At 33.0% G+C, this 61,057-nt stretch overlaps 1 pseudogene; it reads left to right on the top strand.

The window, feature by feature from the left end:
• The first annotated feature begins 8,381 nt into the window (after window positions 1-8,381).
• Window positions 8,382-35,579, top strand: LOC144373203 (cadherin-19-like; annotated as a pseudogene).
• Window positions 35,580-61,057: the final 25,478 nt, after the last annotated feature.

The raw sequence follows: 61,057 nt of genomic DNA, 5'->3' as shown, positions 1-61,057 counted from the left end.
TAAATAGTATAATTTAATTCAAAAATTTACTTAACTTTGAAAAATATGATTCCATAATGATCATTTAAAATTATGCTAACATGTTTTAAAACTGCTTTACCTAAATATGTGATTCATTATCCAATGATTCCAAAAATATATATTCTTTCATATAGTTTTCTGATTTCTTATATTTTAATATTCTAGGTAGAAATTCAAAGGTATCTTTCTACATCCTTTAGAATATAAGTATTTTAACTAGTGTGTAAACAAATCAAACTGTGAAATATGTATCCAAATTATTATTAGATATTAAAAATTATTTTAAATACTTCAATTTTGTTTACTAAGCAAAGGGATAGTTCTTTGCCTTCTCTTCCTCTCTGTCCTGCTTGGCTCCTCTTCACCTCCTCATTCCTCTCATCCTTCTCCTTTTTCTTCCTTCATCTTCTAACTTATCCTTCTTTCTCATTAAGCATATCTTACATACTCATGTACTAGGAGCTCTTCTGTAAAACTGAGAATAGAATTGGAAAGAACACACAGAAATTAATTTCTAACATGGATTATATTTTAATTCTGTACACAAACAAGAAATAACTAATTTTAAGCAAGATTATAATTGACAAGATGTGTTATGAAAATGTAAAGTGTAAATGATTGATGATGATGAACTGCATGGAGAAATAGGGGGCACTTTAAAAGTGTGTGATGCAAAAAGGCCAGCCACACCTTATCCAAAGATGATTTCCATATTAGAGTGATGAAGACTGTTTGTAGCAGTGTGTGAGTCATTGACATATGTCAATGATGTAGGTCATAACTGAGATCCTTTTAGCAGAGAATACAGCAGCTAGGGAGCTCAAAAACACCCAGGCTTACTCCACTGCTAAGCAAAATGGGGTGGGCGGGCAAATTAGAAAGAGCAGATTTGGCTGGTGACATAGGAAGAAGAGAAAGACATGAAGTATTTTAAAAAGCAGGTGTTGTTCAGAGTCAAATGGTGCACTTACAAGGGGGTTATTTTGAATACATTACATTTTTGATGACATGGTATCACTGCAGTCTAACTGTGGCTTCCAAGAGACTCCCAAATCACGGTTTAGTGCAGGCACTATCTAACTGCCATACTCATCTTGTGCACTCCTGTTTGAGGTCCATGCACAAATCTTCTAGTCAATTTGCATAGATCATGACGTCTTATGAAAGTGCCAGTCAGGATTCAGGCTGAACATGGACTCATAGTAACACCACTGAGCACTTTTTATACCTCCCTGGAGGCCAAGTCCAACAAAGTGTGTAACATCAAGGTGTCCGTTACGAACATAGGGAGATATTCCTATTGCTCTGTTAACCTTCTCATCAGCGCCCTCTGAAGCATTTCTGCACTTTGTTGACTTTGATTAGGAGTAAAGAAACCAAATAATATAGTTATACAGGCTTATCTTAATGTTTAATCAATAATAAATTGAATTATTTTACTAAATAGATCATTAATTTTTCAATTTATTTTCATATTCACTGCCAAGTGATGGGTTATTGTTTCCAAATTCCATGTTGCCATTGTTCCCAAATTCAGTATCCAACTATTTCAGCCTTTAAGAACTAACCAGTGCGACTTTTTTTTCTTAAATATTTTGGTTTGTGTTGGAGTCAACCACTAATTATTAGATTTTGAGTCTGCGCTTGAACTTAGAGTTTGGTTATAATTACTGAAAGAAATCTACATTTGAATGTCATGAGAAGAGAAAACCCAAAACATTAAAAATTTTTCTCTATTAAAATTAATTAATTATTTTTGATTGACAATATTCATCCATATTTATGAGTACCATAGAATATTCATTATGTACTTGCTTATTAAACATACATTTCTTTACATATAATGTTGGGGTTTGGCCAATTGTGTTTATATTTGAAATTCACTTACTTTCAAACTTCAATTGTCAAGTGGAATGGATATATAACATTATATTTTCCCACTTGTTACCCTGGATGGCCAAAGTCATTGTCTTCCTTCCATGTGAAAATATAATACCAGGAGACATGGGGTGCCGTCATGTTTGGAATGATCAAATAAATGAATGAATGGATATATTTGTGGTAAAAAATGCTACATAAGTGACTGGACAGGTTTGGTAGCTGATACTGATGGCTGTGAAATGCAGGAAGACTCTACTGGTCTGGATGGAGGCATATAATACCCCAAGAGCTGGAGGTAAATTGTAAATGCTGACTCATCATTTGGAAAGTTTTTAGTGCAAAAGCTACATATTCCTTTTTATGTCCTTTTAATGGTACCATAGTAATTGTCTATCAAACAGATAATCCCATCTTTCAATGATGGCTATTAGCTTTTACATAAAACATTAGCATGTCATCAAAGGAAAGGGCATTTAAAAATAGATTTTGCATGCTGCTTAATAGGCAATTAAACCTCCTTTGACAGGTTCTGCCAATATCACCCAAACCTACCTAGAAGTATTTGTTTTAAACACTGAACTCTTGCCTTGAAGGATTTTAAAATGCAGACTCAAGTGATTTATTTTCTGCAGATCACTACAACATCCTGCTAAAAGTGAATCATGCTTTAATAAATTAGGCCACATTATGTGTAAAACAATGATAATAAATAAATATTTAGACTTCACATGCCTCAAATGCTAATTAGGGTTGAAATTATTTATCATATATGTATATGTATGTATACATAAAAAATTTTGTCATATATGTATATGTATGTATACACAAAAAAAAATTTAAAGCCTGAATACTTCAAAGTTTGGTTTTATATATTTTTTCCTGTCTATAGATAGCTAGAATAAATTACTAGTTAATGTCCTCTCTTCCCATATTTTGGAGCACTATCAAATAAATATGGTCCACCCAATTTTTCATGAAACATCAATTTCAACATTATCAAGAGTCCAACATTTATGGTCTTTATGATGGGCATTTTACTTATTATCAAAGTCAGGATGTTTTTGAAGTGAAATGTCTTATAAGAAAAACTTTATTTTTTTAAAGATAAAAAAGATTATTATAACCTTTCAGATTTGAAATGTGAATAAAGTGGGTTATACTGAATTCTATGATTATTAAGGAAATATTTAAATTCACATAATTTATATTTTTGGAATTGCACATATAAAATTCACCTTTATAATTTTATCATCAATATGGCACAAGTATATCATAATAAGTGGCAATAAGAAAAAACATTTAAATTCAATTAATGTAAAATGCATGTAAATTTATTTCAATTCCTTCTCAGGAAAAAATGTTATTTGTTGAAATTTACCACATTTGAAAATTAGATTTTAAGAATCTTATGCCGGGGGCTGGTGATGTGGCTCAAGCGGTAGCGCGCCATGCCTGGCATGCGTGCGGCCCGGGTTCAATCCTCAGCACCACATACCAACAAAGATGTTGTGTCCGCCGAGAACTAAAAAAATAAATATTAAAAATTCTCTCTCTCTCTCTCTCTCTCTCTCTCTCTCTCTCTCTCTCTCTCTCTCTCTCTCTCCTCCTCTCTCACTCTCTCTTTTAAAAAAAAAAAGAATTTTATGCCTTCAGACACATGAGCTGAAAATAAATTAGACTTGGATAAATTGTTTTTACTATTCTTTCTAAATGTTTTGCTTTCTTAAACAGTCTAATTTGTTTGACTTGAATTATACTATCTCAGATTATAAAAAGTTGAGGTGTCAAAAATAAAACACAAAAATAATAAAAATGACCTAGTTTCCAGATAGTTATGGACAGAAAAACAGAAATAATTGAGGAATACTTTGAACAGTTATGGTAACGAGTAGGAAAATACTGTCTCTTTTCAGAATTTCATTTGGAGGTTCTAGGTTGTAAAGTAATTGCTTCTCAAATATAAATCCACTGAGGATAGGTCAGTCAGGACTTGTGAATAAATAATAGTCTTCACACTGATAAAATCAGGTCTCCATTGAAAGGTGGAAACAGGAGAACCAAGGAAACTAATATTTTCATCCTGAATTTGACCAATAAATTCTCTAATTCACCTTATATCTATTTGATTGTTACTAAAATCACAGACTTAGAGTACAGGTAAAAATCTTTCTTTATGAATCGAATGTGAAAGATGATGTATTAAGAACTGTGTAATGTTTTGAACGACCAACAATAAAAAAAAATCTTTCTTTAATCTATGCTTCTTTACACAAATAAACACCTCAAAAAATTTATCTGAGATTAATTCAAGTGTACTCATGTTAAAACTGCAAGTTAAAATAGCTTTCCTATTGGAAAATTTATATTTTCATTCTAAAAGAAGTCTGTTAACCTTTATAACATAGAATTTCACACCAAGATATTACATACTAAAACAAATGAGTTATTTTGAAATATGCAGTTTGAATTCAGCAAATAGTAAAATAAAAAACTTTACCACATGTGTTTAATTTAGGATTCTGTAATAAATGCAAGCTTTAATTATGAAATGCTCTTGCCACAGGTTGCTGACTTCCTTATTACGTACATGATAGCAAATTACTCTCATATAAAAAAATTACTTCTCCTTTATACTTTTGTATTTGGATTCCTCCCATAATCACCAGAGATTAAAGCATTCTATGTGATATGTGACAATACCATTCAATAAAGCTTTCTTGTAATGTTAAAGTTAGTATTTGTAGGAGACTTGTTCAATCTTCTGTGAAACTCTTGGTTGATAATAAAATGCACATAATCAACAGTGACAGAGCTACACTTTCCTTACACAAGATCATTCTCAGTGATGGCAGAATAAGTCTTATGTGCTGAGAAATTCTGTTATTGATGCTATCATGAATTCAATCTTCAAAAATATTTACATAACTTTATATAGGTTAGTATTTATTAATATTGCCACAAAATGTAATTTAAGTGCAGCTCCACATACATAACAATTATTAGTATGTGTGTATACTATTATTATAATTTTCTGTGTCAGAACTAATTAGTAAAGGCAATTTCCAAAGACTTCTAAAAACCATGCCTTCTAATTGAAGCACTCAGTGCAGGTTGATATTTTGTGTCACCTACTTAACAATAAGTTTCTACAAATAGAGTGCCTGTTTGAATAGATATAGCCAAATATCAAGCTAAACTTAAATTCACAAGGACTTTTTATGACAGATAGTTATAATGATTCAGAAGCTAGCTACAAAGACATAACCAATATTTTCAATTTCAATTGTAAAAACAGTGTCTCTGAAGAGTAATACAGCCAACTGAAACTAGTAATCATTGTAAAAATAGAAACCAAAATTATTATACAATTATATTTTATGTTTATTATTGGAACAAGTAAGACAATTGATAAGTTAGTCTTATTGAAATGTGATTCTGAGGCTACAGTCATCTAATCATACTTTTCTAATGAAGCAGGTTAGATACACATTGATTTAAGATAATCTTTGGGCTGGTAGGGTCTAGTCATTTAGCTCTCCCTATTTCCTAAAAGCTCAAGGATCTCTGACCAAACAATTCTAACTCCACTGAGGGATGCAAACTGACGTTTAGACTCCTTGATAACCAAGTAAAGGTTTTTCTACTCTCTGTTTATTCCTCCTGATGAGATTCAAGGATCTGGCCAATTTCAATTTTTAAGTTTTCATCAACTATATAAATACAATCAGAGGATGATGTCCTACAGTAGAAGGAGGTCTTCAAGACTCAAGCTTGAAGCATCTCTAATATTACTGACCAAGAAAGGAAGGATGTCATGCATTCTTATACAAATTAGTGTTGAAATTAATCATTTATTTGTCCCATCCACATCTAAGATTTAAGATTAAGAGAATCTTTGGTCTGGTAGAGTACAATTAAAAGAACTAATACAAACATGAACTAGCTTAATTAATGTGCATGTAACTAATAATATGAGAAAGAAGGGATTAGGAGACCATGGATATTTTATATTGAAAGACATGTTGTTAGTCTCCTACTGATTGTTCTCATTCTCGTGTGGACTGAACAATTGATTCTTAACTATATGCAAAATAGGAATGTATAAAATGTTATCAAGTGATTTTATATTTCTGAAATCTTTTGATGTTTATGTATTATTGATGACCTTTTTTATTTTTGTTGGTGCTTTATAATTATAGATAATAGTAAATTTAATTATTCCCTCTTCACACATGCATCTCTCATTCCCCCATATCTTCCCTTTTCTTCTCCTCTTCCATCACCAAGATATGCTTGTTTCTACTCTGTTGATCTCCCTTATAGCATTATTATCATTGTTATTATTATTTTTAAATTAGTGCCTTATAACTATATATTTAAGTGAGATTTATTGTGGTATATTCATAATTCATATAAGACAATTTGGTAAATTTAATTCCTCAGTACTTCCCTATACTTTCTCCTTCCCCCTCCCTCTCAATCTCCTTCCTCAACTTTTTGGTCTTTCTTCTAATTTCATGAGATCCCTCTGTTTTATTTCTTCTCTCTCTCTCTCTCTCTCTCTCTCTCTCTCTCTCTCTCTCTCTCTCAACAGTACACTAGGTTTTCCATTTTGTAGAGGGCAAGGGAATGATATATTGAGATGCTCAAGAGGTAAGTTTCAGTTAGAAGTAAAGAAAGCTTCAACTTAAAATGAGATATTAAAGAGCAGGGCTGGAAACAGAATCTAACTCCTTAACTCAATGTGTACTTAGAAGGGTAAATGAAACAATCAATCTAACTCAGTTTGGTTAAAGTAATGCTCCTTCTGAATCATTTTATTTGAACAAATCATCAAAATTATTGTATAGGCATGTCTTAAAAATATATGAAATTAACAAGTGTCTACACGTTAAGTGGTTGGAATAATTAAGCATTGGAAGCGGTAGGTAAATTTTTCTTTTCATGTATTTTATTATTCTAGTTTTATTTCAACCCTGTGAAAGTGTTGCCTAATTAAAGTTATGTAACAAAAAGGGATTCTTTGGTAAAATATGCTATTTGATACTAAAATAAATGTTGTAGGTAACATTAAAAGAACTAATACATCAGTTACCTTTCCATTGATTGACATATTGCCTTTCTAGGGTAACTGATGTGAAACAACAATCTGTTTACGGCGTAAAGTTGTGAGTTCATAACCCACTTGAATCAAACTGTGAAAGATGATGTATTAAGAACTGTGTAATGTTTTGAACGACCAACAATAAAAAAAAATAAAATAAAAAAAATAAAATAAAAAAATAAAAAGCTTTTAGAAACAAAAAAAAATAAAAGAACTAATACAAATAGTGACAAATGCATAATACTGAGGTCCACCCCCAGTTTGAAGTATAGAAGCAATTCCTATTAGGGTGTCCCAGTTTATACAATAGGATTGTGTTGGAAATTTCTTTATTTCTTACTTTCTTTTTTTTTTTTTTTTTGCTAAGGGGAATTGAACCCAGGGGTGTTTTTCCACTGACCACACCCTAGCCCTTTTTGTTTTATTTTTCATTTTGAGACAAGGTTTCACTCAGTTGCTTAGAGCCTCTCTAATGTTCTGAGGCTGGACTTGAATTTGTGATCCTCATATCTCAGCCTCCCTAGTGCCTGGGATTACAGGCACATGCCATGGTCCAGGGTTAGTGATGGGGAAATTAATAATACTAGTTCTAAAGAAAATCACAGAGCTTATTGGATTTTGTACCATTGTATGATCATTCTTTTTGAGAGTGCATATTGTGTTTCAACAAACGTAGATTTTGATGAAATTGGTAATGCTCAATTTCATTTGTATAGATATGATTTCAAAGCTCAATATTTTATGCAAATATTTTTGCACTTGAGCATTTATAGTAAATGCACAAATAATTATTTCACATGGTTGTATTGATTAATACTGAAGTTAGAAAGAAGGCTTACTTTATTAATATCAACTAGATTTTGTTTTGCTTTTTATTCCTCAAAGAAAATAGGTACAGAGGAAAGAACTGAAACAGGCCTAATCATTATTCTTAGCCTCCACTGGATATTCTTTAAAGCTCATTTCAATAATCTTTATCAATATTTGTCAACATTCTGCAATTGTTTGAGGTACCGGCCACATTAAGATTTTTGATGAAAAGCATTTTCAAGTATTTTTTTTAAAAATTTTCCAATAATAACACATCTTAGAAAGATTATGGATTATACATTATAGTAAACTGCTTAATATTTGACATGTTATGGATCTGCATCTGAAGTTCTGTAATGCGTAGAAGAATTAGGGCTAGTTTATATAGGGTTATGTTCCTTGTCTGTAAAATAACATTACTTCAATAATTCAGAGAAAACAGGTAAACTAGGATCTTGTTTTATAGTATGATCTTCCTTGCTAATGAAAAGTGCTTTGCAGAATTGAACTCATATTTAATAATACTGAAGTCTTAATTTCCTGTCAATATGTGCTTTTCCTTCAGGAACATTCGTCATCCAGGTAACAGCAAGTGACGCTGATGATCCTACAAGTGGCAATAATGCAGGTCTCCTGTACAACTTATGACAAGGGCAAGCCTATTTTTCTGTTGAACCCACAACAGGTATTTCTGATTTAAAAAAAAATGAATTTTGTTGATTTTGTTGGCTGGGGTTGTGGCTTAGGTGTAAAGTGCTTTTATTCACTTTTATTCACTTTTGCGGCTGTAGGTAGTAAACTTATGGAATCAGAGATATTAGAACATGGATGCTTTTGTGAGATTATTCTTCTGCATACCCCAAATAATAATTTAAATGACTATTTTTATTGTGCAATTTTGTTTCAAGAATAAGATACTTGCTTTGATCGCTCAAGTAATAAATGTAAGGTAGATTGTATGAAAATTCTTTTTTTAAGGAAATATCTTTTTGAGGAAACTCTGTTTTAGCTACACAAATACATTTACAAACATTTCCAGAAAGCATGAGCAACTCTCATAAGAAGAAATTATGATTAAACATAGAACAAAGAAGAAGCAAGTAAAATTGTGTATGTGTGTTTGTATCTATTCACACATATTCAACCAGAGCATGATGTCCTAATTATTGACTGTTGAAAAATGAAACAAAACTATTGATTGCTTCATCTTCTTCTTCTCTCACTTCTCTCTGACTTGCCCCATGCCCCAATGTCCAGTGAAATCATATTTATGTTGATGGCTCAACAGAAGTCACTTTCACTCATTTCCTTCCAGTAGAATAATCAGTAAACCACAGCAATTTAGCAACATTTAAATCTATTTTTACATATCAGGTTTCCCAATCATTAGTTGTATATGGGAGAATGGTTTTTTAGTGTGCATGTACACACTAAATGCACAGGTCTAAATCATGTCGATGCTGCTCAACTTAGCAAATTCTTGTCCGGATTAGGGTTCTCAAATCTTCTGACTTGTCAAGCAAAACATTTATGTATCAAAAAATGTTTTGGTCAACAATGAAGAATGGCAGTGGTTCCATAATAGTATCATGGATCTGAAAAATTCCTTTTTGACACAATTTGAATGTTCATTGTAACATCCTCCATGCCTTTTCTTTTTATTTTTTATTGGTTAGGTTTTTGGTCTTTTCCCAGTCTTCAGACTTTCAGTCTCTACATAGTTTAAACTTTGATATATTTCTGGATCAAGTCATTGGACTTATTTTCCCAAAACCCTTAATCCTTGATGCTATTAACCCTGTGGCTTTAAAGACTGCTGCTGGGCCTGACAACTTCCAATTCTACATGTCCATTCTGAATTTTCTCTTGAACTCCACAGGTAGACATCAAGCTTCCTACTCAGCATCTTCATTTGTACATGTTATACACATTTAAAAGCTAACATTCTCTTTATTCAGCTTCTGATCTCATCTGCCTGCTATTCCTCTTATTCCTGCAGATTTTCTTATCTCAATTATTAACAAATCCAGGCTCCATATTGCTCAAGCTTAAATCTCATTTATTCAGTTCAAACACCACTGGGTGTGAAGAATTAATGATCCAACTCAGATTGAACTGCGCCAAATCCAGTTCAATTTTAATTTCTACTCAGCTGAGTTGATGATCAGTTCTATACATTTGCTGATACCTTCTGATTTTTATTTTTCTGTGAGCAAAGACACATATACACACACTCAACTTTTAAGAGGAGAAGATTCTGTTAAGGTTTAGAAGTCCTTTTCTCTTTCTCAAACAAAAAACTCAATCTTTTGCAGGTATTGTTCATTTCTCACATTCAAAACAATCTGGATGCTTCTCACCTGCTCCTTCCAACCACATTGGATCATGCTGCTGTCTTAATCAGTCTCTGTTATTGCAATAAGCTCTCACCTAACCCTCGAGTTTCACCATCTTCCTCCTTCAGTTTATTTCAACACAGCTCTCATGATCTTGCATGTCATATCTTATCAGTTCTATGCCTTCCCATCTCACAGATGAAAAGTCAGCACCCTTAGTATCACCTAATGGGTCCTAGCATTCCTAAATGATCTGACACCATTCAATCCTGTTCAGGACCTCTGAGACCTCATCTATGTCACTCTATCCTTTGCTTTCTGGAAAACCAACTTCAGGCAATCAACATGGATTTTCATCTTCTCTGTCCTCATATATTTCTTCCCCTATTTAAATTCTTAATCAAGAGCCATATCAACAGTGAGTTCTTTCCACTTCATCAAAATTTAAAACTATCCACCACAACATAGCCGGAGTACTTGTTAGTATCCAGTTTATTGTATGCTTCATTCCTGCTAATATGAGCAGAGGGAAGCATCATTCTATATATTTTACCTTGTTGTATCCCAGTTACTAGAATATGGACTTGTTAAGAATTTATGCTGAAAAACATATTTTTGAATGTGAAATAAACTGCAAAGACTGAGTACTGATGGTAGAAAATATTCTTTTGTTTTCTAATTTTAAAACCTGGTGGTTTAATATAAACTCAATAATATTTAATTCTGAAGCATCTGTTTTGAAGTGTATGTTAATGTCATTGTTTTCTCTTTATTAATTGTTGGGAACTTTAATTTGTACAATGAAATCAATTATTTTTAAAAATGTTTCCATAAGGAAAGAACTACAGTTAAATCATTACATTCACTCTAAAAAATAAAAGAACAAAGAAAACAAAAGTAAAGAGTAATATATTCACAACTTATAAGTAACTATTCTCCCACTTTAAATAAAAGTATAGTCTCAAAATGCAAGCTGTTAAGTAACTTGCTGTATACTTCTAAAGGAACCTAAAATTCCTTTAAATAATTCTATTATGTCTGCTTTATTTTAATATTTTATTTTCAAGAAGTCTCATTCATTGAAATATTAACACCTAAGATTATTTCTTACATTTCAGAATAAATCATATATAATAATTTAAGAATGGGCAGCTGGAGTTGTAGCTCAGTGATAAAGTGCTTACCTCACATTGCATTTAAATAAATGTAAGTCAGTCTAGAATGTCAGCTTTACATTAATAAGTCACTCAGTTAGTAGTTCTCTGATATTATTTAAGTCATCTCTTAATTACTTATAATACCTTATACAATGTAAATGTTACTTAAATCGTTGTTATCTGTGTTGTTTAGAAAATAATGAAAAACTTGTACATACTCAGTACAAATACACATTTTCCAAATGCATTTGATACATAGTTGGTTGACTACACTGACATGAACCCACATATGTGAAGGAATAACTGTCTCTATATATGTATATATAATATATATGATAATAAAGGTAGGTTTGTTTTTTACCACAGATATGCATACATATATTTGCTCTTGGATATTTACTCAGGGGGCTTAAAATAAAAGAATCACAAGAAGTAATGGAGACTGTTGCACCTACATCTTGCTTAAAATACTCTTCTTCAATCAAAAGAAATGAAACTGACTGGAGAACTGGTTGAATCCACAGTTATTACAGGGAGAACATTGTGGTTCTAAAAATGTAAGGAAGAAGCCATAAAAGAATGGAAGAATAGGAGTGTGTTGAAACGGCCAAGGAACCATGCTGTAATTAATACCTAATATCCAAAACTGAGTATTTGAATAAAAAATGAATTAAAATATTTGGTTTGTATGATGAGTTTTGGTTTGAATCATTGGAAACAATTCTTATGAATAGATACTAATGAAGATAAATAAAGAAGCACATTTTTAATCACTTGTAAAATAATTTTAATTAATAAATGTATAATCAAAGAAATAGATATCAACATTAGCAAAATAAAGTGGTAATATTGTGGTCATTATTTGTACATGGATACTGAAATCAGTAGGTTAATATATAAGAAGAAGCCAAATGTTTTCAGAATATCTTCCTGAGATCTTTAATAATTACAAAAACATAGTAGTTTTACAGTGAAGAAACCTGGCAGATACTTTGATCAAGAGTCACAGCTAATATTACAATTACTAAGACAAGATTGATACCTCTGTAACTTTCAGGCTCATTTTATCTGATCATGAGAAAGCCTCAGACAGACACCGACATTTGAGAGGCACTGTATAAAATCACTAACTAATATTTTCCCATACACTAAAGGGCATACCAAACAAGGACATTGATACACCATGGAGGGGACTAAAGTGACATGGAAAAAAAATGCACTACATAATCCCAGACAGAACTATGAATAAGGGAAAAGAACATTAGTGGAGTGACTGGTGAAATCCAATACTACAGTTTGTATTTTATTTAATAAAAGTAGAGCATTTAATTTATCTTGAAATAATAATAACATTATGGTCATACACAACAATTTAGAAGCAGAATCTGGTTGAGAGGCATAAGGGAAAATTTGTACTTTTGAGAACAGTCCTATGAGACTTAAGTTATTTAAAAATATGCATTTAATTGAATTAGTGAGAACATTGCCAGTGTAACTGAGAGGAGGATAGTACAAACCAAAATAAAATAATTTACTATTGATTAGTTTTCTGATGTTTTCTCCTAATTTAAAAAATGTTGTAAAAGGAAAATGAATGCACATATAAAATTTGATTAGCTGCAATTTATCTCAAGGCCAAGGAGATTTCATCTGGTGAAGATGATGTGAGAAAGAAAAAAATCTATATAATCAGAATTGGTGGCTCTAGAAAAAAATAAGGAAAATAATTCATATTATATATTATTGCTTAAATCACATACTATTATCCAATCTTCCTAGGGGATCAAATATGATTTTATTCCATTTTAATTTGTCAATGGGATCTACATCTATTCATTATCTACTAATTTAAAAGAATTTATAACTCCTTATCAAACTTTTAGTGGGTTTTAGTTGCAGTGGTGTTTCCAGAAACAAAATGGGATATTTAATACAAAATGTCAACTGTTAAAATTCTCTTTAATTTTGCTGACAAATATATTCAGTGGGAAATATGATCACTTGTAGCTATTCAAATAAAATGCTTCTGAATGTTTAAATATATTTAAAATTGAACTCCTCTATGTCTTCATTCTAATTTCTATTTTAATTCTTTCTTTAACACCATGATAAAAATTAGCATAATATTTTTAGAAATCTGTCAATTCAAGATTAAATTATTCTCATCTTTGCCACAATTTTGGCAAATCTCACTGAAGTCTCATGGAAATATTCAGGAATATATGCACAGTGAGAAGCCGTCATTGAAACCACATGGTATTTTACTTTACTTTTCATTATTCATCATTTGCAAGCTGATGAGACATGCCGAGAACTTCAAGGCTTCTTTAATTGTAGATTTGAGATAATTTTGCAGACTTTCGCATGACGCATTTTGCACCTTGACTTCCTTTCGTGTGTGCTCAATTGTACATTAATCAATATGTGCATCCCCAAAGTAAAGGACAGTGGATCTAGGATATTTCTGGAACTTGAAATATTATATAATTCTGGAACAAAATGAAAGGTCAATCTGCTACTTAAAAGAAGTCATTTTTATCAAGTCCTATTGAATTTTTTTATTTAAATGGACAAAAGTAACTTTTGTATGATAGTAATTAAGTAATTATAATATCATACACAGATTCTCACGCAGTAGATCTAGTGTAGGAAAGAAAGAAAAAAAGAAAAGGTTCACAGTCACTCATTTCTGCTACTTACTTTTACTTCTCTGTATCTCACAAAATTTTTTTGCAGGGGAGGGCAAGGTATTTCTTTTTAACCATGTCATTTACATATTAAAATCCTCTCTTGGGTTTGATAATGAGTTATGCTTGTTTAGATTTAGCATACACCAATTTAAATGTAAAGCTGTATTAGTTTCTTTTTCCTATGACTGTGGAGTTCACTAAATATGTGGATGTGCCATTTTTAAAATCGGCATCTCATAAGCTATGCAGAATATGCTTTTAATAATTTACCTGGTGGCATAAAACCATGTTATATATCAATGTGATACAGCAAATATGATGATATAAGGGGGATCTTTTCTCTTGGTACAGATATTCTATTACTGGAAGTAAAGAGTTCACTATCAGTGACAATGGCACAATCATTGTCACTAGCACACTTGACCGGGAGATCAACGCATGGTACAACCTAAGTGTCACAGCCACAGAAAGATGTAAGTACTAATTTGGAAACCATATATTTCATCACGGTGGTCTTAATGACATTGCATTATCCCTACACCTGAGGACAGAGCTATTTTTAAATGTTGTTGAAATTTGTAGTTAAATGATGTTTGATATGTAAGGTTACATACATATATATTATTTGATCATAAATTATTATGTATTCATTTCTATTAAAGCTTTCTTAAAATGTTATGACTAAGTATTTTCTAAACTGTTTTTACTTATTATATAACAATAAATAATGTTTAATGCAAAGATAATTTGGAGGAAAACACAACATATAAAACTTGAACTTTTATGCCCTGACAATCATATGCATTGAAATATTTTCATTTTAATAAATAAAAACTAAAAATATATTTCTACAAGTTTTTGAACATATATTCTGTGTGAGTTTATTTTTATGTTATCATTTTAATTAAAAAAGGAAAATCTTATGTAATTTCTAAAACATTCATCTGAAAAGACAGTTTCAGGTAGCAAACTCAATTCATGGTATTGGTTCCCCAGATTGTCAATTTAGAGAAGTATGTAATTAGTTTTATATACTTCTTTATGAAAATAATAATAAAACTATAAGATCTGAACTAAAGTTTTAGGTTTATAATGATTTATATTTGTTTAGTTCAAACATAACTAGCTTAGTCTATCAGTTCACAAGTAACTCTTCCAGAAAGCAAATAAGAAATGCCTCCATTTTTACCTGTGTTTAGGATAAAATGTTAGTGTTAATTCTTTTAGAATTTAGACATTTAACATAAATCATAGTTCAATATTATTATAGTACAGAATATGGAGGATACAAATCATATTCATCACCTGTCTGCATATCCCAAAAAGAGTGGTCCCTTTTTTAACTAAACTTACATTTGCAGTTGAACTGATGGTCAGATCTTACTAATCATTAATGACCAGTTGTCTGCTTGTTTGTTTCAGCGAAAAGCAGATGATTTCATTGTTAAGGTATAAAAGTGGGTAAAATAATACCAATTTACCATTTGAATAGTGTCCATAACATTATGAGTGAATCGGTTATTCAATCATCTGACATAAAGCATAAAGGAATAAATACAACACAATAGGAAAGACTGTCAAAATCATCACCATTATTTGGTACATGAATTTAGTGTAATACTGTAGTACAGCACAGGAGTGAAGCTGTGAATTTGAGATGTTCTAGAAGGCATCCTCCTTTCTTATAATCGATTTTACATAGAATTTTAACAATCTTATTCACTTTTTGTATTCCTTTGAGGCTTTAAACTTTAGTCTACCTTATTCCTCATGTTATTGAACAGCTGCAGGTGATATGGCAGAGTGGAAAGTGCTCTCACATGTTTTTTTTTTTTTTTTGCAATATGTTGAATAACTCTGCAGAAATGTTGCAGCAGGACTTGGGTCAGGATTTGAATTTTCTGTCTAACTAAACAATAAAGGACGAGGAGCAAATGTTACAATGGAACAAATGCCTGCTGCTGCAGAAGAAATGCCAAGGCTTTTCCTGTCAGGAAGCACAAAGGTGTTTATTCCGAGAGCAAGAAGCTTTTATTCAATGCGTATTTATTTCTGAGAACAAATTATTCATAATGTCACTCTCTACAAAGCTATTGTAAAAAAAAAAAAAAAAGAATCCAAATCAGGTCGAGGGAAGACTAGATTCCTCAAAAAATATGTTTATCTATAAAATTGCTCTCAGCTATTAGATGATCAAAATTTATTGAATGTATAGAAATGTTTTGTATTCAAGCTTATTTTGTATGTTAATATAATGCTTATAAGAATATATAATTTCTTTTCTTAACTTAGATGTACCATAATGTGAATTACTAGAAGGTAAACTCTTTAAAATTTATAGTTTGTACTTTTAGATATAAAATGCTCTAATCTTGTATGAATAAAAAGAATCAAAAAATAAATGAATGCAACAAAAATTTCCAGATAATTTAATTATATACTATCAAATTAGCTATATAATTACTTTTTTATCAGACAAATGCCTTTCTATGATAGAAGATCCCTACTGGAAAATTATCTAAGCATTTTTTGGTTCAGCATTGTAAAACAAAACAAAAACAATAATACGTATCTTTGAGTTATAAGATACCTGCTATCCACAAAAGTCGTTACTTCAACACTTGTATGTTTACATATGTACTATGAATAAAGTGCATAATCTGATCAACACTATAATTATGTCATCATATATTCTGTTCACGGGTGATATTAAAATATTTAAAGACCAGCCCAGTACAATGCAGGTACTCAGACAAGACTTCAGCTCCTAAGCTGCATTGGTTCCACAACTGATCCACAGCCCCTACAGCATTAAGAAATAGCTCCATATGCTCTGCATAATTCACATGTTTACATATGTGTGTGGTAATGTACATTATTCAGTTAATAGAACATAAAATTTATAGTTTAAAAGATGGCATATTCCAATGGCTCACACTAGAAATTATAGATATTACAATGCTGTGTATGTTGAAGAAAATAACCAAACAGCAATGATAGCAGAAACTGGGAATCATTTGAGGCACATCAGGGAAAATGTCTTCATCTTGTCACTTCTGAATCACATTTTCACATATTAATTTATAAAAATTATAGTTTGTGGCTAAAAAGATTGAGTTCTGTGAAAATGCATATTATAAACATTTTATTAAGTATTTTACAGATTAACATCTCAGCGATTTGTTAAACTATTTTATGTAACATCATTTTAAAATTCACAGTAAAATTTGAGGTCAATATTATTTGAATTTCACACACACACACACACACACACACACATACACACACACACAAAACTGCAGCCTCTGTAATTTGCTTTCCCACCCTCAGTGATAAATGGATAGAACAATCACAATTATATCAGATTCCAAAGCCTGTTGTCTTAATCCTATGCTACATTTTCCCATATTAATAGAGCAAATGAAAGAAAGTATGTGTTTCACTCAGGGTTTTTAAATTAACTATAAACACTATACTCCTCACCAGTCACATTTTTCCATTTTTAAACTTGCAAGACAATTATATTTAAATGCTTTTATTTGTATGAATGACTCAAATGTAGGGTCTCAATTAGCCCCCATTGTGTGGCTTCCTTAGAACCAAACTTGAACAATCTATGAGAACATTTAGCCAAATTCCTGTCACTACTCTCTGAGGTGTCTCATTTCTCTCCAATGTGTTGTTTCTCCTATGTTCTCAAGTGAGTGAAACATGTATCTAGTAATACTAAAATGATTCAAGGGATTTAAAAAAAACAATTAAATACCAAATATGTTTTAAAGACTTTGGGCTTGTCTTTCCAAAATATGCTAGAAAATCTCTTACAAAACAATTGTCTTGGCTGGGGATGTGGCTCAGTGATTAAGCTCCCTTGGATTCAATCGTGATACCAGGAGGAAAAAAAGAAAAGAAAAAAAAAATTTTCTTGAAACAATAAAACCAAAATACATTTATTTTTCAGTTATACTTATATATTTGAAAATAAGGAATATAAATGCAGATAACATAAGAACAAAGGAAAAGAATTGGAAATGTTTGAATTCTCCTGAGAAAAACAGTAAGGCTTCAGGTTGAATTTAAGGGAAAAAATTAAAACATGAGATTTAATAAAAGTAGACATATAATTTATATACAAAATCATCAATGTTGAAATTGATCATCTGAAATAAAGTATCAATATTTTTAAAATATTATATTTATTTTTAAAATAAAATATAATTTTAAAATTATTGTACATTGTGGAACATTCTATTTAAACAAAACAATTTTTGTTTTTAAAAGGTGCACCTAAATTTTAATGATTAAGAGAATTGATTGGTATATATTTTGGGGATTGAACCTAGAGGCGCTTAACCACTGAACTTCATCCCCAGCACTTTTTATATTTTATTTAGAGATAAGGTCTTTCTCAGTTGCTTAGAGCATCGATAAGTTGCTCAGGCTGGCTTTGAACTTGCAATCCTCCTGCCTCAGCCTCCCAGGATTACATCATACACTACTGTGCCCAGATTGCCTTGTATATTCTTATACAAATATTTCTACATTAACTGAAATCTCAGGCAATGCTGAATGGTAAATGGTTTCTCAATCTTCTTTCAGTGAAATCAGGGAAATTAACAATACCTACATTCATCAGAATTAGGTGTGTTTATATAAATACTAACAGCAATTACAGGAATGAAGCAAGGTGACCTTATACCTACTATTTTCCCACTATGACCAACATCCAGTGAAAGACACTTAGTAAATATTGCTTGAGGAGAAGGTGTGAAACAGAAATTTTCCTTAGCTATATTGTTGAAAAATACATGAATCATTTGCAGATCCTGTCCTCATACAGAGATCTGGCTCTTTGGTTTTTCAAGTGAAAAAAAAAAAGAAATATACTGTGTAGTCTTGAAGGCAATTTTTCATGATTATAAGACATTATTATACTTATTTTTTCATTGTATATTATTCAACTCATAGACAATGTTCAACAGATTTCTTCAGTTCCTGTGTATGTACAAGTTCTAAATGTCAATGATCATGCTCCTGAGTTCTCTGAATACTATAAGACTTATGTGTGTGAAAATGCAGACTCTGGTCAGGTAAGAAAGCTTCCTAAATTACCGAAGTCTGAGTAACACATCACTGTTTTATATACTATACATAATGACTATATCACATATAATACTAATATTCATATGATATTATATATATATTATACTATAGTGATTCTATATTTCACATATTAGACATGATTAATATTTTATATGCTGTACATAGATTTTTTTATATACTTATCCCACTTTGAAATGATCTCATAGACACTTTAATTATCTTAATTACATGTTTCTGTTTTGTGCTAAACATAATAGTATATGTTTCTTTTTATTTAAACAATTTCTAAAAACAAAGATTATTTTATTTTAAAAATTTCTAAAGACACTCTGTAGGGCACTCTGTATGATACATACCATAGCTTGTTTTTCAAATGGCCCCTAATTCCCCAAAATTTTATAGTCTTATTTTCAGAAATACAGAAATCAATATATTCTAAATGACATTAAATTTCTCAATGAAGGGAATTGGAGACCCTTTGTATTTTACAAAAGCAGGAATTACATTTTTTACCAATCAGGAGTAGTAACCAACCTTATGTTTTACTTTTAATTTTCTAATACAGTAGCAGATAGGAATATCTTAAGACATAGGTACATCATAATTGTTATTCATTTTTCAACCATAAGATACTGGAAATTGTCAATGATTTTTAAACTGTTAAGTGAACTATGTTCAATTATGTTTATGCTTGAACCATTTTATCCTGAAAATCTGAAATCTTGTAATTTTAAGCATATATTTTTTAAAAATACATGATTATAAATATGCAAATAACCTTTTAAATTTATTCATTTTTATGGGTTAAAAACCACAGTTTTTGAGAAAGTGTAAGATATAAAAGTTCTGAGTTTCTCCCTTGTGCTATACTGCCCAGAAATATAAAATTTAACAAATTTAGACATCAGGGACATATGTGTAGACTGGTAGAGATCATTAAAATAAAATAAGAAAAGAATGCAAATGTACTGGAACTCACAATTCCCAAGGAAACTAGGCTTACATAATTTTTTAAAAATTTATATTATAAGTGGATTATTTCACTTGTAATTTATATGCTGTACATAAATTTTGATGTTTTCAAACATTTTAAACACATCTGATTTCTTGAACAGAAAGACAAATATATTAATGAGCTTCGAAAAATCACTTTAACTAGTTTACATCTAATTAATGATTCTTTAAATATAGTAAGTCTGTTTCCTCAAAATTTAAATAATTTGAAAATAATCAACATATCTTGCAATTTTCTAATCAATACATATTAAATTTATGCACTGAACATAAATCATATTTTACAATGATTATAAGTATAATTAAATTTTAAAGTTACATATTTCAACTTTCTAATTACAAATTTTAATTGAAAAAAATATTTTTAATTGGTACCTAAAACATTAAAAATGTGCTTTTTTTATTATTCTCTAATATATTTTATTTGTTTTTAATATGTGTTTTTAATATATTTTCCCAATAACATTAAGAATAAAAGAGTATCTATTAACTATTTTGAAATACTAGAGCATGTTTTAAAGGCAACTTTTTGTAGTTTACATGCTGGTAGTTTGGTGGTCTGTGTCTTTTATTATTATTATTATTTATTTATTTATTTATTTTAGTTAGGTATATATGACGGTAGAATGCATTTTGATTCATTGTACAAAAATGTGCTCATTAATTAATATAATATTATGCTTCAATTAGGTTAAACACATATGTCTTCAAACATTTATTATTTCTTCATGGTGAAAATGACAAGATTTTTTTCTAGTTTTTTGAAATATGCAGTATGTTAGGATTTTAAAATATATAACTTATATGGCAATAATTTCATAATAGCTGTGAATGTATTTAAATTGTCACCTTTATAAGAAAAACTCTAAAAATTTTAAAAAGTGGTTTAATATACTTCATTTTTCTATATAACTATGATGCCCCAGGTGGTAAGTCATTTACCAAGTAAGACTGCATTTTCAGTGCTTTCAGCTGAGCCAAGATCACTGAGCAGAAGACTTGGGAAGACAGCACAACTTACACATTGGAGGCTTGGGGTCTAGGCCAGAGTATTAGATTTGGCTGATAAATATTTGTTGACTAAAGATAGGTGATTCTAAGGACCACACTGTATTTTTTATTATAACTCCTCTATTGTTGTTTACAATAAAATTATTAATAGCTATGTTAATAGTAACCCTTTTCTACTTTTGCACTATGTGTAAATGAGAAATATACATTTGATAGATTGGGTTTTCCTTTTTCATTGCATTGGAGTTCATGTGTAGCTCTACCACCTGAGTGGTTGACACATTCTTTTCCAAGATTCTGGTTCATAAGCTACAACTCAGAAGTCAGTGTATTTATATAAATAGGAGTAATCACATTTTTTTGAGAATGAGGGTACCACTTAGTGACAGTGACACCATGCTCATCGGTGGCTTTGGGCCATAGACTGAAGTGAATATCCCACTTATGTTTAGCAAAACAGAATGGCTCAAAACAAGATATTTTGTAATGAAATTTTTCTTGTTTAAAGACTTATAGGATGATCACTAAATTGTATCTTATCCATATAATTATACTGTTTAACTCAGTATAATTATATGGATAAGATACAATTTTTAATTTGAGAAAAGTTAAATGGTATAACTTCACCTGAAGTCTCATAATCTGCATCTTTGCTTTCATGGTAAACTTTACCAGTATCCTGAGCCTACAGTGTTAGTTTCTACTTTGGTATTCATATTCTGATTGACTTAACATTTGTGAAATATCTTCCCCTCTCAGTTTTCTTTTCCCTGTGCTTATGATAAAATAAAAAAATTCTGAAGTTTTAACTTCTTACAATGAAAACTCAAATCAAACTAAAATGATAGTGTGTCAGTCTTTTTTTAAATCTCTTTGAGAGTTAAATTAATACTAGGAGCAACACAATTAAAAGAAGAATATTATGGTGAAAATTTATTTCATTTTTACCATTCTCGTAGGCCTTTCATAGTACAAGTTTTGAAATGTTATAACTCTTTAGAAGCACATTTGAAAAAAATTATGAGCAATGATGAAATAATTGTTTTAATGATGAAATATCTTGACAAAGTTCAAAACATATATCACTGTTTCCATAGTGTCTTAACTTTTAAAAAATTTGCAATGTACCCATATAGTAATTGAAAAAAGAATTAACATTTTTTTAATTAAAATAAGTTAATTATTCTTTTTTTTATTCATTGGAACACTTGTAAGAATGAAAACAAAGAAAAAGGAAAAAAAAACTTAGAATATCAACCTCTACATCTTGGTAGAACTTTTCAAAAGAAAATTCAAATACTAATGTTTGGTACAACATACTATAAAGGTATAGCCAAGATTAAACCCTACTAAGAAAGGAGGGTTTTGAATTTAAGGACATAAGAGTTCTCCTGTACTCTGATGAAAGTTTAAATGTAAAGTTACACAGGAATATCCATAAAAGAGCATGCTTTTTTCTAGTTTACAGATGATTATACCATGCCTCAAAAAGGTTTGACTTTCCAACTCCACATAATTTACAATGGATTAAGTCAAGCCTGTCCTATGTACTTGTCTCCAAGAGGGGAGTTAATTGTAACTATTTTTGCCATAGTAATCTTAATAGCTATCCTTAAATTATTTTCATAGTGGAAAACAAACATGAAAATAAGGGTTTTCTCTATTGATTTGTAGAAAGAATTATATTCATGATGTTGAGGTCAAGAGTCAGTTTAATTCTCACCTCTTGTCTGGAATAATCATAATTCAAACTCAAAATGTCACATGGATCAGCCTTATTTTACAATCAATTTACTTTAAGGAGGAAGGACAGACATCATCAAATAATCATGAGGGGGGACTTTCAGATGTCACTCTCAAATTATCTCAGTTTTATAAGTATCTGAAAGAATGTTACTCCACTCAAAACCAAAGGGAAACCTAAATATGTCTCCCTCCCGCTGCACTACAGGTGATGGACTGAAATCCATGTGCAGGTGATTTAAGTGCTACCACTGTACATGACAACAAGGACTGTATTTCGTGTTCATTGAAAAGCCTTATTTTCATAATCTAGGCATTAGTGCTATGATGTCGACAAGATTGTCCTTGTTCCTTTCATGTGTTTCTTTAGAGGTTAATAGTAGATTCAGACTAACTTGAGTTCAGATTTTTGTTTTGAAATGTTCTGACTAGGTTTTCCGCAAGTAAAATCAAAACCAAACACTAAATAACAAAATAGCCTTTGAAAGAGCCACTAAAATCTTACAAACATGCTATTAATCTCTTTCTCCCTCCTACATTTAGATAGTAATATATGAACAATTTATTGTTCATGAAATGTATTGACAGAAATCAACATATTATTTACTTTTGTAAGGTCTAGAAATTATATTCTATTACACAGTGATGAACTATCTAACATTGTTTCAGTTAGAGTGGGACAACATAGGTGATGCTAGACCCATGGCACCTAGGTGTGTGGTCTGCTGTTCCACCTCGTAGGTATGAGAGTACTCCATCATAATGCCCCAGGGGTTAATGCCCTGACAACCCATTTCTCACAAGTTCCTGTTATTAAGAGTTATATGGCTGTATATCCTATTACATCAGAATTTTTATTGTTAATAGCATGGGGATTGAGTATTTTAATAAATTGATTTTGTATCCTGCTACCATCAAAGTATATAAAACTTGTGTAAAATGTAATTTGTATAAAAAGTTGATCTTTCTTAATTTAGGAATATTATCCAAAGTAAGAAGTGTTTTTGAATGCCATTCACATAATAAAGCACCTTAAATCCAATAAAAAGTAGAATATATTTCAAATTGGCTTCTAAATTAATAGAGCAACCAGATTAATGAGTCTTGAAGTAACACAATTTGAGGCAATTAGATTGTACAACAATCAATAAATCATCCTAGAAAATCAATTTTCCCTGATTACCTTAATGTTAATATCAAGATTATCAAATTTTTAAAACTTGTATTCACAAATAATTAAGGGAAAATTCTTTGGATAGTGAAACTTGTTCTTTCAAGATTGTGATGAGACTGTGTCTCCAAATTCTTAGCAGGAAGCCTGTTCCCTTCTGTGAAGACCAGAATGTGCTGCCAGGTGCGCTGGCATTGCATAGAAGCAGCACTGACTGCGTGGACTGCAGAGGGCAGCAGACCCAGGTTCATGTCTTTAGCCAGATGTGTGAGGGTATCCGCTATTTACAATGCAAATGAAAAGTTGTGAGTTCCTCTGTAGCATCATTGAGATTAGCTTCCACTGTTTGAGTGGAAGGATGTAAGGTTAATTGTGTGCTGAGGTTATATCTGATGCCACCCTTTAGTAAGAGTTGAATGAAGTGTTTAAGAGAGCCTATGGATTATTTTTGCAATTTCCTATGAATCTATACCTATTTCAAAATACACAGTTCAGAGAATCAATAGGTTGAAATGAAACAAAATAAAATATTCAAGTAATGCTGTAAAAAACCAAAGGAGAGTGAATTAAAGCAATGACCATTAAGATTATTAGAGCATGTGATATAAAATCCTAAGAGATATCTTAGTCAAGAGAATTGCAAACATGAATATGTTCAAAATTATAAGTTACAAATATCATCATAGGATTTAAACTTTCCCAAAATAAAGAAAGGATCTCCAACCTATTTTTTTTTAATATATGTTTTTTAGTTGTAGTTGAACACAATACCTTTATTTTGTTATTTATTTTTATGTGGTGCTGAGTATCAAACCCAGTGCATCATACGTGCTAGGAGAGAACTCTACTGTTGAGCCACAACTCCAGCTCTCCAAACCATTTTAAGTAGCTTTACTTATGGAAAAAGAAAAAAAATTAGACATTTGCACATATTAATTTCAACACAAATAGTATTACAAATATGGTTGTAACAATATGTAAATTATTATTAAGAACAAGGTCTGAAGAATTAAAAGGTAATGTCTAAAAACATAATGTTTTTAGAAGGGTAGCAAAACTTAATATTTTGAATCTATTAAAATTTTTCATTATGTAATTATATTATTAATTTCACTGATGATCATTTTATTAATTGCCTCAGTCCGGCTACAGCAAAATAGCCGGGGGGTGATGAGCAACTTGTGTACAGCAGGAGTAGGAGCCATTTATTGTAGGATAAAATTGGTATTTATACATGCAACACAGCTTATCTAATTAACATAAACTAGATACAGCAGTCAACCAATAAGGAATCTCCATACTTAATGGCTCGCTGGCGTTACTTCACAAAACACTCCCTCTGGCATTTTGCCAGGCGCCATCCAGACTTGTTTACAGACTCTAACAATTAATAACACAAAAAGTTGCATTCTAGAAAGCTCTTTGATAAAATTGAACCAAAGTTCTGCATTGCCATGAAATAAGTCAACTTTATTATTTGACTTGAAATAAGTCATATTTATTATTCACACATAATAAATATGAGAATGAACTGTTGTAACTAGTGCTAAAATCAATGATCAAAATCATATACTAAAAAACATTACTATGCTTATATTGTTTGCTTTCAACTTTTCTCAATACTTCTAGCAAAAATATTAACACTCATCAAGATGCACATGAAAGATATATGGACATCATCCTTACTTCCTCTTATGTTCATTCTCCAGATGCAGTAAATCACCAAGTTCCACTGATTCCATTTCCTCCCTGTTTTTCATATGTCAATTTCTATTTTCTTCTCACATATCCTACACTACCCAGGACCTAAGATCTCTTCTGAAGTGGATCCTTCTTAGATAGTTATGAAAAGGGATGCTTCTGTAATATCAAACTTTGCTTTTTTTATCTCACACCATGTACATGTCAATGCGTGCTAATTTTTAAATCAATTATATTTTAGTTATATTTTAATTATATATTTTTAATTATAGTTTTTTAATCAAGGCTGTACACATGAAGACAGTTTCCTGGACAATCATATTTCAGTGGTTGGTCAATGGTCAAAATAATACATAGTCCCTTTGGAAATGGAGAAAAAATATTGTTTTGGTGACATAATGTGAAGCACAGCATACCCAAGAGGAAATTGTGGGATTCACAAGCTCTGTCTCCATCTGAAGTTATGTTGAGTATTCTCAATTCATGTAAACACTTCATTAATTTCTGTATGTTTCTTATTATAAATAATTCTTGTGATTTTGATTGTTAGCATCCTTTTGGATCTCTTATCAGGAAGTCTTCAATAACAATCAGTGGGTCCCTGGTATCATGACACCAGTTTTTTCATACCTGCTTTAAAAATGTGCTCAGAAAGAGTTTTTCAAAAACTAATTAATTTCCATGGGTCACAGGACCCCAAATAAAAATGAGTGATCATGATTTTCCCCAATTTAGAACTTGTGATTTTCAGTATGAAGTTTAAACTCTGTAATATGCCATCTTAGAACATTTCATGATGCACACAAGACTCACTCTGTAGCAGGTTTTCTAATTTCAGTCTATATCCAAGGTCCTCTGACCCTATTTATTCTGAGCATTATGGACTTTAGGTGTTTTATGTATTTCAAGTTCTTCCTCAACACTTTGCAGGTTTGTAGTTCTGTTTCTCTCTCTCCTCCACTAGAATGTGAACTATAGGGACAGACAGTGCGTGTCCAGGGTCTGGAAGCACTTGGCATGTTCTTGCCAGTGGAATAGGCATCAAATGATTATATCAAGACATTAATCAGATACTTTTGTACTTTAGTAGTTTTCATTCATATGTTTATTTTGTACAACATTTATAAATTTTGAAATTATCCTAAAGGGAATTGAAATTATACATTGAGATAAAACTTTAAGAATATATAATATATAATTTTTAATGGAACATAGATTTATTTCTACAAGAAAATTGCCATTAAAAGTATGTAATCCAATTTTGTGAGATTCATTTTTGGAAATTGGGTATTTCTCTGTCTCTGTCTAGGACCAGAATGTAATACTACCATTAACTTCTCAAAAATGTTTTCCCAGTAAACTGCTGAATAGGCAAAACTAGAGCAAAAACACTACTGTCCATATTTTCTTGTTGGCTCAACTATAACTGTATTAATTTTTACTTTTAGTTTTTGAACAGATATTTTTAAATTCTTTTGAGTTCTATAGATTATTTTTGTCAGAGTGGGTCTATTTTATAATCATTTTCCCAATAAATTAGTACAGAAGGTGATGGTCTAATTCAAATTTATGAATAGTTTTTTTTTTTCTGACAATGGGAAAGAATTTGCATCTTTAGCCTACTGCAAGGTAAAAATCAATAGAATATATACATAATCAAAAAGGCAGATGAAATTAAAAAAAAACTATGTCATTCATTTATTGCAATTCCTACTTTTTCTTTGACATCTTTGTACTGAGGAACATTGCTTACTAAGTACATTTTATAAAATTAATTTATGAAAATTATTGCTCATTTTCTGTGTATTTATTCAATTTATATTTTATAATCTTTAGCAATTTACTCCTAGACTTATTTTAGAAGTAGGTTTTATTGGTAGCTGATCTGCAAGAAAAGGAAACAGAGTCAAATATATTGTTGGAGACAATAGCAGCTTCTTAGTGTAGTTGTCAAAAAATATGTGTTTTTTGAACGAGGATAATGAAGCTAGGAGTGACATTTTAGTAAGTGGTCCTACGTATGCCTCTTCTCTGGAAAAATACACAGTGCAGTGATTATCTTTCTTCCCATGATTATCTTCAGAGTCAAACACTATTTTTACTCCATCAAATAATTAAGCGGAAACTTATGAAACTGCCAATATTAGACCATCTTTGACCCACAAACGTTAATCTCATTTACTTCTACCTATTATATCTCTGCCCTCTTGGTTTTCACGGGCTAGCATTTGGTCTGGGTGAAACTTTCCCCAGTAATTCATGTTTTACTCAAGAATTAGTTCACTTGCTCTACTTCTGGCCTAAAAATACTTCCCTGTCTTTCACAGGAAACCTAAGATTATTTTCTTGCTTTTTAACCATTATTTTTGGTCTATATCTACTCTGTATATTATAAATGTTATATTATACATTTCTCTGTATGTCTCTGTCTTTTACATAAGAAATGTCCTGGTTGGCCTTCTCTGTTCCATTTCTTTTTTCAGTAACTTTATATCCTACCTGTAAGGACAGTAGCAAACCCAGGGAAAGAGCAATGTGCCTGATAATCCTCCTGTAAATCTATTATCTCAAAACATCCGAGAATGAGATTGCATTGTCATTCTGAGCCAGCCCTTTCCTTACATAAAACTCAAGTTTAAATGGGGTCAATAACAGGATTTATTCAAAAGGGTTATGGCAAGATTAGGTGAAATAATATATAGGATAACATTGAATCCATTGATGAATCCCTATTAAAAGACTCTCTAGGCTGGCACAATATATTTCCATCATAGAGTTCACAGTACTATAGATAGGAAATTGAATGTAGTATATGAGAAAGACATGGGGCAAAATTCTACCCAGAGAGAAAGGAGAAAATTAAAAGTATGAGCTCTTGACATTTGTTGTAATTTGGAATTATTCGATTGCCTCTATTTCTAGTATTTTTAATCTTGGTGACTTGTTGTATGTTCTTAACTTTTCAACTTGTCTTTGCTTCTCTCATAAATATAGAAGGGCAGAAATGAGTCCCAAGTTAGTCAATGTAAGTAAATCGTTTAGACCTCTGGGCAATGTAACAAACAGGATTTTCTTAGACTTTTATTGAAAAATTAACACAAAGTCCTTTTCAATGTTATTTTGAAAGAAAAAATGAATATTCTCAGTGAAGAAATTTTAGTGTTGTCCTTTGTTAGAGATTTTTTGTTTTCATGAAAAGTGTACATGTCATGTGTTCAAGGTTTATTCAATTGAATCAATGATTCCTCATATGGACTGATTGGATTCTTATGTTTTAAAGTACTGGAATCCAATAAAGCATATTTTATTTGAGGCTCAATTTATAAAGCAAATAGAAGTGTAATCATGTTTGTTGAAAGGAGACAGAGTTTTGAATCCTTGCCCTCTCGGTCTACTAATACTATAATTGGCATAGTATTTTAAATGTAATTCAAAATATATTCAAAGCCTCTGCAGTCTTCTTAAGCCTTTATATTCAAAGTGGAGATTTTCACCATGTACTCAAAAGTTTGTGTTCAATATGGAGCATCAGGTGATAAGATAAAGTATCTGGTGTCTAAAAATCTAGAGTGTATGTGATATCAAATGATGTCATAAAAATCAATTTTAGAGTATGCCATCAATCTTACCTTGCTATTCATATAAGATTACTAATATCACTTAGGACACCACCCTGTACAAATATCAACAAGAGAATGTTTTCACAAAGAAAACTTAATAGAAATATGCCAATTGGGCAATAAATTATTTGATAAGTTAAAGCACAGGATCCTTAAGATGAATTTGAAAGTGTTCATGTATACAGTTTTTAAACTTAGAAAACTTGCAAGTAGTAAAGCTGAGATTCACAGTATGAGACTGTTAGGATTTGTCCTCTCCTTACACAAAAACCTACACAAAACAACTTATACAAAAGCATATGATATTTTGAAATTAAAGTACCATCCTGATTCAACATTTGCATTTATTACTTTAAACATGGATTGAATGAAAATGTTTTCTTTTATTGTATTACTTAGTTATCACAAATTTATTATTTACTTAGGGAGGTTATGAAAAAAATATAAATGAATGCAGAGAAATAGACAAATTGCATTAGCCTCACAATGTTCTTCATGCATGTAGAGAGAAATCTGTTATTTGAAATATAGCTTCATAAATTTGTATTTGCCATCATGCAACTGAGGATGGTTTTGTCTGACACATTGTTAAAAGCACTTTAATTATAGAAAATTTAAAACACTAGCTTCTATACTCAATTTACTTCAATTTTCAGAATTAATCACAATCTCACTATGCTATTTTGACAAGCATATCTTTTTTTGACAATAATGAACTACTTTACTGATACATTCATGTTTTGAAATAAAAGAATTAATTCAGAACTGATGTGTTCATATCTGCATTACTTCATCATTTTATTATCTGAGATAAATAGTGGAACATATTTTGATTGAAAACGCTTTTCTCTAATCTTTATGGGTCAAAGGAAATCATATACTTTCCCCCTAAGCTTTAAATGCCTTATTCCCTCAAATCAATTAAAAAACTCATTACTTTAGCAAATACTTTAGTAAGACAATAACTCTACCCGTTTTGAACTCAGTATAAAAAGGAAATGTATAAATTCAGCAAGTCATAATGACTAGATTTCAGAAGAAGTAAGAATAAAGAAGGAAGTAAAGAAAGAAGGAAAGGGAACATGTAGGAAAGGAGGGTGAAAGATGATGTCAAAATATAGCAACAATGTTTGAAGAACTTCCAACAAATTTAGCTTCTGGAATCCACATGATGCATTTATGAGAATGTATTATATAAAGTCATAACCCTCTTTATAAATCACAACATACACATTATTGTTGCCTAAGAAAATTTTTAATCTTCTCCATGATTTGACAATTACCCATCTGTAGTGTCCCTAATTATTTGGCTAAACTACTTAATAAAAGCTGAAAATAATAATAGCAGTGATAATTGCCCTGAATCAATACAGCAATGATAAAAGTCTATCCCTGTCTTCTCGTAGGTGATTCAAACCATCAGCGCAGTAGACAGAGATGAATCTATAGAAGACCACCATTTTTATTTCACTCTCTCTGCAGAAGACACAAACAACTCAAGTTTCACAATCAGAGATAATCAAGGTAACACCATTCAGTCATAATGATTTTTTGACTCATTTTTCATAAATCACTTTTTTATTTTAATGGAACTTGAGGCATTGTTTTTCACACTGCTTTTAATATCATAATGTCAAGAAATAAAGCAAAAGAGTAATAATAAAAAAGTAAAAAAAAAAAAACCTCAGAGTCAAGTTCTGAAAATACTGGCCACACTTCCTTCTCACTGCATTTTTTCAAATTAGAGGTGGGTTTTAAAAGTCACAGTGGCTATAAGCTCTTTTCTGTCTGACCCGGCAAACTTCATTGCAGTCCTGGATTCTCGATTCCTTCGTTATCTTTTTCTTTTTACATTTATATTTTTAGTTGTAGTTGGACACAATACTTTTATTTCACTTATTTATTTTTAATGTGGTGCTGAGGATCAAAACCAGGGCCTCACATGTGCTAGGCAAGTGCTCTACCACTGAGCCACAACCTAGCTGTTCATTCATATCTTAATCTTCAGTATTTGTCTGAAGAGAAAATACCCTTAGTGTACTGTGAGGTGAGCTGTTTTTGATTCACAAATGTTTAAAGTCATCAATAAGGAGTTACAAATATATGAAAGTCGTTTATTTTTTTTTCTTTTCCCTCTAAACAAAATTATTTTATAAATCAAAGGATAAAATATTCTGGAAGGATTTTGGGTAGAAAAAGAATTTCTCTTCCTTTTGTGTAGAAGTGGATTAATTATAGAAGGCCATTCTGCTCCTTTTAAATTTGCTTTAGGAAGAGATATTTGGCCATAATATAGATTTCTATTTAAACCTTTCTTTTTACCTCAAATATATAAGCCACACAATATCTATGACCAGATACCTGAGCCGTTCCTCCCCACCACTGGGTCTAGTCTCCAATTCAGAGATGCCTTTGGTGGGAGAGGGAACAGACACATGTCTCTATTTTATTTGTATCAAATTCTTAGTGAAAGTAGTTCAAATATATTTAGAAAAAAATCCCACAAATATCAAATATAATATGTCTTATACATCTTTATAATAATTCAAAATATATTACTGAGGCAAAATAAATATAGCAAAACCTAAAGAATACAAGTTTGGTTTAATGTTTGTAGTCCCAAGTAAGGTAATAAAACACATTGAATTGAAAAGATGAGAACTGTTTCTCACCACTTAAATCTGCCTCATACATAAATTTCATGGGTTTTATGGACTTCAAGAGCATTATCTTTTTAGCATTGAAAAGATGATTTGGAAAAAGCTTTAACTACATATGCATTTCAAGAAGATTTCATTTATTTGCACTTTACTATCATCTTATAAAGTAGACTGATGGATTCAGAACATACTTAGGTATTGCAAAACTATTCTGAATAAAAAAATACAGAGGAAATATAGATCTAAGACCCAAAGAATCACATGATAAACATCATTCAGAATATTTTGGGACTTGGGGAAAAACAATTTTACATTTTGAGTATGTGTTGGCCATTTTCATTAATATTTTGAGTGGCTTCTCTAGATAAAAATTGTTTGAAGATTCTCTGAATTTTAAAAATAAAATGAGTGAAGTCAAAATCAGATATCCTACTATTATCTTTCCCTAAAAGTAAAATCAGTTCTTTTTTCTATTTAGAAAACCTACTATTTGAGATCACATGCTTTAATAGTTATATAATAGAAAATCTATGTATTTCTAAGATGTATGAAAATAATGGGCTCTAGATGTTAGAAAAAGCAGTGTTAGTGCAGTTGATCCAAATAAAACTGGTAGCATCTGCATAAAATTAATGCTAGTAACGCCTATAAATGCTCATATGTGGCTATAGAAATGTTTGCTCTGCTCTGCTTTTATTTTCCATATTTCTCAAAAACGTTTTGGAACTGATTTAAATAATTCATCTCATTTCACAATTAGGTAATGTCAAAGCATTAATTAATTTTCAGGGAACCTTCAAGTTGTCTTTTAATCAAAAATTTTCTCTTTTATTTGAAATCATTTAATCATATCTCTATAGTAGTGGCTCTAATACACAAGATGGATTGATTTATTTTATGTTGTTGATAAATTTTGGTATCTTGTTTTAGATAACACAGGTACAATTTTGACTAATAGAAGTGGGTTTAGCCTTCAAGAAGAGCCCAACTTCTTCATAACCATTTTAATTGCGGACAACAGGATTCCATCACTTACAAGTACAAACACACTTACCATACATGTCTGTGACTGTGATGACAGTGGGAATACACAGACCTGCAGTGATAAGAAACTCGTGCTTTTCTTGGGACTCAGGGTCGAAGTAATAATTGCTATTCTGATCTTCATTATGTTAATATGTGGTAAGTAGTGCTGAACTGAACATATCTCCACTTATTAAAGTAACATGATAAATATATAATTATGTTACAGCAGTATGGTTTAACTGCTATACTAAATGTATTATAATTTTTAAACCAAATAGAATAAATGAAAAATAGAGTGGGCAAATCCACATTTCAAACCAAAGATCACTGACCCTTCAATTTTAAGAGTATGTGTATGTATGCCAGTTTATAAATGTTTTGACATATGCATTGCACAAATATAAGATATAAAAATACCTAAGAACAATTGGGCACTTCTGTTGTCCAGAAAATTGTCCTCATGCCCTGCATGTGTTACAAAATTTTATCTTCATAGAACCTTATGAACTAACAGTGGTTATGGCCACCTTCCCTGTCCTACCTGCTTCCCCAACCCTTTTAGAGGATTTTTGCATCTATGTTCATCAGTGATGTTGGTCTGTAGTTTTCTTTTCTTGCAGTATATTTGTCTGGTTTCAGTATCAAAAAGTGTTATTAGCCTCATAAAATGAATCTGGTAGTATTCCCTCTCCTAATTTTTCAGAAGATTTTGAGATTTACTGGAATTACTTCTTCAGTTGTTCAGTAGAATTCAGCATTGGAACCATGAGGTCCTAGACTTTAATATGGATTTTGATTATTGATTCAATATGCTTATTACTTATTGTTCTGTCCTGATTTCCAGTTTCTCCTTGGCACAGTGTTGGTAGCTATATATTTTTAGGAATTTATCTATTAATTCCAATTACTTGGTCTGTGATAGTTTACAGTATGTTTTATTATCCTTTATTTTCTGATATCAGTTATGATGCCTCATCTTTAATTTCTAATTTTACTAACCTGAGACTCCTCACTGTTTTCTTTTTGTATAAAATAGTACCAATATATTTATCTTTGTGAAAATTCTAACATCCCTTTATATGTGTTTCAAATCCTATCCCTGATGTGCTGAAAAGATATGTAAATCCAAGGATGTAGAAAGGTTAGTTAGTTAGATGTGCACACACACACACACACACACACACACACACACTCACACACACAAGATTGCACCTGCATATGCACACACAGTTTTTCTTCTAATTAAAGTGTTCTGAAATTCTTCTGTTTCTACATTTTGCTAAAACTATTTTGTGTAATAAATATTGATCTGCACAAACCAGTATTATGATTCAAATGCAAGATAGTTTGGAGTTTCTGAAATTAATGTGGTATCATGGGGCCCAGGCTCTGAAACAACTTTCTTAATTTGAAGATGACCTTTCTGTCTCCTAGCTGGTTCTTTCTGGGGATGTGATTTAAATGCTTTTAGGCTTTACTTTTCTCATCTTAAAGGAATATAACATATATGTGAATTTAATAAGAACTAAATCAATCAATAAATATAAATTTTTAGAAGAAACTGACATATATTTTGTGGTCAATAAATACCAACTTAGAAAATAATCATGTCACAGAATGTCCCCTTAATGTGGAATATCAAACTGTCCTGTTCTGAACTTATTTTAACCGGACTCATTGTCACTAAGTTTGCCAAGTGTATTCAGATTGGAAAAATGCTCTATTAATCTACTAGGTTCCATTTTAATATTTGAGAAAAGTAAAATTTGAATTCTAAATTGTTCACAGAAAACAGTTCAATGTATTTTCACAGTGTTTTCCCTCTAAGTCATCAGCAAGAATGTTTGTTATCTTCTTCCTTATGTCATTTTGCAAGTCCAGTTTTAAATTACTTTCCGTCACGTTATCTTCAAAATCAAGGTTGTGTCTGGAGCTTTTAACAAGCTCAGGATTGTGGAGTTCATTATGCTCTGTGTGTGTTCATTCATATTCTGATACATTTTCTTCATCAGGGTTTATATTTTTGATGTTGACGCTTAGACAACAAAGAAAGCAGATCCTCTTTCTTGGAAGAGAATATCTTCTGCTACGATGATGAAGGAGGTGGAGAAGACACAGAGGCTTTCGACATTGCCGAGTCAGAAGCACCGCTGTGATGCGGGAACACAGGGCTCGGAAGACCACCTCGCAGAGATCCGGAGCCTCTACAGGCAGTCTCTGCAGGTGGGCCCCTACAGCGCCCTCTTCAGGAAATTCATCCTGGAGAAGCTGGACCAGGCGGACTTGGACCCCTGCGCCCCACCCTTTGACTCCCTTCAGACCTACGCCTTCAAGGGCCTGGGGTCCTTGGCCAGCTCCCTGAGCTCCTTAGGGTCAACCGACACCGATCAGGATGAAAATTTTGATTACCTTAATGAGCTGGGACCTCGATTTATAAGATTAGCATGTATGTTTGGTTCTGCAGTGCACTCCAACAATTAGGACTTTTTACCATAAAAAAATCCCCAAAGTGCTAATGCCCATTTGAGCAAAATGCGTTGTGTGGTCTGGCTTTCTGCAGCGTGGTGAGCGTGCGTTTGTAGTTTTCCGATGTCCTCGAGTACATTGTCCTTAAAGAAAAATGTTGGAAGAGATGCACATAAATAGACCTCAATTGCTAGTGCAAGCCAGTGCCACCTCATGACTGCAATGTTCCTCATAAGATCCATTATATCCAGGGCAAATTCTCAAAGTGTTTATTTGCCTAACCTGAGAAAGAGAATCAGGCCCTCCAATGTTGTTTCATTCGTTCAATTGTTTTATTCCCGCAAATTAAGAATAAAGCATTGATGAGTGAGGTTCCTGATGATATATATAGAGAAAATTTATCATCTGGAGAATCTGATGGTTACATAGACATGTAAAAACATTTATGTTACATTAATAAGCGGGACTGTGAAAGATTCTATGAATCATTTGGGTTTGATATTTTAAAATTCTTGCCAAGAAGGCTCTTTAAACCTCATTTAAAATTTGTACATATATTTGATATAAATGAATTACTCAGATTTATATAAGTTTGTGCTGTTTTCTATATTATAGTTTGACATTAAAGAGGTGCAGGAAAATATACTTTGGAATTTTTCATAGATTATTTTCATATTGCAACCGAATATATACTTTTATCATACCAAAATACAATGGTGAAAAGCATGTCAACATTTACTTATCAATAAATTTAAACTTTATAAAACTGGTATAAAATATGAAAAAATTTAAATAAATTTTTATTTCTACTAAAAATGAGAAATAAGTGAAAGGATTCATTTTGATGCAAATTTGAACTCTTTTTAAATATTATAATAAACCACACAGACTCATACCACTCATATTATAAAGTGTGATATGATTCTCAGCATTTCCTTTTCTATTAACAGCTTGCAATATAACTGATGTTCACTGCCATTTTTTAAAAATAGAAAATGAGGTGCAATAGTTACTTTTATTGTGATATTGTAAAGGAAATAAATTCTAAGCCATAATATTATGAATAAGACAACACAACACTTTAATTTCCATCAACTTGTAAATAATGGCCCTTATGATATCCAAATCAAGATGGACTTCCAAAATTATAGTTTGAAATTAAAGCACCGAATATGGTGCTCTTCAAAATGCTTCATATGAACTTTTTTTTATTAATAGCATGTAAGACTGATCTGAACCAAATTGGCAATAGATTCTTAAATCAAAATCAAATATTTCAAGTCATTTTGAGTTTTGGTAGGGTAGTGGAATGTTTATGCATTTTCCCTCTAGACTTTGAAACTTGAACATCCATAGTTTATAATTAAAAAATTTATTTTTATCATAAGAATCTAGGAATCATTAAGTTGGTGACACAGATATCATTACTTTACAAAAAGATGAGAAAATCAGATAAGAAAAATAACAGTTTAAGAAGCTAGTATAATTGAATTTGAAGATATAAGATGCAGTAAATTCAAATGCATTAGCATCATTATGAACTAAGGAAAACATAAAAAACACTGAACACAAATATTTTTAAAAGCTAAAACTTGTAAGTAGAATAGCAATGTATCAATTGATAGAAAGCTTGTACTTCTATCATACTGACATAGAAATCAGAAGTGTACTTAGGGCAATGATGGTGATTGGCTCCAAGAGGGCTTGCTCATCATGTTCACAAAGCAGGGTGATGTCATCTTTGCTGCAGAACTGGAAAGTGTGATAACCAATGGATGAATCAACCCATGGAAAACAGGTTGGAAAGACAGAAATGGGGTCTGTGGGGATCACAGTTGGTTCTGCCCTGGATGAAAGGCTGGTGTGTTTGGAATAACAACTTATAAAAAGGATGCAATATCTACAATAATAGATATAATATTTGTGTTCAGTAACACTAAGCAGTTGTCTTAAAGCAGGTTCTGGATTAGTTGATGTTAGGATTGTCAACTACAGGATTCACTGAAAAGAGCATCCGCACCTGGTCCAAAATTGTCACTTTTTTTTTTTTTTTTTTGCTTTCCCATAAAACTTTTTTTTTTTTTTTTTTTTTTTTTATTGTTGGTCGTTCAAAACCTTACACAGTTCTTAATACATCATATTTCACAGTTTGATTCAAGCGGGTTATGAACTCCCAACTTTACCCCGTATACAGATTGCTGTATCACATCAGTTACCCTTCCATTGATTCACATATTGCCTTTCTAGTGTCTGATGTATTCTGCTGTCAGTCCTATTTTCTACTATCCCCCCTCCCCTCCCCTCCCCTTTTCTCTCTACCCCTTCTACTGTAAATCATTTCTTCCATTTGTATTATCTTGTCTTACCCCTCCATTACATATTTCTTGATATATCATATTTCACATTTTGATTCAAGTGGGTTATGCACTCCCATATTGCCCCTTATACAGATTGCAGATTCACATCAGTTTCACTTCCATTGCTTTACATATTGCCATCCTAGTGTCTGTTGTATTCTGCTGCCTTTCCTATCCTCTACTATCCCCCCTCCCCTCCCCTCCCCTCCCCTCTTCTCTCTCTACCCCCACTACTGCAATTCATTCCTCCCCTTTGTATTATTTTTCCCTTTCCCCTCACTTCCTCTTGTATGTAATTTTGTATAAACCCGAGGGTCTCGTTCCATTTCCATGCTATTTCCCTTCTCTCTCCCTTTCCCTCCCACCTCTCAACCCTGTTTAATGATGGTCTTCTTCTTGTGCTCTTCTTCCCTAGTCTGTTCTTAATTACTCTCCTTATATCAAAGAAGACATTTGTCATTTGTTTTTTAGGGCTTGGCTAGCTTCGCTTAGCATAATCTGCTCTAATGCCATCCATTTCCCTCCAAATTCTATGATTTTGTCATTTCTTAATGCAGAGTAATACTCCATTGTGTATAAATGCCACATTTTTTTTATCCATTCGTCTATTGAAGGGCATCTAGGTTGGTTCCACAGTCTTCCTATTGTGAATTGTGCTGCTATGAACATCGATGTAGCAGTGTCCCTGTAGCATGCTCTTTTTAGGTCTTTAGGGAATAGACCCAGAAGGGGGATAGCTGGGTCAAATGGTGGTTCCATTCCCAGCTTTCCAAGAAATCTCAATACTGCTTTCCAAATTGGCTGCACCAATTTGCCGTCCCACCAACAATGTACAAGTGTACCCTTTTCCCCACATCCTCGCCAGCACTTATTGTTGTTTGACTTCGTAATGGCTGCCAATCTTACTGGAGTGAGATGGTATCTTAGGGTGGTTTTGATTTGCATTTCTCTGACTGCTAGAGATGGTGAGCATTTTTTCATGTACTTGTTGATTGATTGTATGTCCTCCTCTGAGAAGTGTCTGTTCAAGTCCTTGGCCCATTTGTTGATGGGATTATTTGTTATCTTATTGTCTAATTTTCTGAGTTCTTTATATACTCTGGATATTAGGGCTCTATCTGAAGTGTGAGGAGTAAAGATTTGTTCCCATGATGTAGGCTCCCTATTTACCTCTCTTATTGTTTCTTTTGCTGAGAAAAAACTTTTTAGTTTGAGTAAGTCCCATTTGTTGATTCTAGATGTTAACTCTTGTGCTATGGGTGTCCTATTGAGGAATTTGGAGCCCGACCCCACAGCATGTAGGTCGTAGCCAACTTTCTCTTCTATCAGATGCCGTGTCTCTGATTTGATATCAAGCTCCTTGATCCATTTTGAGTTAACTTTTGTGCATGGCGAGAGAAAGGGATTCAATTTCATTTTGTTGCATATGGATTTCCAATTTTCCCAGCACCATTTGTTGAAGATGCTATCCTTCCTCCATTGCATGCTTTTAGCCCCTTTATCAAATATAAGAAAGTTGTAGTTTTGTGGGTTGGTTTCTGTGTCCTCTATTCTGTACCATTGGTCCACCCGCCTGTTTTGGTACCAGTACCATGCTGTTTTTGTTACTATTGCTCTGTAGTATAGTTTGAAATCTGGAATCGTTATACCACCTGATTCACCTTTCCTGCTTAGTATTGTTTTTGCAATTCTGGGTCTTTTATTCTTCCATATGAATTTCATGATTGCTTTCTCCATTTCTATAAGAAATGCCGTTGGGATTTTGATTGGCATTGCATTAAACCTATAGAGAACTTTTGGTAATATCGCCATTTTGATGATGTTAGTTCTGCCTATCCATGAACAGGGTATATTTTTCCATCTTCTAAGGTCTTCTTCAATTTCTCTCTTTAGGGTTCTGTAGTTTTCATTGTATAAGTCTTTCACCTCTTTTGTTAGGTTGATTCCCAAGTATTTTATTCTTTTTGAGGATATTGTGAACGGGGTGGTTGTCCTTGTGTCCATTTCAGAGGATTTGTCGCTGATATACAGGAATGCCTTTGATTTATGCGTGTTGATTTTATAACCTGCCACTTTGCTGAATTCATTTATTAGCTCTAACAGTTTCTTTGTAGACCATATTGGGTCTGCTAGGTATAGAATCATGTCATCTGCAAATAGTGATAACTTAAGTTCTTCTTTTCCTATTTTTATGCCTTTAATTTCTTTCGTCTGTCTAATTGCTCTGGCCAGTGTTTCGTGAACTATGTTGAACAGGAGTGGTGAGAGAGGGCATCCCTGTCTTGTTCCAGATTTTAGAGGGAATGCCTTCAATTTTTCTCCATTCAGAATGATGCTAGCCTGAGGCTTAGCATAAATTGCTTTTACAATGTTGAGGTATGTTCCTGTTATCCCTAGTTTTTCGAGAGTTTTGAACATAAACAGATGCTGTACTTTGTCGAATGCTTTTTCTGCATCTATCGAGATGATCATATGGTTCTTATTTTTAAGTCTATTGATGTGGTGAATAACATTTATTGATTTCCGTATATTGAACCACCCTTGCATACCAGGGATGAATCCTACTTGATCATGGTGCACAATTTTTTTGATATGTTTTTGTATCCGATTTGCCAGAATTTTATTGAGGATTTTTGCATCTAGGTTCATTAGAGATATTGGTCTGTAGTTTTCTTTCTTTGAAGTGTCTTTGTCTGGTTTCGGAATCAGGGTGATGTTGGCCTCGTAGAATGAATTTGGAAGTTCTCCCTCTTTTTCTATTTCCTGAAATAGCTTGAAAAGTATTGGTATTAGTTCCTCTTTAAAGGTTTTGTAAAACTCTGCTGTAAACCCATCAGGTCCTGGGCTTTTCTTAGATGGTAATCTTTTGATGGTTTCTTCTATTTCCTCAATTGATATTGGTCTGTTTAGGTTGTCTATATCCTCCTGACTCAATCTGGGCAGATTATATGACTTAAGAAATTTATCGATGCCTTCACTATCTTCTATTTTATTGGAGTATAAGGATTCAAAATAATTTCTGATTATCTTCTGTATTTCTGAAGTGTCTGTCGTGATCTTGCCTTTTTCATTCCTTATGCTAGTAATTTGAGTTCTCTCTCTTCTTCTCTTCACTAGCATGGCTAAGGGTCTGTCAATTTTATTTATCTTTTCGAAGAACCAACTTTTCGTTTTGTCAATTTTTTCAATTGTTTCTTTTGTTTCGATTTCATTAATTTCAGCTCTGATTTTAATTATTTCTTGCCTTCTACTTCTTTTGCTGTTGTTTTGCTCTTCTTTTTCTAGAATTTTGAGATGAAGTATGAGATCATTTATTTGTTGGTTTTTTCTTTTTTTAAGGAATGAACTTCAAGCAATGAATTTTCCTCTTAGAACTGCTTTCAATGTGTCCCATAGATTCCGATATGTTGTGTCTGTGTTTTCATTATACTCTAAGAATTTTTTAATTTCCTCCTTGATGTCTTCTAAAACCCATTGATCATTCAGTAACCTATTGTTCATTCTCCAAGTGTTGCATGATTTTTCCTTGCTTCTTTTATGGTTGATTTTTAGTTTCATTCCATTATGATCAGATAAGATGCATGGTATTATCTCCGCTCCTTTATATTGTCTAAGAGTTGCCCTGTGACATAATATATGATCTATTTTTGAGAAGGATCCATGTGCTGCTGAGAAAAAAGTGTAGCTGCTTGATGTTGGGTGGTATATTCTATATATGTCAATTAAGTCTAGGTTGTTAATTGTGTTATTGAGTTCTATAGTTTCCTTATTCAACTTTTGTTTGGAAGATCTGTCCAGTGGTGAGAGAGGTGTGTTGAAGTCTCCCATGATTATTGTATGGTGGTCTATTAGACTCTTGAACTTGAGAAGAGTTTGCTTGATGAACGCAGCAGCACCGTTGTTTGGGGCATATATATTTATGATTGTTATGTCTTGTTGGTGTATGGTTCCCTTGAGCAGTATGTAGTGTCCTTCTTTATCCCTTTTGATTAACTTTGGTTTGAAATCTATTTTATTTGATATGAGTATGGACACTCCTGCTTGTTTCCGCAGTCCATATGAGTGATATGATTTTTCCCAACCTTTCACCTTCAGTCTATGTATATCCTTTCCTATCAAATGCGTCTCCTGAAGGCAGCATATTGTTGGATCTTGTTTTGTGATCCATTCAACTAGCCTGTGTCTCTTAATTGGTGAGTTTAAGCCATTAACATTTAGGGTTATTATTGAGATATGGTTTGTTCTTCCAGCCATATTTGTTTATTAATGCTGTTAAACCTGATTTGTTTTTCTCTTTGATTTTTCCCCCCCTTTACTGTCCTACCTCCCACTGTTGGTTTTCATTGTTGTTTTCCATTTCCTCTTCCTGTAGTGTTTTGCCAAGGATTTTTTGAAGAGATGGTTTTCTAGCTGCAAATTCTTTTAACTTTTGTTTATCATGGAATGTTTTAATTTCATCTTCCATCCTGAAGCTTAATTTTGCTGGATACACGATTCTTGGTTGGAACCCATTTTCTTTCAGCGTTTGAAATATGTTATTCCAGGATCTTCTAGCTTTTAGAGTCTGTGTTGAGAGATCAGCTGTTATCCTGATTGGTTTACCCCTAAATGTAATCTGCTTCCTTTCTCTTGTAGCTTTTAAAATTCTCTCCTTATTCTGTATGTTGGACATCTTCATTATAATGTGTCTAGGTGTGGATCTCTTATGATTTTGCACATTCGGCGTCCTGTAGGCTTCTAGGATTTGGGGTTCTGTCTCATTCTTCAAGTCTGGGAAGTTTTCTCGTATTATTTCACTGAATAAGTTGTCTATTCCTTTGGTTTGGAGCTCTGTGCCTTCCTGTATCCCAATGACTCTTAAGTTTGGTCTTTTGATATTATCCCATATTTCTTGGATGTTCTGCTCATGGTTTCTTAGCAGACTTGCTGAGCTATCTATGCTCTTTTCAAGTTGAAATACTCTGTCTTCATTGTCTGATGTTCTATCTTCTAAGTGATCCACTCTGCTGGTAGTTTTCTCGATTGAGTTTTTAAGTTGGTTTATTGCTTCCTGCATTTCTAGGATTTGTATTTGTTTGTTTTTTATTTCCTCTATCTCCCTGTGAAATTGATCTTTTACTTCCTGGATTTGTTTATGAAGTTCCTTGTCAATGTGATCTTTCATTGTCTGATTTTGCTGTCTCATGTCTTCCTTGAGACTCCAGATCATCTGAAGCATGTATATCCTGACCTCTCTGTCTGACATTCCATCTGTTGCAGCTATTACCTCTTCTAGAGTTGAGTTGACCTGCATTGCCTGTGGTCCTTTCTTTCCTTGTCTTTTCATACTGCTGGCGTTTCTTTCTGCTTGGTGAAGCTGTTGTGTTTTTGAGATTTTCCCTCTATTTATTTATATTGCTCTTGTATAGTTGAAAAGTCTCCCTTGCAGGACAGATGGTGGCTGTGATCCTCCACCAATTGGTGCGATCTGTCTACCACGCTGGCGGGCCCTAGGTCTGCTCTGCTGGCCGGTCGAAGGTCCGCCTACCCAGCAGGTGCGAGGGGCACCTCTGTCTCTCCGTAGGTTGCTGGGCCTAACCTCCCGATGGGTCCCTGGTATGCCTACCTTGCAGGCACTGGGGGTGGCGCTGGCTCCGGCCGCAACAAGCCGCTGGGCCTGATCTGCCGCTGGTCGCAGTCCCGCCTACCTTGCAGGCACTGGGGGAGGGGACTGTCCTGCCCCTCAGCAGGCCGCTGGTGGGTCGCAGGACCCCGTTCCCTGCAGGCGCGTGTGTCAGCTCTGTCTCTTCGCAGATTGCTGGGCCTGACCTGCCTGTGGGTCGCCGGTTCTCCTACTTTGCAGGCACTGGGGGTGGGGCCGGCTCTGGCCCGCAACCAGCCGCTGGGCCTGATCTGCCGCTGGTCGCAGTCCCGCCTACCTTGCAGGCACTGGGGGAGGGGACTGTCCTGCCCCTCAGCAGGCCACTAAGCCTGATCTGCTAGAGGTGACAGTCCCGCCTACCTTGCAGGCTCTGGGGGAGGGGACGGGCCTGCCCCACAGAAGGCCGCTGGTGGGTCGCAGGACCCTGTTCCCTGCAGGCGCGTGTGTCAGCTCTGTCTGTCCGCAGATTGCTGGGCCTGGCCTGCCCGTAGGTCGCCGGTTCTCCTACCTTGCAGGCACTGGGGGTGGGGCCGGCTCTGGCCCCAACCAGCCGCTGGGCCTCAAAATTGTCACTTTTAATCATATCGAATAAGGCTATCCAATTCTAGTAGAGAAGTTACAAATTCCTAGAAATTATACTGATAGTATTTCAGTAACTTTTGTCTTTCATCTGGTCATTTGATATTGCACACATATAGCTGTTTCTTAAGCTTAAATCATGACCTATTTTTCGTAAATTTTAATAAAGTCTGAATTAATGTAGATGCGTGTAGATATTTTCCACAGTACTGAAATAGCCCCCAGGAGGAAATTGCAGTTTTATAGGTAAGCTTTAAAATATTGATAATTAAAATAAGAAAACACTTAAAGTTTATTGTAGGAATCAGAAAATATAGTTTATGCATTGCATGTGCTTGAGCCTCCCAGAAGTAAGTTTGAATTTGGTCCCTTTTATTTCAATAATCATTTGAACTTTGTCAAACTGCCTGATCTTTCTGGACCTCAGTTTGCAAGCTAAAAAATAAAAAATAAAGTCTTGTCTGGCTATTTAACATGAGGGGGAATAAACAGAATAAACAATAACATATGTAAAACAAACTCCAAAATCTGTGCTTGACAAAACATGCACACTCCATAAATAATAGGGAGTCATTATCATGGCTGATATGCTCTGCTAGAATGGGAACCCCTTTATTTCCTCGTATGTGGTGATCTAGTATGTGCCTTCACTGCACACTCAAAATATAAATCAACTTTTGACCTGACCATTTGGTAAATCTGCTATCTCTTCTCCATATATACTTAATTTGAGATCAGATATTGTGATGTCAGCAGGATCACTCATGGTGATATAATTGTGATTCCCACCAAAATATAAATGACATTCTACATGGAACTAAAAAAAAATCCTAAAATTTATCACAGAAGAATAAAAAACAGGAAATAGCAAAGCAATATGAGCATTTATTTCCATTATTGTACCTTGTTGTTTTTATGCTAGTAGAGTGAACAGTCTAGGAAATCTATTTTTAATTATTTTCTACTTGCTAACTTTTCTTTTCTATGTAAAGAAAATTATTTAAAATCTTTCTTTTTTAAATATGACTCCTGATTCTTTTAATACCTTTATTTTATTTATTTATTTTTATGTGATGCTGAAGATTGAACCCAGGGACTTGCATGTGCTAGGTGAGCACTCTACTGCTGAGTCACAACACCAGCCCCAAAATCTTTCTTCTTGATACCTTTATCTGTACAGTCTGGATATAAAGAGTACATGAGTCATAAGACTACTGAAATTCATTAAAATCATAATATGTGAGGAATATAGCACCATGTCAAATATATAACAAATAGTTGACAGTTCACCTGTTATTATTACTAAAACAATGATAATCATTACCTCCTTGACTTTGCCTTTATAAAGGCTTATAGACCTAACTCCTTATTCAAGTACTAGAAAAACAAAATGGATAAAAACAAAAAGGAAAATGAATTAATTTGGAACATTAATTAAGCTCACCATTCCTGCCTCTTCACCTTGACCTTCCTAGAGTAATTCTGTATCATTATCAAAGGAAGAAATCGATGGCTTAATTCAGACATTATATATGAAGTGTTCTGGTGGAAAAATTCTTCTTTATGGCATTTATTTGGGGAGGGGGAAAACTGTGAAGTTAACTGGCAATTGGCTTTTTGTGGTCACTTTTTCTAAGAATAGATATTCTAAATGAAAAATCTGCCAAAGAATGGAGTTGGTCTTGCCCACTTGGCAACTAATAACTTCTACATGGAAGAAAAGGAAAAAAAAAAAAAGAAACATATGAATGGATCCAACAGAAAGTATTGCAAACATATTAATATCTAACGTGATCTTCATAATTCTAACTTTGTAATAAGAAATAAAAAAATAGATTATTAAGGAAAATTATCATCATCTTTAGCAGGATATAATTCAAAGTTAGAAACTGAACTTCCATTTACTTTCCTCGCTCTTAAAAAAAAAAAAAAAAAAAAACTTAAGGACACATTGCCATATGTTCTCTAACTAACATACCCTTATCACCTTTTCCTCTCATATCTGAGTCAGTCTTGAGGCTTAAGCAAGTTCCAGGCAATTTTCCAGCTTGTAGGACTCCACAGTTTTCCAAACTCCATTCTCTTCCCAGATGACCCCTTAGTTATTCTGGAAGATTTCTCTGCAGAGCTAATTATCTATTTTTAACTCTCTTTAAAACCCATTTCTACCCTTGAAATACTCATATGATATGTAGAGCATTTCACCAAATTATTTGAATATGTTTAAGCTTTATTAATTATGGAATTAAAATTAGGGTTTGACACAAAATACAATATATCTATGCACAATAACTTACAGGTATAACTTGCTGTTAAAATAATGTGTCCAAATAAGTTTTTGTAATAGCAAAACTCTCTTCCTCTTTGTAATATAGAATGCACACAAATTTTACTTTATTGTTTTACATTCTGACCAGAAAAAAAATTGTATCAAGGGACATAGTAGGAAAATATATTCACTGTAAAAATTCTCAAGCTTGTGTTCATTCATTGAACACTAAGTAAATAATCAACATCAAACACGTTATCCAGGTAGCATCTACTATACAAGTAGCTCCACTGTGCCTCTCCACGTTGACTGCTAGATGATAAATGCTCCAGAGAACCTTAACAAGATGGATAACCAGCATCCTAGCTGATAAATGATGAGGCACACTTGGAGGTGCAGGGAGAGGATGCAGCCAGGGTGAGATGTCATTGCAGACAGGCTTCCCTCCAGGCTTCACAAAGGTGTCTCTGATTCTTACTGGTCCTTACCGACTTATGCTACTGCATCAAAAGGGAAATTATGTAAAAATAAAATCATTTGTATTCTCCACCGTCCCCGCCCCACTCCTTTTATTCCCCCCTGAATACATCAGGCAAAACTGGCCTATTGCTCTGTCACTCTTTTTAAGCAGTTACAATTCTGAGTTCTATTCTAAGTGTTTTAATATGTCATCTCATATAACAAGGAAAATATGGTTATTACCCACAGGGTACTAACAAGGAAACTTGTATGCAAACAGACTGACAAGGCGGTCAGATCAGGTTACACACCTAACAGGTGGCACAGTTGAAATGCAAACTCAGACAAGTAAGATCTGACTCTAGGCCTTTAGCCATCCCAATGCACTGGCTCTCCATTTCATATGAGCTCCCCAGGAACCAAGGGACTTTATACTTGGTGGCCAATGATGTTTTCTTTATTACTTTATATGTTATCACTGCTTAGATATCATATATACACAGCAATGAGTCCAGTAGCTTTTTCAAATCACATCTTCTAATTTTTACATTATCTCTGCAGCAGTTCAATTTCTATCACTAATATTGAGTGCCAAACATTTTCTTTTTCATTAGTATTATGTATCATTCATATTGCTGCTAATTACCCACAAATATGACATACTCAGAACCTCTGTAGGTACAGAAAAAAATTCTCATTACTCAATGATATTTTTTGTTAGATAACCTATATAGAATGCATTAGCATACATGCCCAATATATTAATTCACTGAAAATGTCTTTCTCTTTTCTATGATAATTATCTCTCCACAAAGCATACAAGGAAATATTTTCATCTAATTTTTGTGTTTTCTTGAGCCACAAACTATTAGATAAGAACGAGTAGAGAAAAGCTCCATTAAATTTATGTTGGAGAATTCAAACAAAATGGCACCCCTTTGTGCTCCTTCACCATGGACTCCTGCTTCTTCTGTTACCTTAGTTATGTTTGGGCTTCTGTTGCATTATTTGCACTTACACTAGCTGTGTTTAATTGTTTTCTTTTTTTCCACAATTTAAACCTCAACTAGGAACAAGCATTAGCATTGACCTTTGAGATTCGGACAATCAGAACTGACCACAGAGACTCAGAATTTGCAAATTCTTTTATTGTTGTTAAATAACAAAAGTAAGATTCCACAAACAGACCTCGTTCCCTGAGTTACTTCTGAACAGCAATCTCTTTCCAAACAACTAAAGCAAAATAAGAAGTTCAATATGTTTCTTTCATTTCCCTCTTCTGATATCAAGACTGCATGATCTCTACCACAGGAAGTAAAGCCCTTCTTGAGTGAAAGACAGAGTAGCTCACAACATAGATGACTCCAGACAGGTCTGTTGATTCCTCTAGCACAATACCACTCAGGATAAAAGTAAATCAAAAAATGGAGAACATTCCACACTGTATGAAAATGGGTAACAGTGTGTTAGGAAAATGGATAGTGGTGATATGAAATTAATATTCTGAGAAACTTAACCATCCCCGAAATTAGAGGGGGTGGGTAGAATTATAACCTATTGGACTTAAACTGTTGATTTCTTTTGAATTCATAATTTTGTGTAATTTTGATTAAAAATGTGCAAAAGGCAAATAAGAAATTTTACTGGTTTGCAAAATCAATCAAAGAAAGTAATTTCTCAGTATGTCTTGCTAATAAAGCATCCTATGTGAAGTCTAAAGTAACCAGAGTCCTCACAGGATTAAGCTGGTTTTCTACTCTTGAAACTTTATACACCATGCATGAGATTATGTAAAGAATGTTTGTGTTCATATACACACGCATGTACATTTCCTTTTCATACTTATGAGAACCATGTTTTTTTTCTGTTATTAACTTTTAAATATTTACTTTTCAGTTTTATGTGACACACAATATCTTTATTTTTAATTTTAATTTGTTATATATATAAACAGAATGCATTACAATTCATAGTACACATACAGAGCACAATTTTTCATCTCTGGTTGTACACAAAGTAGAGTCACATCCTTCGTGTCTTCATACATGTCTCCATACATGTCTTCATTCATAAGGTAATGATGACCATAACATTCCACTGTCTTTTCTACGCCTATGCTCCCTCCTTTCCCCTCCCTCCCCCTTTACCCTTTGCCCAATCTAGAGTTCATTTAATCCTCCCATTCCCCCACCCCCATAGCATATTATGAATAAGCATCCTTAAATCAGAGAAAGCATTTGACATTTGTTTGGGGGGATTGGCTTACTTCACTTATCATTATCTTCTCCAAATTCATTCATCACCTGCAAATGCCATGATTTTGTTCTCTTTTAATACTGAGTAATATTTCATTGTGTTTATATACAACATTTGCTTTATCTATTCATCTACTGAAGGGCATCTAGGTTGGTTGCATAGTTTAGCTATTGTGAATTATGCTGCTATAAACATTGAAGTGGCTGTGTCCCTTGTAGTATGCTGTTTTTAAGTCCTTTGGGTATAGACCAAGGAGTGGGATAGCTGGATCAAATTGTGGTTCTATTCCCAGTTTTCCAAGGATTTTCCATATAGCTTTCCATATTGGCAGTCCCACCAGCAATGTATGAGTGTGCCTTTTTCCCCACATCCTCACCAACACTTACTGTTGTTTGCATTCATAATAGCTGCCATTCTGACTGGAATCAGATAAAATTTTAGAGTAGTTTGATTTCAATTCCTATCTCTCATCATGCACAAAACTCAACTCAAAGTGGATCAAGGACCTAGGAATTAAACCAGATACCAAGTTTATTAGAAGAAAATGTAGGCATAAATCTCCATCATGTCAGATTAGGCCCCAACTTCCTTAACAAGATTCCTATAGCATAAGATTTAATATCCAGAATCAATAAATGGGATGGATTCAAACTAAAAAGCTTCTTCTCAGCAAAAGAAACAATCAATGAGGTGAATAGAGAGTTTACTAATTGTAAACAAATTCTTATTACACACACGCCAGATATAGCACTAATCGATAGAATATATAAAGAACTCAAAAATCTTACCACCACTTAAAACAAATAACCCAATCATTAAATGGGCCAAGAAAGTGAATAGACACTTCTCAGAAGAAGATATACAATCAATCAACAAATGTATGAAAAAATGTTCAACATCTCCAGCAATTAGAGAACCATGTTTTTCTAAATTGGGTAGGAGAATGTATTAGTTCAAACTTCGTAACAAAAACAAACAAACAAACAAAAACATAAATCAGGTAGCTTTTCAACAGAATTTTATTTCTCATATTTTAGGGGCCAGGAACTCCAACATCAGGCACTGGTGATTCCTGTCTGGTGAAGATCTGAATGCATCTGGCTCACATGAGGCAACTCCTGGCTGAGCTCTCACTTGATGTAAAAGGCAAATCAGTTTTTTAGGTTTTCTTATATAAGGAGACTACTTGCATGCATAAGGGTTCCAACCTCTTAACCTAATCACCTCCATGACCCTATCTAAGCATGCTAATATATTAGTGAGGTGCACACAGGCCATACCTAGCAGGTTATATATGATGTATCTTAGTGTGTGTGTGTGTATTTCAGTAGTGAGAAGGCAGATCCATTTCCTAGAATTCCCCTAACATGGTTCAGTTTTGCAAACTATGCTCCCAATATAAGGGCATATTAAACAATGTTCTCATCCTAATAGTACCTTGTTGGAATCCTGAGAGCCCTATCAACATGGTTCTCATTTTAAGTAATTGGGACCTGTATGCAATCCTACAAGAAGTTTTCTAGTGTAGCTTAAAATTCAATTAAATTTTTATTTTTAATGAATTGTGCATTTTAATTTATGTTTTTTGAAAAAACTCGCTGGAAGACCTATATAGGGCTGGTTTTCTTAAAGGTTTGATAGATGAGTATATGATTATCATTATATTATTATGAGTAATATGATATTTTCTATTTTACCAATGCATAAATTTTTAATAGAGTTTCAACATTTACACATTACAACAAATTAACTTAAGTCTGATTTATTTTCTAAGAGAAATAAAAAATTCATGAGATCCTTTTGGGGAGATGGAGCAAATTTGTTTCTGGTTGTTTCCCTTTACTTTGCAATGTTAAAAGTTCTATTTGTTTTATAACTCACCTTTATTCTTTTATATAGCAAGTATTTTTTGTTTACATTACTCTGCTGATAAAGACTGAATATTATAAGAAAATTTCTATTCTTTTTTACTTCTATTATAAATGTGTGACTTATATGTATACATGTTTATATGAATGTGTGCGTGTGTGTGTTTGTATGCCTTTGAAATATAAAGATGTGTTTTTCCTTTGGTATTTGTATATATGAAACCATCATCTTTATTAACTAGAGATAGTAAATGACCTAAAGGAGCTATGGCTGTAAAGGACCAGGTACAAATAAAGAATTGACCTGCCAATATAGAATTCCTCAGTCTTTTGGAAGATAGACAAGGGATTTAAACTTTATACCTAAAAGTGGAACACTATTTTAAATATCTTTATATCATAGTTAGAAAATACTCTCAGAAGCTAATAGTTTAAAGAATTTTCAATCAAGACACTGTGGCATCCAATTGTAATCTCAGTGACTCAGGAGGCTGAAGCAGGAGGAAAACAAGTTCAAAGTCAGCCTCAGTAACTTAGGAAATACCCTGTCTCACAATAATAAGAAATAAATTTTAAAAAAGGGTCAGGGATGTATCTTAGTGGTAGAGCACTGTATTCATTCCCCTCTGTCTCCTCCCGCACCACCCCCCCCAAAAAAAAATTCAGACACACAGATTAAAAGCTTGGCATGTTACAAAGTAAGGCAGGCAAAAAACGACGTCAGAGTAAATTTTCCTTACTCCCACTGAGATAAAATTCAGTGAAGCCAGTATAAAATACCTCCACCAAACACTGGGAAGAGAATCAGCCTTGTCCTGTTTTCCACTTGAAATTTTATAAGAGTCTGCCACCCAAGGGCCAAGACTTAAATAGGCTTCCATAGTCAGGAAAGAGAATGTGGCACGCATGCCTTACTCCTCCCTTGGCTTTGAAATGCTTTGGGAGTGTCCTTGAACTCTCCTATGTTTCACAGAGGGTCCAGAATCAGCTGTGGTGCCCGATAGCTGGAAAGTTTGTTGGTTAATTTTCTGTTTCAACTTGACTGAGCTAAGGGATTCCCAGAGAGCTAGTAAAATTATTTGTTTTGTAGCGGGGAGCAGTGGGAGAGGGGTGATGCTTCTGGAAAAGAATGACACTTTAATGAGTAGAATGTGTACAGACCATCCATCCTCATCAATCCAGTACACTGAGGGCGAAGTGGGTGAAGAGCAAATCCCCCTTGCTTGCTTTCTCTCTCTCTCTCTCTCTCTCTCTCTCTCTCTCTCTCTCTCTCTCTCTCTCTCTCTCTCATCTATCTCTCCCCCCCACCTCCCTTTCTCTTTCTCTCCTTCACCTCACATATCACTGCTGCTCCTACCCTCCAGTATCTGGAGCCTGACATTCAGGACTTCAGATTCCAGGACTTATTCCTGTGCATCTTTCTGCTGCACCCACACTTTTCCCTGGCTTTTAGATTGTGGCAGAACCACGTTTCCCAGTGTGCACATGAGATATATATATTTTACTGGTTCTGCTTCTCTGTAGAATCCTAATACAAATGACCTTACCAACTAGAAGTGTCCTGGCAGATGCCCAGAACAAATAATGAATGGAACTCATGCTCCAAACTGAAAACTCTCAGTATCAGTGGGAGTTGAAGAAAGGATGATTTGCCTGTGGATACTGGCAGTTACAATCCCTATAGCCAGGGCATCTGTGGACAGTGTAGCAAAGGGGAAGGGTAAATAGTGTGACTCTATATTTATACAATAGACACTGAGTTACTGGAAAATGGCTTAAGGGGGATATAAGAAATTTGGACAAACTAAAAAAATAATGATGCTCTATGTTTTTGCATATCTGTAGTGTGAGTGATTTTGCTTTTTATCCTCTAACACATATTCAAATATAGCCTGGATTTTTAATGTGGACATCTTCAAACAATATAAGTAAATTTAATTGGGGTCTTTTCTTGAAATTTCTTATTTCAAAATGTTTTCTGATCTAATTGAGGGGCAAAACACATATAGATTATTCAAATAAGAAACGTGCAATGGACAAAAATTAGAATCAATTAGGCACTAGACACGTTTCCAAAGGGCAAATATGTTTAAGTGAGGGCTCCCCATATTTTTTCTTCTCTGGATGGTAGAAAGCAATTAATCTAAAATCCTTCCTTGGTAATATTTTTGAAAAAATATCAGAGCACCATAGAAGTTATCAGCATCAAATCATGACTGTGATCAAAAGCAGGTAATTAAAATATCTTGTCCCTTTGGAGCTGAACTGCAACTTGGCCTCAGTCTGGCAAGACAGAGTAGACAATTCATCTGCCTCATCTGTCCCAGAAGGGGGGCCTGCTGCCCATTTCTGCTGAGGCTAAAGAATATAAACCTTTCTCTATTTTGTGCCAAAGAAAACATTACTGTCAACTTTTCAGAGGAAGAGAACTCAATTGAATACGCACAGGGAACTAGCACTAACACACAGAGCATGTCTTATTACATTAAGGTCCTAAATTTATTAATGCTTCCAGTATTGTCTGTTATTTGTTTCCAATACTAATATGCATTGAATAATAAATTTATTAAATATGTAGATATAACTACACTAAGAGCTTGCTTAGGCTTTACAAGTGAATCAATATTGCATTAATATTTCCAGATTGTGGAAGGGTCTCTACCCTTGTAAATTATTTGCTTCTACATAATGTGTTCTCTATTCTAACCAAATTGGTTGCGCAAAGACTGTGGAACCTTGAGATTTGAACTCAAAGAACATTACCAGGGCAGAGCTATTCATTCCACTCTGAGTCTTGTTCTGCCACATGCTGCACAATTCTAAAAGCTAAATGCTCCTTTCTGTCGCACATTCACTACTCCCTGAGGCAGATTTCAGACTCAATTTTCCCTTTCCCTAATAATTTCCACTTATTTTTATACTGTATACAGCATTAAGTTAATCAGAGTATTTCATTATGATCTCTAATTGCTTTTCTGAAAGTTAGAATGCAAAGTATTAAATATGTTAAACATGGCCATGGTCCCACTGAGACATAAGAATCTCAACAACAGCATCACCTCTACAAAGCAATTCAATATGCTTTTCTTTTTCCAAGTGGTTTCTTAATTCAAGTACAAATGATATGAGATGTGGCTTTTACAATTAGCCTTTGCCTTAAGACATTGCTGTAGACTGGGGAAGATCAGAATATTAATGAACTTCTAAATAACAAACCTATACTGCTTTGCATTACTCATAAAAGAGTCAAGAGATACTAGTTAGGAATAGAAAGCAATGGTGGATAGCCTTTGGAGCAAAGTAGTACATAGTTAACCTTAACATTTTCAAAACTACTTTGTAAGACAATGTGTCTCAAAGTGTCCAACTATCAATAGAAGCATAATAAGGTGAAAATATATATTTATGAATATTTATTTCGTTACTAATCTTTTGCTTCTAAAGTTTCATTTTAATGGTAGTTAAAAGTGATATTGATGTGTTCCATATATTTTTTTCATATTTTAGTGAAATGTCTGGTGTCTAACCTCTGCCATCCCTTTTCTTGGGTATTTGATTCCCATTAGCATTTATATTTATGTCAGTATTGATAACCATGTGGGACAAAATGTAGTCAACTGGATGTCAGGGATTTTGTACAGTTTCTCTCATTTGGCCTTAGTTTTATAGAATCTGCTCATTTCCAAAGTGTACTTAACTCAGCACCTTGGACCCCTGCTTTCTGTGTGGTGTTTTCATGCATTTGTAACACAAATAACATTGTTTTACAATGTTATGCATTCCATTTTAGAATTCCCTTGTCCTCTGAAATATATTTTTTCTCTGAAATATTTTTAATTTTACTATATTAAAGTTTGTACTATGGGAATGGTGTCAATTGAATTTGAGAAAATCCTTGGGTCAGGTGTCCTCAGATACAGTTTTACAGAGAAAATTTTCATTGTCTTCAATTTTTCTGTATTTAACTTACTCAGTCCTCCTTTCCTTTCACCAAATACCTGGAATCTATTGGTCACATTGCCTTTTCTGTAGTTTGGCCATTTCTAGAATGTCATATCATTAGAATCATACAACATAGCCTATTTAGACTTGCTCGTTCACTTAGCAGTGTGCATTTAGGGCCTCCAAAAATGCCTTTGTGATGATTTTGAATAAATCTGATATAAACATTTCACTGTAGATTTCTCTGTGGACATCCACTTTCAAATCAGTTGGTAAATACTGAGGAGTATGATGACGTGATCATGTGATAGGACAGTTAAGTTTACTAAGATGCCAATGGTTTTCCAAATGGCTGTGCCAGTTAGAGTTCCTCACTGTACAGTGAAGGAACATTCCCCTTGCTCTGCAACTCCATCAACATTTACTGTTGGGAGACTTTTAAGATTTAGCCACCCTAATAAATGTGGTTATATCTCATAATTATATCTCATAATTGTCTTAATTTGCATTTCCCAATGAGTGGTATTGAACATTCTTTCAAATGTTAATTATACCAACTGTATATCTCTTTCAGTATGTCTGTTCAGATCTTTTTCTCACATTTTGATTTGTTTATTTGCCTTCTTTGATTGAGTTTTCAGTGTTTTAGTGTATTTTAGACAATTATTTTTATCATGTGTGTTTTTCAAATATTTTAACACATTTTGTAATTATTCTTTTAATTGTCTTAAATGGTACTGTTTCGAAGTAGAATATTTTATTGTAATAATATACAACTTATTATATTTTTATTCTTTCACAGACTATACTTTTAGCATCACATTTAAAGATGCACCAGAAAACCCAAATTCAAAAATACTTCCATCCAACATTTTCTTCTAGAAAATTTGCAGGTTTGGGGTTTTCATTTAAGATGTAATTTTGCATATAGTTTAATGTATTTCTAGATTCATCGTTATTATTTTTATTTTGCTTTTAGAAATGGTATTGTTCCAATGTCATTTGTTGAAAAGCCTATTTTCCATTGATTTCCTCTTGACCCTTCCTCAAAGATCACTTGACTGTGCTTATCTGAGTCATGTCTGAGTTCTTCATTCTGTTCCATCAATCTATTGTAATGCCCTGCAATCTCAAATACTATAGTTTTAAAGCAAGCCTTGAAATTGGGGAAAGTGAGTCCTTCAACTTATTTAACCTCTTCAGTATGTATTGACTTTTATAGATCTTTTGCTTTCCACACAAATTTTAGAATAATTTTTCTTTATCTACAAAATAGCTTACTGAAGTTTGTCTTGAAATTGCATTGAATGTTCATACCTAATTAAGAAGAATTGACATCTTAATTATACTGTCCTCTGTTCTGTGAGCAAACCACTTCTTTCCACTCATTTGTATCTTTGATTTCTTAGATTTCCAAGTTTTCTAAAGTTTATACTTAAGGATTTTGATTGTATTGGTTGCTAATATACACATTAATGTGTCTATATTTCAACTTCCAATTGTTTGGCATTCTTCCATAAAAAGGTAATTGACTTTTGTACACTATGCTGAGCCTTTACTATCTTTCTCATTTATTTGAGGATTTATTGTTTGCTGTTTTTAATTACCTGAAAAATTTTTATATCATCAATGAATGAAGTTTTTAAAAATTATTTTAATAAAGCTGTATGATAGTTTATTTTATTGTAAACTATAGTAAATAGAGATTGCAATGAAATATTAAGTAGTAGTGGGGAGAAACCCTTGCCTTTTGCCAACAAAGTGCAAGAATCCAGTGTCTGCATTATGAATGATGTCAGTCATATGTGTGTGTGTGTGTGTGTGTGTGTGTGTGTGTGTGTGTGTATTAAACTTGTTGATGTGGTAAGTTGTATGAATTGATTTTCAAATGCTGAATCAGACTTACATAACTGGAATAAATCTTCCTTGACTAGAGTGTCTAGTTCTTTTATAAACTGTTTGGCTAATATTTACTTTACTACATTAATTTGTTAACATAATATTTAGGACTTTCACTTCCTTGTTCAGCAGATACGCTCAAGGGTAGTTAATCTTTCTTACACTGTTTTCGTCTGGCTTTGACATTACAGTACTACTGGCCTCACAGAAAGAAAGTTTTCCTTCAGCTTTGATATTTTTGGAAAAGATCACAAAGAGTTGAGATCCCTTCTGTAAAGTTTGATAAAATTCGCACATGGAACCATCTGGATTTGGTGTAGTCATTTTTGTAAGGTTAATTGTTCATTCACCTTTTCAGTGGATACAAACCTATACAGAGTGTCTGTTTTTCTTTGTATGAATTTCAATTACCTGCTCTATTTTATCTTATTTATCACATACAGTTGTTCTTTCTATTACCCCCACTCCCTTTTTTTTGCTTACGAGATCATCTATTAGTGCTTACCACCACTCTTTTGTTTCTGAAATTAATATTTAATGTCTGTTTCTCTCTCTGTATCTCCTGCCCATCTCTCTCTCTCTCTCTCTCTCTCTCTCTCTCTCTCTCTCTCTCTCTCTCTCTCTCTCTCTCCCCCTCCCCTCTTTTCCTACCTAGTTGGCCAAACTAGAGATAGAATCATCATCTTGATCTCTTCATGAAAGCAACTTCTGATTTCACTGGCTGTGGAGCTGTTTCTGTGTCTCAATTTCATTGCTGTCTCTTCTGACTTTTATGACTTCTTTCTTTTTTTTCTTTTTACTTGCTTTAGGCTTAAACTGCTCCTTCTTTAGTTTCTTAAAGCAGAAGCTTACAATATTGATTTTTAGATCATTCATCTGTTCTAACACTTGAATTTTTTGCTACATATTTCACTCTGAGCATCCGTTGCTGTCTCCCCTGAGTCTCTATAAGTTCTAATTTTATTTTACAGTTAATCCAAATATCTATTTAATTTTCAAGTCTTCTCCTTGGAGCCATGTGAGATTTAGAAAAAAATTTTTGGCTATACAAATATTTAACAATATTGCTACTATTTTTCCTATCCTGGCTTATCTATTAATATAATTTGGTATGTGAACAAGTTCTTATAGATTTCTAAGGTCTTAAAATTTGTTGCAGTGTTTTTAATAATCAAGAATGCATGCAAGTTATCTTAGTGAATGTGTCATGGAAGCTCAGGATGAATATATATTTTGCTACTGTTGGAAGTAACATTCTATAGTTGTCAATCAGAGCAAATTAAATGATTCTACTGTCCATACCAACTATATCATAACTTATATTTTGCCTGTTTGAACTTTACCTGATGAAAGAGGGCACTGATATCTTGCATTAAACATGTGGTTCCTGATTTACAATGGTTCTCAACAATATTTCTACTTTATGGGTGTGTGAAATGCATATGGATAAATATCATTCTTTATTTCACTTTTAATATATTGTTCAATAAATTACATATAATATTGATTAATCCCTTCATTATAAAATAAGCATTTTGTGAGACAGTCATGCCCAGATGAAGGCTAATGCAACCATACCTGCCACATTTCAGGTAGCCTAGACTAAAACAGTACTGTTCAGCAGGTGAGGTCTTTACACACATATTTGGTTAACAATATTTTCAACTTAGAATGAGTTTTTCAGAACTTGCTCACTATCAGGGAAGCAGCTCTGAGGTGGATATGTCTGTTTCCTTTCCAGGTTATCAGGTTTTGCCCCACATTTTTTTTATATTGTCTTATTAGCTGAATATATATTAAGGGTTTTAACATCTTGAATAATTGACTCCTTCATTACATAAGTATTCAACAATATTTAATTATAAAACCATATATAATATATCCATATCACTTTTACATAAGACCTTGTTCCAAAGTCCAATTTGATTGCAGTTAATATACCAACTTCAACTTTTGGTGATTAAATATTACCATGGTTTATCTTTTCCCAACTCCTAATTTCTAAGTTATTACACTTAAGATGAATAATATAAGATATTGTATATATATATATATATATATATATATATATATATATTTTATACCACTGTTCTAAGATCTGTTGTTGCATTTGTGATATGTACATTTCAAGTGTTGACCAAGGGGCTAAGGGTGTAACAGTGGTAGAGTGCTTGCCTTTCATGTGTGAAGCTCTGGGCACTGCAAATGAATCTATAAATACTCTATCAATGAATGAGATGCACTTTGATGCATTCTACACTCATGTGCAGCTAATTAGGACAAATTTAAAAATCAATAAATACAATAATGACATATATATTTGGATTATCATCAGTCATGTTTGTTGTGGTGTCTATTCATTACTTGAGATTCCCAAGGTGATATTTGTCTCATTACATAGAGATCAAGCTTACAATAATTTCATCTATGATCCACTGTTTTTATACTGGACCTGTGGTAATGTGATGATGGGTTGAAAGAGAGGTGAAACATTATCTAACTTTATAATTAAGTCTCAATTTATTACTGACCTCTTTTATAAGTCCTGTGTCCCATGATGTAGCATTCACAACTATTTCTTAGCTCTACTAAGCCCTTCTGTGAGCATCAAGCTAGTGGGGTAGTGGGACGCAAATGCCTTGACCCATAAGTGGGGCACATGGTTAAGTCTTCTGTCTGGAAAGTAAGCCTTGACAGAGTGCTATGGGCCTAGGAAGACAAGCTGCTCTGGATATGCTCAGGAGAAGATTCTGGATGTATTTTCCCAATGCTTATTTCTCATGTTCCACTGCTGGGAACTCAAGGTTTTGTTTGTTTTTTGTTGATTTTGTTATCTCTTTCAGGGTGAAAACTTTCTCCAGTTCCTTAAGTGAAAACTTCAATGATTGCAAGACCCAGGAATTTCCTTCTCACTGCTGTCCACCTTAGCCTAAGGCCATTTGTCCTAATCTAGGCAAAAAGGACCTTCCCTCCAGAGAAGCAGGTCCCAGCTCTATCATTTCTCCTTGAATCCTCAGTTCTCTGGTGGGTTTAAGAAGGCTCATCATTTTGCAGCTTGCTCATTACTTATTATTTTTGTAAGTGTGGACATTACATCTCCCAAGTATTTTCCTTTTGGTGCTGGTGTCAGAATTATCTCCACAAATTTTAATTTCAAAAATGAAAGTCATTGAAAAACTTTGGAACTAGAAATTTACTGATGAGAAAAAGCAACAGCAATTCATTTTGAAAGCATCACACCTAGTTATATAAGTGGATAATCAATACATAGTGTACATATAAAAACAAAAATATAAAAATAGCATTATATCTTCAACAAGGCATACACAGCAGTTCTGCTTGGCATGCTCATATCCATATATAATTTGTGCACAGGGAAACTGTTCTTTATTTGGGCCATTTTTCAATGATGTGATGTGAAAATGTTGGGAGAGGGGAAACAGGACAGTGTTAAAATCAAGAGCTTAAGTCCAGTTTTCTTATACGCATCTCCCATAGAAACAAAGGACAGTCATGTTTACCACCTAATATCAAAGATTCATATTTCTTAAACTCATGGTTCCTCTTCTAAAATACAAATCAATGCATGAGCAGATACCACCTACAGCTCCTTGTATCACTCTGTGAAATTGTGGATGAAAATTGGCACCAAGACAAACACTGTGGTTGCTTCTCTTGCTCTATGTAATAAACTCTGTTGCTTCTGACCTTCAACTTTGATGTTTTTTGCCAATGTCCATAAAATTGTGACAGAGTTAACTTATTGGTTTGCAAGAGAAAACGATCATAGCATAACAATACTGTAGGAAAAACTTCATGAAATAAACTTTCTAGATTTTTTATATTACATAAAATATTCAATATTATCAGTTTTTATACATCAATATACCTGGACAAATACAACCTAGATTTTATCAAATTAATTATGATGCAATCAATTTCTTACTATTTTTCTGATTTTTTTTCTTTAGCTAAATTATTTTATTTTTTATTATCTCAAAATTAGCTAGGACTTAAGTAATATGCACCAATGTTTAAATCATATTCTACATTCTAAAATCACTATGTTAATCATTCTAATTGATTTGTTTTCCAAATACATTTAAGTCTGACCTTAAATGATCATTATGGGCATGGGGATGTGGGTATAGTGCATTTGCAGAGAGGTTACTTTGCATGTATAAGGTCCCAGAGTTAGTTCTCCATTACTGAAAAAAATAAAATAAAATAAAATGAAAATTCTATGTAAAATTATATAAGTTTCTCTGAAATA

Source organism: Ictidomys tridecemlineatus, unplaced genomic scaffold, assembly GCF_052094955.1.
Source record: "Ictidomys tridecemlineatus isolate mIctTri1 unplaced genomic scaffold, mIctTri1.hap1 Scaffold_303, whole genome shotgun sequence".
In the NCBI taxonomy this organism is placed as follows: Eukaryota; Metazoa; Chordata; class Mammalia; order Rodentia; family Sciuridae; genus Ictidomys; species Ictidomys tridecemlineatus.
This window is presented reverse-complemented; position numbering and strand designations above follow the sequence as displayed.